General features: G+C 46.4%; 3 protein-coding genes and 1 long non-coding RNA gene across 4 annotated transcripts; all 4 read left to right on the top strand.

Moving 5' to 3' along the window:
• Positions 1-22,676: 22,676 nt before the first annotated feature.
• On the top strand, positions 22,677-28,197 carry LOC135811488 (endonuclease V-like). Its single transcript, XM_065324726.1, has 4 exons — positions 22,677-23,594; positions 25,223-25,682; positions 25,952-26,741; positions 27,437-28,197. The coding sequence occupies exons 1-3, from the start codon at positions 23,542-23,544 to the stop codon at positions 26,729-26,731; spliced, it is 1,293 nt and encodes a 430-aa protein (XP_065180798.1). The 5' UTR covers positions 22,677-23,541; the 3' UTR covers positions 26,732-26,741; positions 27,437-28,197.
• Positions 28,198-34,976: 6,779 nt separating this feature from the next.
• LOC135811486 (endonuclease V-like) lies at positions 34,977-39,296 on the top strand. The gene is made up of 4 exons (XM_065324725.1): positions 34,977-35,313; positions 36,337-36,796; positions 37,066-37,855; positions 38,536-39,296. The coding sequence occupies exons 1-3, from the start codon at positions 35,261-35,263 to the stop codon at positions 37,843-37,845; spliced, it is 1,293 nt and encodes a 430-aa protein (XP_065180797.1). The 5' UTR covers positions 34,977-35,260; the 3' UTR covers positions 37,846-37,855; positions 38,536-39,296.
• A 6,982-nt stretch (positions 39,297-46,278) lies between these two features.
• LOC135811485 (endonuclease V-like) lies at positions 46,279-51,658 on the top strand. The gene is made up of 4 exons (XM_065324724.1): positions 46,279-46,640; positions 48,699-49,158; positions 49,428-50,217; positions 50,898-51,658. Exons 1-3 carry the CDS (start codon positions 46,588-46,590, stop codon positions 50,205-50,207), a joined length of 1,293 nt encoding a protein of 430 aa, XP_065180796.1. The 5' UTR covers positions 46,279-46,587; the 3' UTR covers positions 50,208-50,217; positions 50,898-51,658.
• Positions 51,659-59,131: 7,473 nt separating this feature from the next.
• LOC135812489 (uncharacterized) lies at positions 59,132-59,583 on the top strand. Its single transcript, XR_010552819.1, has 2 exons — positions 59,132-59,323; positions 59,406-59,583. It is a non-coding gene; the product is annotated as an uncharacterized LOC135812489 (long non-coding RNA).
• Positions 59,584-68,227: the final 8,644 nt, after the last annotated feature.

Raw genomic sequence — 68,227 nt, 5'->3', positions numbered from 1 at the left:
ATCCGGCCGTTTGTGGCAGACCCTTACAAGGATGAGCTATGTCCGCCTGTGCCGGAGGAATGACAAACTTGCGTCATGCAACACACGTTTTGAGCCTGATAATTGCTAGAGTCTGGTGCTGTGTCAAAGCTACATGCCTCAGAACATTATATTATTCTTGCTGTTAGATCTAAAATGCGGCATGCCTGCGTGGTACGGAAGGACGTGATGGCCCATCAGACGTCACGCTTGGCACTATAAATTCCATCACAGTGAAACTTATGCCGACTGCCCAGTAGTGTGTGTATACTGTATCCTCCAGCCCTTCTGCTGGTGACTCGAAGGCTTCTGTAAGGCTTCTATGGCCAAATTATTGCAATTTACGCATTTCAAAGATTATTCGTGAATATGTGCGATGTTTTGGTGAAAACAGTGTTGATTTAAACGTCCGTACCTTTGCTATATGTTGATGGATTTTCATTCGTTTTTTACCTGATTCATACGTTCTCTGGCTACAACTTTACAAGAATCCGCTGCTAACTCAAAATGCCCAAAAAAACGGGTAAGGTCCCTTTTCGCTTGTGAGAGGCGATGATAGCGATGCTATAGCAGAGGCCATAGCAACTTCTGCTGGGATTACACACACACACATAATTATACACACACTCGTACGCACACACAAACACACACACACACACACACACCATACAGGCGCGTGCTCGGCGATGGGCACGGGGGGCACGTGCACCCCAAAAAATTTTCAATCTGGGTAATTGCAATTGTAATGTATGCAAATATGCTCTAAAATTCAAGAAAGGTTGCAAATTGCAGAAAATTGCCGGGGGGGCTCCCCTCGGCTCCCGTGCACCCCCCCCCCCCCCTAGTTGGGGGGCCGAGCACGCCCCTGCCATACATGTACATGTATACGCCCGTTGCAAGAGAAGCACGCAAATCTGCATATACCCTGGATATGGATGTGCACTCACAGATTTTCTCTTATTCATGTACTGAAGTAGCAACGATAGCGGACAAGTGTTCTACTGGGGATACTACCATTTCCTGCAATTTCTTAGCAGCCTTTTCTTCTAAAACCGTGTGTCTGAGTGTGGGAACTATAGGTCATCTTTCCATCCGCTCGTGTACATGTAACTTCTAGCACATCGGTGCAGTTTGTTTCTGCGTACATGTATATCACCCGCATACTCACTCTCTTTCTCTCCCTCTCGTTGTTGCCTACAGCAGGCTACTGCAGCTGTGTCCTTTTTCACTTTCTGCTAAACATGACAGTACAATATACATGTGTTATAGCCCGAGAGTGAGGGCTTGTAAATAATTACTGCCGATGGATGTCACTTCTCTGCGTTTGACGTCACAGTATAAGAATGAGCAGAGAAGTAGTGCTCTCTGTCCACCCGGGAACAGGTATGAGGGAGTACGGTGTGGGATAAAAGGATGTGACGAGTGCAGGGTCGGGCCTCTTTTGTCTTTGTGGGGAGAGTTGAGTGAGAGTGTGGAAAGTTGTTTTGGTTAAGAGAAGAATGTCGAGGTCGAGAAGTGTGTCAACGAGTGGTAGTGGTAGTGAGAGTGAAGGGTATGGCGAGGAGAGTAGGAGGATGAGAGAGCTGGTTGTGAGATTGGAGACGTGGGAGAGGAAGTTGGAGAAGACGGAGAGTCGTAAGAGGAAAGAGAGAGAGTAGGAGTAGCAGTGAGAGTGAGAGTGAGTCAGAGAGGAGCAGGAGCAGGAGAAGTGGCAAGAGTAGAAGTAGCAAGAGGAGAAACAGCAAGAAGAGCAAGAGGAGCAAGGAGAGTAAGCAGATGAAGAGTGAGAGACAGGACGAGAGGGTGGCGTCGGCGAAAAAGAGATTTTGGAAGGCCAAGGCCCACGAGGAGCAATTCACGTGCTGAGCAAGGCGTTGGAGCCTCTAGCCAAGGCAAGGCAGAAGGCAGAGCGACAAGGAGAAGGAGATATTGCAAGGGGAATAGAAGAAGCGTCAGCATATGGCTCTGGCTAGACCCACAACCAGCTAAATCGCTTGCAGATGGCCCAAAACCACGCAGCAAGGGTGGAGGCCAAGGAGGGGAAGAGGAGCAACAGTAAGCCCTTTCCAGGAGGCCGCCCGGCCGGGGTCGGGCTCGGAGCGGCTGCTCGCATGCAGACCATGCCGGTTGCGCCGAAACCACCCGGATTCGGTACCATCTTCAACGAGCTGGCCTGTTGGCGGTGAGGAGGGAAGGGGCATGTGCAGAGGGACAGGGGCAGATCAACGTTGAGAGAGAGAGAGAGAGAGATAGAGAGAGAGAGAGAGAGAGAGAGAGAGAGAGAGAGAGAGAGAGAGAGAGAGAGACAGAGACAGAGACAGAGAAAGAGAGAGAGAGAGATAGAGATAGAGAGAGAGAGAGAGAGAGAGAGAGAGAGAGAGAGAGAGAGAGAGAGAGAGAGAGAGAGAGAGAGAGGGAGAGAGAGAAAGAGAGAGAGAGAGAGAGAGAGAGAGAGACAGAGAGAGACAGAGAGAGAGAGAGACAGAGACAGATACAGAGACAGACAGACAGACAGACAGACAGACAGACAGCTACAGACAGACAGAGACAGACAGACAGACAGACAGACAGACAGACAGACAGAGAGAGACAGAGAGAGACAGAGAAAGACAGAGAAAGACAGAGAGACAGAAAGAGACAGAGACAGAAATACAGAGACAGAGTGACAGAGACACAAACAGCTGACTGAAGAGTAACCATGCTAAATCAATGATTAATATACATTCAATAATGTGTTACGAGAACAAAACAAAGTGCTAAAATAGAATGAGGGAAGGTGAGACAATAGAAGTGAAGTGAGAGCTAAGTGCAACAGGGGTGAGGAACTAATTACAACGCTAGAACTGTGTATTGAGACAAACAATCATGCTGTGCACCTACGAAAACAATCTTAACGCAACTACATGTTTCTTCTGCTTACAAAGATCAGGCTTATGCAAACGAATACAAACAGCCTCAAGTACTTTCAACTGACTAGCGTACCGTGCACGACAAAGAACAGAAAAACTAAAATCATCATACACCTGCAGACACTTAGGGTGAGACAACAGATGAAGAAAAACGGCAGACTTCTTACGATCACAATCACCATCCGATTCCTCGTCTCCACCAACCGCAACCTCGTCCTCCGTCTCATCTTCCAACTCGTCCTCAGTGTCGTCCCCCGTGTCATTCTCCTCATCCACACCGATCGGTCCCAGGCTCGCTTCATGTTGCTTAACCTCTGTTCGTTGACTCCTCCTTTGATCTTGATGGTAATTTGTTACCATTGTTGTTGTTGTCATTGTTGTTGTTCCTGTTGTTGTTAAATCTTCTGTTCCCAGTGTCTTCGCCGGTGCTTGACATCCAGTACTGTAATAATTCATTGAATAATTAGCCGTTGAACATCTAGGTCTTTGAATGTTGATCGTGTTGTTTTCTCTGTTGAATTCCGTTCCCTTCAGCTTTCTTTCTCCTTGTTCATGTTCAGTGCTTGCCTCTTCCATATTCACCTGTGCCACCGACCCCACGGACCAAGCCCCAGCACCGCTGATGACAGGTGCAGGTGGCGGTTCCGGGGGAGGCAACGGCAACGACGGCGATGGGGGCATCACCTCATCGCAGCGTCCACTTTGGTCTTGAGCCAGATGTTCTTGTGGCGTACTCTCCTGTGCTGTTGTCGTGCATTGTGTTGTGGTGACGATGTGCACATTATCCATCTCCACGGTTCTCCACGGTTCTCGATACGGGTAACGGAGGCACTATTGCCGACGACGGCAATTGTGCTAACGATGGCTGTGACCGAGGGTTCTTAGGTGGCCGTCGTAATAATGCGAGTTATGTCACCTCTATACAGAGGGGGGGGGGAGAGAGAAGGTGCAACTGTGCACATCTCGCATCATTTTTATTTTTTGGCGCTACACTCTGCGTAACGCCATTCACAGAGCACAATGCGCGCTACCTTCTGTTGCTTCTCCTCCGTGATGTGCTAGTTGCGCCTTTTCTCTCTCTGTCCCCCCAACCCTTCTGCACACTAGGTGACATAATTCGCATCTTTTTTGGCGCTACACTCTGCGTATATACTGCTCTTGTGTGGCTTCCACGGTATTCATTGCTATTACCTGACGATGGCCAAGTGCCGAAACGTTGTAAAAATAACGGAACTGGTTCGGAAGTGATGTGCAGCGCTATGGGAATGGGTGTGTCCACCCGAATTCTTTTCACAGATGAAGCTGCAGGAAGCCTCAGCCCTTCTTCAAACATTATTGAATGTATATTAATCATTGATTCAGCATGGTTACTCTTCAGTCACGGCTTTCCACTGATGATTGTGACAAGAAAATCGATTTTGGTAAACCTTCATGACTTTGTTGTAGTGTGGCGATGACAGCAGAATTTGTTCTCTTTGTAGCTATTATAAAATTAATAATCTTGCTCGCGCGCTCCTCATCGGTCAAAATGATGCTGTAGCTGTGTTCACTGCATGCTGCTGGCACTAGAAGTACTAGAAGTAGAAACACGTCAAGCGCAGGTACTAGGTGACTCGACTTTCGTTTGTCATCACTTGGCACTTGGCGGGCCAAGTAACTACGCATTGTCAAGAAGCTGTGACGTCAAACTTCAAAGGCCTATGGGGAACCCACTTATAGTTATACTTGTTATACAGCACGCGGTTACCACGCGTTGGTACATCTTATACAAAGCACCTTACGTAGAAACAAGAGTAGCTGTGACGTCACTCTCTTTATTCTCGTGAGATATGTACTTGTTTTGCAGTTTGTTTGGTTTATTTGAATTTGCACAGTAACCGTGTACTTCAGCTATTCTCTCCTCCCTCTTCTGAATTTGATTCCCCGCTGGCCTCCTCTCCTCCCATCCCCTTACATTGTATTGGGCCTCCGCAGCTTAACCTCCCCCCCCCCTCGACCACCACCCAACGCACACACTACATTGTTACATAGCACAACTCAACCATTCGCTACCCTGTTATTGAGCACTCCTGCTCGTTTGGTCTCGCGAATCCAAATAAAATCAATCACGTCAAACTTGAACGGCCTGTGGGGAACCCACTTATACTAGCTATAGCTAGCTAGCGCGCATGCATGCGTGTACCGCTAATCCACGGCTGCATAGCCAGCGCTCTGGGACCGCTAGACGTGCGACCATTATGTCCACGACAGTAGTAGTAGGGTATAAAAAGCTAGTCATTTCACTGTCACTGTCATTTTGCAAGACATTCTAGACGAAGACGCTTCGAGTTTTGTGTCTCGTGGCTCTGGTGGCATGTCATTGAGGTTGCCTGACCTGGTTCAATTTTTGTTTGGTCCATCTGAAGCAAACGTTATCAAAATCCTCAGTGGTAGTATTCATCCGTTTTCGGGTTCTGCGGTTCTTCTCTAGAACTGTGAGCGATCTTATTGGTGGGCTCAACTGAACCATGCACAACTCCTCTCTCAGCTGAAGTTTCAAACATGGCGGCAAAGGAGCCTCGTGTTTCTGGCAAACAGATGGAGCAGTGGTCAAGGTACGTTTATGCATAAGTATGATCACTTGTTCTACAGAAAACCAAATCTCTGCTACAGTCATGTAGTTATAGGAGTCAGGCTTTGTATGAAAGGCAGCTTTCAAGGTGAAGTTAGATTGGCAATGATCTTACCTGATTTGAATTTCCTATTTTCTATCCATTTACTATTCATCCGATCTATTTTACAAGTAATTTTACATCCCAAATCAAATAGGCAAGTATGCACATAGCCAGCAATCGCAGGTTATCACCTAGATATAATAATAATCTGCATAACGGTAAAAGTAACTTAGTTTAGAATGGAACTTTTGCTCAGCGTCACCCTTTTAACCAGGCCGTAACGGGGTCGGCCGAAGGAATCCTAGAGAAAGAGAATCCTCCTCTCCACTGCTCAACCAGGATGCCGATATAGGTCTGAAAATAGCCAACTAAAAGGTACGCAAGAAAACTTTACGCCCAAGGCTGCGCAGACTTTGGCCTACTAGTATTTTAACATACAAGTAAATTCAAAATTTACGAGGAGCACACAAAAATTCTCTATTGAAACCTAGGCAACCTGCGCAGTTCCAAACTGGAAAGAAGAAACACTGGTGGTTGGAATTCATATCGGCACAGTAAACCAGTTCCAGTCTTCTATATCGAAGTTTACCGCGCCTAGTGTAATCCAGCGAAAACAACGCAGCGTCAACCGAATGTTGCCTTTGTTTCATGAGCGCCAAAGACAGAAGTAATCTGTGCCAGAAGATTGTGCTCTTATGGAGGTACCTATGTATACATATATACATACATAAATACAAACATACATACAAACATACTTTAGTACATACATACATACTTGCATACATACATGTACATCGTGATCTTGATCCTGCTGCCAAGGTTCGCTACATACACACATACATACAAGAAACAGACCCACATACACCCACTCTAATGTTGTAACCCTTCCACCCAGTGATACATATGCAGTTTTTTCTTCGTTATTTCTTCCATTTGGTTTCTATATGTCTGGTTCACACAGGATTCAGCGGAATATCCGATGTAGTATCATCGAAGAGGATCGATTCGGTTGCCCAGGAGCAACCCTGAGGTCGTCAATTAACATCATTGGTGGACTTGATATTTCGTACAGTAGCAACGACAACCAGACGGCCGTGGCTGCGCTATCGCTATATAACTACGGTACCATGCAACACCTGCATACATTTAAGATTCCCGTCAAAATAACCGTACCATACAAATCCGGCTTCTTGGCGTATCGAGAAGTCGAGCATTATGTCACGTTGCTGGAGACGCTTAAGAAGGAACACCCCGAGTGGATGCCACAGGTGCTTTTGGTGGACGGCAGTGGAATTTTGCACCCCAGAGGCTGTGGCTCAGCCAGCCATCTAGGAGTTGTGGCTGACGTGCCCACCATTGGTGTAGCCAAAACACTTTATATTCCAGCGGTTCAAGCCCGAAGTGAGCGACAATTCCGAGAAGTAAGTGAAGACTTCTCTATGTTCTTGCCCTGGAACATTCGTTAGGAATACTCGCATCTACTTCTTTATCTTTGCCGTGATGATGCCCATTTCGCACAGTATTGGCTGTAATTCATTATTATTCCTGTCGTGCATCTGAGCGAAATTTTCGGAGATGGAGGGGATAGCAAGTGAAAAGTACTTAGCTTAGGATATGGTCTCAGTGATAATCATCTGTCCCTGTTGAAAGTTTAACACTTGCGTCTTTTTGACGCTTTTGGCATCCGCAGGACAATATCAAACACCTTTGCCAAAACAGAGGCACGGCTCCAGTGATTGGAAAGGGCAAGACCGGCATCATTGGAGTAGCCAGCGTCAACAAAGGTGGATCAACACCCGTCGATATTTCAGTTGGCCACAGAGTGTCTCTGAATACTGCAGTTAGAATAGTCCAGCAGTGCTATCGAGGCAATTGTAGAATTCCAGCTCCTATAGACAGTGCTGATCAAGTATCTCGACAACAGATTGGTGCAAGAACAAGAGGCACTCGTCCGCGTGTGAAAGCCAAGCCTAGAGATCCAAACAGTTACCACGGAGCAGTGCAGCAGGTCGACATGGACACGTCTGGCGGCAAGGATTCCACGACTTCCACCACACATGACGTTCAGCAGGAGACTCCGAATACAGCTCTTCAGTCAGTTTTTTGTGTCTCACCAGTGTCCCCACCCTCCGACGTTCCATGTCTGCCCGTCGTCTTCCCTTTCTTTCTTGGCTGTAGATATGTTATGCCAGTTTTATGCTGCCATATTACCACTTGGGGTTAAACACCCGGTTTTTTCCCTCATTCGTGCGTCCGTCAGCGCGAGGGTTTTTTCCCGGCTGGCTCGGTCCAGAGAAATTAATTTGACGGTCCCAAGTGGTGCTTGTCCTGACTTATTTATGTTAGGTGAATGCAATCACTTTTCCTCCTGGGGTCTGTCTCCCTGTTGTTACTCCTAGTTTCTTCTACATTCCGGTTTACATCTGGCTACGGCCTACTACCCTCACTCTGTGTGCTCCTGCCTCTGTGGTCTGGGTCCATGTCCTTATGTCGGTGTATGTGGAGCGAGAACATCGGTTCTGGATTATAATATTCCTGCTACACTACTACTAGGATAAACATACATATCGAACAGGAAACTTACATGCAGTTGCGTGATGTATGCAGCCTTAATTTTATTTACAGATCTAGGTCAAACCGACATGTATGCATAACCGTACCTTGACCAGCGCTTCATCTGTTTGCCACAAATATGACGCTTGTTTTACGCCTTGCTTTAAACTTTGGCTGTTGGAGGAATTTTGCACACCTTGTTGATCTCATCAGTACAGACTGTATATTGTCGAAATCCATAGTTTATTGCCAGTGAAAAGCACTAATTATTCTAGAGAACGATGTCTTAGAACTCAGCCATCTAAATTCTCCACCGAGCAATAAAACGCGTTACATGTATACATTGTTTGTTTGTTTGAAGTTTTATTTTACATCGCAAACCAAACGGGCATTGATGCCCAATATTATGATGGCGATAGAATAAAAAGTGTGGCTCGATTAAGCTGCACTTATGAAAATGAGAAAATAGTCAATAGGAAGTATTTGTACCGGTAATTACAAGTCAAGCTCGAACGAAGTAACAATCAGAGAGAAATAGCAAGATGAGGACCTATGCCAGTGGGAGGTGCTATTTGGCCATATTAACCGTAGACAAACTCTTTCAGCAATCCTTTAAACGAGGTTGGACGACGAGTGGACGTGAGTTCCTGTGGCAGGGTGTTCCAAAGCTTCACGGCAGAAACCAATGGTCGGCTGTCGCCAGATGTTCGCCGAGTTAGCGGAACAACGTATTTGCAATTGGCATTGCCACGGGTGTTACTGGGAGGTTGGAGGGCTACTCTATCTTTCAGAAGAGGGCTGATGCTGCTGGTGTGGACACAGTGCATAAGAAAACGGAGTTTGCATTTGGCACGTTCATTTACAGGGGTCAGTGCAAGGCGAGTGTATATGAGTGGTATGGGACGGGAAGGGCAGATTGGCTACGCAGCGAACACATCGCTTGTCGAGGACAGTGAGCTGGTGCCGCTGCTGAGCCTTTACTGGCTTTAGTGCTGAGAAGAACGCGTTTGATCCATTAGGCATGTCAGGATTTATAAGGGCAGAATAGAAGAGGAGTGCCTGGCGTTCAGATAGCGACGGGCGGATGGTTCTCAGGGTGGTTAGCTTCTGCGAAGTTTTACGTACTATGCTGGAGACCTGCGTTTCCCACCGAAGACAGGAATCGAACTGTAGGCCCATAAAGCGAGCAGTGGTGGTCTGGGTGAGAGGCGTCCCGTTGCAGTTAACGTTGAGTTCCAGGGTACTACGGCGTTAACCCTCCAATGGCTAAGACCTGCGTCTTGTCAGGGTTTAAAACCAGGCCTTTCCCGTGTAGGTAGTCAGCCAAGCTTGACACAGCCACTGATAAGACTTGATTTAGGGTTGCTACGGATCCGTTTGCGGTGTCAAGAAGGATGTCATCCGCAAACAGCTGGGAGTGTGCTGGGCTGGTGACGCTATGGACGTCCATGGTATAAGTGAAAACAGCAAAGGACCCAGTAGTACACTACCCTGAGAGACTCCACACCCGTATGCAGTTAGGCGCGAGCACTGCCCACTCGCCAGAACTACTCTATGTCGATGGTCCGTGAAGTAGCTTGCAAACCAACGCAATACAGTTGATACAGCGGGCAAAAGTGAATGGGTTTGTAAGAAGTCACACAGGCGTTTGTGAACTATCTTCTCCAAGATCTTCGATGCTATTGGCAGCAAAGATATGGGACGGTAATTGCGAGATGCGTTCTTGTCACCGGACTTAAATAGGGGTCGAACATTTGCAATCTTCGGGGAGAAGGGCACAATGCCAGACGAAAGGGATACATTAATTAATATGGATAGCGACGGGGCGAGGGCTGCTGCACAATGCTTCAGGATGAATGCCGGAATACTGTCGCCGCCCTCAGCTTTATGAGCATCGAGTATCATTCAGAAGGTGAATACCTCCTCAACACTAGTGGCCTGGAATTCTCGCAAAGGATCCTCAACAGATCCTGTCAGCTTTTCCATTATTTATTGTATTCCACCTAAAATCAGCACACTTTTCGTAAATGAAAAAAGAGTCAACACAAGCAAATGAATCAAAGGGAACTGGTTAACTCAACTGTCATTGAGTAATATTCCGTAAAAGGAGGTCTCATCAGAGCCGAAGCAAAATACGCCAGGAGACGAAATATCCGAAACAGCACATGCAAGAAGCAGTTCCAAAGAAGTAAGTTCCTCGCGCATGCACATCCGAAAACGGACAGCACTGCAACACAATGACTGTCGTGCACGTGCACAGCACGCGGCTACCACGCGTTGGTAGATCTAATACCGAGCACCTTACCAGGCTTACGTAGAAACAAGAGTAGCTGTGACGTCAAACTTCAACGGCCTATGGGGAACCCACTTATACTACCGTTCTGGCAATATTATGGTCGCAGTGATGCCATGAAGCGTTACATTGGCACTTGTTTACCGCACGCAGGGCATTACATGCAAAGTCGCACAGGAGCCGTAACACAGGTTTCTATATTGCCGCAGTCCTTTTTTTGCTATTGCCGCATCACTTTTTTGCTATTGCCGCATCATTTTTTTTGCTATTGCCGCATCATTTTTTGCAAACTGCAATTAAAAGATCGCCGCAGCGCGCTAGCGCGCATGCATGCGTGTACGGCTTATCCACGGCTGCATGGCCAGCACCTTGGGACCGCTAGACGTGCGACCGTAGCACTAGGCTATAAAAACCTAGTCATTTCACGCTCACTGTCATTTCGCAAGACATTCTAGACGAAGACGCTTCGAGTTTTGTGCCTCGTGGCTCTGGTGGCATGTCATTAAGTTTGCCTGACCTGGTTCAATTTTTGTTTCTGAATCAAACGTTATCAAAATCCTCAGTGGTAGTATTCAGACGTTTTCGGGTTCTGCGGTTCTTCTCTAGAACTGTGAGCGATCTAACTGGTGGGCTCAACTGAACCGTGCACAACTCCTCTCTCAGCTGAAGTTTCAAACATGGCGGCAAAGGAGCCTCGTGTTTCTGGCAAACAGATGGAGCAGTGGTCAAGAGACGTTTATGCATAAGTATGATCACTTGTTCAACAGAGAACTACACCTATGCCACAGTCATGTAGTTATAGGAGTCAGGCTTTGTATGCAAGGTGAAGTTAGATTGGCAATGATCTTACCTGATTTGAATTTCCTATTTTCTATCCATTTACTATTCATCCGATCTATTTTACTTCCTCCGCGTCATCGAAATTGTCGCAGTTTGACTTTTGACATAAAACGGGGTATTTACTCACCAGCACTCGTACCAGAGGCAAGGAATCGGACATAGGCAATAGTCATCAGTATAGGGTGACGGCAAAGTTCTATTTTCTGTTATTGGAATCTGAAATTTTTGAACTAGACGCAATTTCTTCGCTGATGTCGCTGCGATGGTAATTTCAACTCGCTGAGATCAGTCAGGAGTTGCAGCCTGCACATTTCTCGTGCTTATGGCCATTCACTCGAGCCTCATCACTGTTTTATCTTGGCTGGGGTGAGAATGACTTCGTGGAACAAGTAGCAGCGCTCGGAGAAACATCGAGGGGTCAGCAAACTAAAGTAAATGCATGCAACGGCGATAAAATTTGTTGCTCTGGCTGAGACACTCAGTACATGATTTTACCTGCAAGAGCCGTGTACTACGCGTATACGGTGTAGACTCTACACGAAGTGCTAGTGATGCACGCGCAGGTGCCGTACCAGTGACGCTGAAAAAGAGGGCGCGCTGGATGATAGTACACTTACCTGCATGAGCTGTGACCACACAGCTAAAATATATGGGCATGCCACGGCTAAAAAAAGTTCATTTCAAGATCGAGGTGGTTCCGCCGACGGTAATCAACCGACCTCGCAACGATCGTTTATTCTTACTAGGCTTCGTTGGTGGTGAAGTAGAAATTATCCAGAGCTAGCAGACGACAAACATAGCAGCTCTTGTCCTGTGGAGAAAGTCAAAGCGTCTGAGATGAGGCGCGACCAACTTTCAACCTTCCTTGAAATATTTCGGAACGATATTTTTGCGTCCATTGACATCAGCGACGACGAGGACTTCATCTCTGCATGAAAACTCTCAGTCCAACTGTCCTGGAACGGTACTCTAGTCTTCAGACTATCATACTGTGTAATAAGTTTTGAATGGTTTAGCTTATGGAGTTGTCAGTAACAAGTGGCAAGTCACTAGTCAAACTGCGACAATTTCGATGACGCGGAGGAAGTACAAGTAATTTTACATCCCAAATCAAATAGGCAAGTATGCACATAGCCAGCAATCGCAGGTTATCACCTAGATATAATAATAATCTGCATAACGGTCGAAGTAACCTAGTTTAGAATGGAACTTTTGCTCAGCGTCACCCTTTTAACCAGGCCGTAACGAGGTTGGCCGAAGGAATCCTGGAGAAAGAGAATCCTCCTCTCCACTTCTCAACCAGGATGCCGACATAGGTCCGAAAATAGACAACTAAAAGGTACGCAAGAAAAATTTACGGCCAAGGCTGCGCAGACTTTGGCCTACTAGTATTTTAACATACAAGTAAATTCAAAATTTACGAGGAGCACACAAAAAATCTCTATTGAAACCTAGGCAATCTGCGCAGTTCCAAACTGGAAAGAAGAAACACTGGTGGTAGAATTTCACTTCGGCGCAGTGAACCAGTTCAAGTCTTCTATATCGAAGTTTACCGCGCCTAGTGTAATCCAGCGAAAACAACACAGCGTCAACCGAATGTTGCCTTTGTTTCATGAGCGCCAAAGACAGAAGTAATCTGTGCCAGAAGATTGTGCTCTTATGGAGGCACCTATGTATACATACATACATACATAAATACAAACTTATCACCCACACGCACATCAAGCAAGTGGAAGTTGGGGTTGCCGAGCTGCTGCGGCTGGATCATATCAAGTGTTTTGTAACAGAATTTGTAATCAGCGAATTGTTTGCAACAATGCATTTATACCCGGCGGCCCCGCAAAGCGGGATTGTAGAAAATTCTGTAACAATGCTGGTAGATGGCAGGCAGTGCAAGAGATTAAGGCCAATGATCCTAACTAATGCTGCTGTGCCCTTGTGGGGCACGGCTGTGCGCAGGTAGTCAAATGACTGCTGGTCAAATGACTGCTGGGACCGGACGGTCCTGCTGTATGCTGGGGCCAATTGGCCCGGCTGCTGGACACAATGTGTCTATGCTGGGACAATGTGGTCCTAACTAATGCTGCTGTGCCCATGTGGGGCACGGCTGTGTGCAGGTAGTCAAATGACTGCTGGGACCGGACGGTCCTGCTGTATGCTGGGGCCAATTGGCCCGGCTGCTGGACACAATGTGTCTATGCTGGGACCATGTGGTCCTAACTAATGCTGCTGTGCCCATGTGGGGCACGGCTGTGCGCAGGTAGTCAAATGACTGCTGGGATCGGACGGTCCTGCTGTATGCTGGGGCCAATTGGCCCGGCTGCTGGACACAATGTGTCTATGCTGGGACCAGCTGGTCCTGCTGGGACCATGTGGTCCTGCTGCTGGGCAGCGCGTGCCGCCAGTGCTTGAAAGCTCATGCAGAGAATTGTTCCAAAATGAATTCAGCTGAGGGGCTTTGCTCGCTTCCCCAAGAAGAGTCAGTGGTTAGTGGCAACCCCGCTTATACACACTGCTCTTAGCCATATTTTCTTTCTTGCTTTCTTTCCGCGGTTGAGTAAACGCTGTGCTACATGCATGCAGATAGGCTTAGCAGTGACAGTGCGCAACACAATGCGTTAAAGAGTTTGAGTATGTGGTCCAGGCTGGAGCAGAGATCCTTAATCAGGCAAGCTGCTGAGAGGTCATATTCTCACATAAGGGGGTGCAGAGTGCTTAGAGTATTTTGGGCAGGATTGATACAAAAACAGTGCCCAGCAGCACGCGCATGCACACATGGCAGTGTAGCCGGCTCATTGCTGGCCAGTAGGCAGGCCAGCCGGCACACGGAGGTACGTTTTGTACATGTCACTAGCCCAGCGGCCGGCCTTCTGGAGCTGCGAAGCTGAGACGTTCCTTCCGGCCATTGCAGTAGCCCCGCCAATCCTGAGGGAGTGACTGCTAACACCCGGATCTAGGGCTCTCGTCATCCAGTAGTTCACATCTTTGACTGTGAAATATTGCCCACTTCGGAATATGAACAGCGGTGACGTCGTTGGCGTTGCGTGGCGGATAGCGTGGTACTTGTGCATTGCTTGGACAGGGCAGAGCTGGCTGCCGGACCATGGCTGCAAGATGACTTGCCCCCAGTGCCACGTTGGGAGGCTTCGTTATCCCGAGTCGTATGCTGATCTGAGTCCCAGTGAGTGAGACTTGACCCAGGGTCAGAGTGCGGCCATTCGAAGCGGAGCGGGGAGAGGCGGCAGTATCCTCGCTCACTATGAGCAATCCCGCAATGGCTGTCATGAAGGTGGCCCAGAGCATGCACCTGTCCGATTCGCAGTAGTGGGAGCGCTGGATCACGGTCAAGAGCTGCTGCAGGTCTGATTGGGTGATAGCCTGGCGTTGACATTGTGTCGGTGCTGCTTGCTGGCGGTGCTGCCATTGCTGACACTCCGCTCCCTTCAGGGCTGCTGTAACTCTATCGTGCTGAGTTGTGTGTGACGGCCCACCATGGCAGAGGAGGTAATACCTCACGGCGGATACATATACCGATGGTTGCGCTAGATCTGTGACCGGGTACGCAGTGGGTGATGAATGCAAGTAAGTCATTTACCGACGGCCTACTCGGCTGGCATCCCAGTTGTGTACACAGCTTCAGATACGCCCCAGACCCTGGCGGGTATGTGCGGGCAGAACTCGGGGCTACTGAGTCCCCAATTAGGTCGCCGGCCTTTATCAGTAGCGTCTGACGGAGATGATGTGCTCTATTGAAGTAGTCTGTTTGTTGGCGTTGGGCAGCATGATGCGCCCATTGTTCTCCCCATAAAGAGAGCGCAATGGCAATTGGGTAGAGTTCCCGCCAGATAATGCTGCGAAATAGGCCATCCGACTGGTCTGCTGACCATGTGCCATAGAACCGTGCTGTGTTGTAAAGCCCTCCGAAACCGACGCCAGGCGTGTCAGTGAAGAGCTGAAGGCTGGGGGACTTGGACCAACTGATGTCTCTGAATAGGGCAATGCCATTCCATGGGAGCGCCGATTCGAGCAACTAGTATGATAGCTCTGCTCGGGACCGCTAGAGCTGAGCTGGCAAATGACTCCGCATGGAGCAAATGACTCCGCATGGAGCCGGCAAATGACTCCGCATGGAGCCGCCAATGACTCTGAGTAGAGCCACCTAATGCTAAATATAAAGGTATGCATGACAGTTGAGAGCATATATTCTCATGGGTTGTAAGAATACATTCTCGCGCCACATATATACTGGTACACACAGATTATAGACAGCAATAGCGACAACACGCAAATTGAAGGGTAGTTGGCCGCAGCCAGATGTGAACCGAAGCACGAGTGAGGCATGAAAGCAAGCACTGAGAACAGAGTGTGTCTCAAATGGGAAAGATGTGCATGCGGATAACAGAAATAGGCCATGATGCAGAACCACTTGGGACCGTCAGATTAATTTTCCTGGACCGAGCCAGCCGGGAAAAAACCCTCGCGCCGACGGACGCAGTAGTGAGGGAAAAAACCGGGTGTATAACCCCAATGGCGATTTGGCATCATGTAGGCATTGCAAGAACATATTGGCAAGAGATAAAGAACACGCCCGATGCCGTATATGCAACCGAAACATGTTGATCCAGAAATACAACGTCATGTGTGCGCCAGAAACGTGAGTTGAGGTAACGGGTGGGAGGTTGGGAAGGAAAGTGTGTGGGAACAAATGTTCCGCAAGTTGCATGCTCCAGAGTCAGAACAGCAATGACAGTGCAAGAGACACGACTAGCGCATGCGCACGGGTCGGACCAGCTTCCGGGGCTGAAAGATGCATGATCAAGCGATGCCCACCCGATTTATTTGGCATGACACCAAGACATGCCCTCTTGCCCCAGGTGAGCATCCACAACATCAGGGTAGTCAAAAGCTGATCTAAGATTCTTGCTGAGGGTAGAATGCTTAACACCCTTAGGACGTGATGCTGGTCTACCAACAGTTTGTTCAGGTAGTGTGTGCGTTGCATGCCTACAATGATGGACAACACTGCCCACGCTTCGGCCCAGGCCACTGTCTATACTCGACTCTCGCTGTTTCTGCTATGCTGGGGCCAGCACTACTGACCCATCCGAGTCGTTCTCGTGCCTGAAACGTTTGGCTGAGGGTTCAGTGGGCACTGCTGAGGGGCGCAGGAGCCTGAGGAGGAGTGCAAAATCTACGAACTCCCCTCGCAGCACTTTCTCCACCACTCTCGGCCACATGTGCAACACACAGGGGACGGGTGTGGGCACGTGGTGGAGATGCATGTACAGGCACGTCAGAGTCAAGCCTACCTCAGTAGTACCTGCCGAGTTCAGGTCTTGTGCGCAGGCGATATCAGCATCCGGCTCGCCAGAGTCGTCCCCGGGAAATGGCTTCTCGGATGGAGGAGCAGATTAGCTCGCGGATCTCCTGGTGCTGCTGTTTGAAAACGACTCATGATAGGCTAGCTAGAAAATTCGCACAACACTGCTGATATTGCAAGCCAAGGTGCTCAAACAAATTTGTTTGCATAGAAAGGTCTCGCTGCTGTTCTCTGCCAGCAAGGCTGCGAGTCCCACGCTGGCGCATAGGCCATTTTCCCACGCTTGGGGACGATGTACGATGACAGCCGGCGTTGCGGACTGCCTGCGAGGCGCTGGCCGCGAGTGCTTCTGTGGCATGATAACTTTGGTTTGCCCGTTGCAAACCTACATATACGTGTTGTGGTGATGATGTGCACATTATCCATCTCCACGGTTCTCGATACGGGTAACGGAGGCACTATTGCCGACGACGGCAATTGTGCTAACGATGGCTGTGACCGAGGGTTCTTAGGTGGCCGTCGTCGTCGGCAATAGTGCCTCCGTTACCCGTATCGAGAACCGTGGAGATGGATAATGTGCACATCGTCACCACAACACAATGCACGACAACAGCACAGGAGATTACGCCACAAGAACATCTGGCTCAAGACCAAAGTGGACGCTGCGATGAGGTGATGCCCCCATCGCCGTCGTTGCCGTTGCCTCCCCCGGAACCGCCACCTGCACCTGTCATCAGCGGTGCTGGGGCTTGGTCTGTGGGGTCGGTGGCACAGGTGAATATGGAAGAGGCAAGCACTGAACATGAACAAGGAGAAAGAAAGCTGAAGGGAACGGAATTCAACAGAGAAAACAACACGATCAACATTCAAAGACCTAGACGTTCAACGGCTAATTATTCAATGAATTATTACAGTACTGGATGTCAAGCACCGGCGAAGACACTGGGAACAGAAGATTTAACAACAACAGGAACAACAACAATGACAAAAACAACAATAGTAACAAATTACCATCAAGATCAAAGGAGGAGTCAACGAACAGAGGTTAAGCAACATGAAGCGAGCCTGGGACCGATCGGTGTGGATGAGGAGAATGACACGGGGGACGACACTGAGGACGAGTTGGAAGATGAGACGGAGGACGAGGTTGCGGTTGGTGGAGACAAGGAATCGGATGGTGATTGTGATCGTAAGAAGTCTACCGTTTTTCTTCATCTGTTGTCTCACCCTAAGTGTCTGCAGGTGTATGATGATTTTAGTTTTTCTGTTCTTTGTCGTGCACGGTACGCTAGTCAGTTGAAAGTACTTGAGGCTGTTTGTATTCGTTTGCATAAGCCTGATCTTTGTAAGCAGAAGAAACATGTAGTCGCGTTAAGATTGTTTTCGTAGGTGCACAGCATGATTGTTTGTCTCAATACACAGTTCTAGCGTTGTAATTAGTTCCTCACCCCTGTTGCACTTAGCTCTCACTTCACTTCTATTGTCTCACCTTCCCTCATTCTATTTAAGCACTTTGTTTTGTTCTCGTAACACATTATTGAATGTGAAAAGAATTCGGGTGGACACACCCATTCCCATAGCGCTGCACATCACATCCGAACCAGTTCCGTTATTTTTACAACGTTTCGGCACTTGGCCATCGTCAGGTAATAGCAATGAATACCGTGGAAGCCACACAAGAGCAGTATATACGCAGAGTGTAGCGCCAAAAAAGATGCGAATTATGTCACCTAGTGTGAAGAAGGGGGGGGGACAGACAGAGAGAAAAGGCGCAACTAGCACATCACGGAGGAGAAGCAACAGAAGGTAGCGCGCATTGTGCTCTGTGAATGGGGTTACGCAGAGTGTAGCGCCAAAAAATAAAAATGATGCGAGTTATGTCACCTCTATACAGAGGGGGGGGGAGAGAGAGAAGGTGCAACTGTGCACATCTCGCATCAAATGCAAACGCAGTTTGCATTTGGCACGTTCAATTGCAGGGGTCAGTGCAATGCGAGTGTATATGAGTGGTATGGGACGGGAAGGGCAGATTGGCTACGCAGCGAACACATCGCTTGTCGAGGACAGTGAGCTGGTGCCGCTGCTGAGCCTTAAGTGCTGAGAAGAACGCGTTTGATCCATTAAGCATGTCAGGAAGTATAAGGGCAGAATAGAAGAGGAGTGACTGGTGTTCAGATAGCGACGGGCGGATGGTTATCAGGGTGGTTAGCTTCTGCGAAGTTTCACGTACTTTGCTGGAGACCTGCGCGTCCCACCGAAGACAGGAATCGAACTGTACTAGTCTGTAGGCCCATAAAGCGAACAGTGGTGGTCTGGGTGAGAGTCGTCCCGTTGCAGTTAACGTTGACTTTCAGGGTAACACGGCATGAACCCTCCAATGGCTAAGACCTGCGTCTTGTCAGGGTATAAAACCAGGCCTTTCCCGTGTAGGTAGTCAGCAAAGTTTGACACAGCAACTGATTAGACTTGATTTAGGGTTGCTACGGATCCGCTTGCGGTGTCGAGAAGGATGTCATCCGCAAACAGCTGGGAGTGTGCTGGGCTGGTGACGCTATGGACGTCCATGGTATACAGTGAAAACAGCAAAGGCAGTATGTAGCTGGTGGTCTGCTGACGACAGATAGGGGTCCATGGCGAAGGTCAAGGTATCTTCCGTGGAGTGTTGTGGCCGGTACGCAAACTGATTGGCGGGCAAAAGTGAATGGGTTTGTAAGAAGTCACACAGGCGTTTGTGGACTATCTTCTCCAAGATCTTCGATGCTATTGGCAGCAAAGATATGGGACGGTAATTGCGAGATGCGTTCTTGTCACTAGACTTAAATAGGGGTCGAACATTTGCAATCTTCGAGGAGAAGGGCACAATGCCAGACGAAGAGGATGCATTAATTAATATGGATAGCGACGGGGCGAGGGCTGCTGGACAATGCTTCAGGATGAATGCCGGAATACTGTCGCCGCCCTCAGCTTTACGAGCATCGAGTATCACGAGGAAGGTGAATACCTCCTCAACACTAGTGGCCTGGAATTCCCGCAAAGGATCCTCAACTGAGGTAAAGTTCAATTCAAGGTGCCAGATCAAATTGAAACCAAGAAGTTCGGCAATTTCTGTCAATGAAATGCCACCAAAGGCAAGCGGCACAAACGTTGAAGCGTCTTCCTCTAGATTGTTTTGCAAAATGACAGTGACAGTGAAATGACTAGCTTTTTGTATAGCCTACTATACAAGTAGGTATTGAATATAATAACACGTCAGAAGCTGGGTGTTTGTGCCCTAGGCACCGGCGGATAATGTCGGCATAATTATTGGCATAATTTGGTGGTTGAAAATTTGGAGCAAAATTTTGCATCCTTTCGGAGGTAGGAGCATAACTACACGATTTTACCACGGTTCTAGTATGTAGGCTATACAATTGTGTACAATGCGCCTGATCAGTGCTGGTGGTCTGCATGGCAAAGCGTTTTGAGGTCATGCAGATAGTGTTTTGAATGAAAAGCAGGGTAGAAATCATGGCAATACATTATTGTATGCTCGAACTCGTCTTCTTCAAAGTTCTTTCTCACACTGGCACAGTACATGTAGGAGAAGATGCGAGTGAATCAGCCTTCATCAGGTATCGCGGGGCGGAAGGGATAGTGACGGGTAGTCCGCAAAACTACGTGAACATTTACCGGTACTCGTACATTACATTTGTACATTATGCATGTTACGAAGTCATGACCAGTCTGGATTTTAGCAGCCATGATATGACGGCAGGCTACGGATATTGGTCTTTTTTTGGTCATGATGGAATGAGAAGTGGAGCTACGGGCGAGATGAGCTGATTATTCGCAGGGTGAGGCCCAGGGTGACATCGGTTGGACGAGCATGATGATTACGAAGACAGTTGAACATGATAATTTTCAAAGGTAACTCAAACTAATTTGGCAATGAAATAATATTTTTACTGAAGTACAAAAGAAATCAAGTAATGAATAGAGGAAGTATTGTTTTCTCTTTTCCATGTTGACCTCTTAGGCTCTTACATGCATGGATACCTTGGTATGAGGATACTCATGTACATGTTATTTGTTGTACTTATGGCCACTTGCAACTTGCAAGTACGAATAAAGGCACAATTTCCTGAACTTTGAGGCTCCTTAAGTACAACAAAGTGAATGCACATGTATATCCCCGGGTGCTAAAGCATAATATGAGGATTTTACGACCATAATGCGAGAATCTATGAAAGCAAAAATCCTTGATTTCGCGAGAATAATCCGCCGGAGCCTATTGTGCACAGGTGTAGTTCTAGTAGTAGCAGAAGTGGGTTGCCCATATACATAAAAAAACAACGGGGTGTTGACGTCAGATCAAGGGGGCCTAGTAGAACGCATAACATCCTTCTGCGAACCCATCGAAATCCGAGATTGATTTTACGCAATATTTCGCGTTTGGAAACATTTGTCCGCGGGTACCGGGCGCGGGCTGAAAAAAAGTCGTCTTCAAAAGGTTCTTTTGCGAGAATCCGCGATATGCGCATTGGAACAAAATGGCGTCACGATTTATTGAAAGTGGTATAGTTGGTACGAGGGTTCAAAACCATTAATTTCGAACTCCAAAGTGTTCGTCTTCTTTTTGACATGCTCACAACAGCTCGCAACAAACAAAAGCTAAGGACGATTGAAAGAGAGCATGCCAAAAAGATGATGAAGGCTATACATGTAGTTCAAATGGTTTTGACCACCCGTACTGTACAGACAACTATGCCACTTTCAATAAATCGTGACGCCATTGGGTTTTAACACCTATGTGGCAGATTCTCGCAAAATAAACTTTTGAAGGCGTCTTTTTTCTCGCAAAAAAACCTTCTCCAGGTCACGCACGACCGCCCTGCGGCCCGCGCCCGGTACACGCGGGATTAAATGTTTTTCAATCGTGAAATTTTGCCCGAAATACCCAGATTTCGATGAGGGCGTAGAAGTACAATCATGTACTTACATGACTGTAGTCGTTGTTGATTTGACAGCATGCATGAAACAAGTTCTAAGGCGGAGAACACCGTCTTCGGAAACAGTGACCTTACGACAACCATCTAACACCATGACTGTACTTATAGTACTAAGCTCCCTTAATTAATCTGACGTGAATACCCCGTTGTTTATTGATGTGAATTAAGCTGTCGAAGTGCCTACGTCACGCTGCCTGAAAACTCGTAGTTACACGTGGTTACAATAGTATTATTACAAGGCCAAGTGGTGACAAACAAAAGTCGCGTTACCTGCGATTGTGGTGTTTCCCGTGGTAACAGCATCACTTTGACTGGGGCGCTCTGGTGCAAGATCGCGATTTCAAATTTTGTTATACTTCAAGAAGTTTCGACTTCGGTCTAAAGCCATCTTGCAGTGTTTTCTTGCTGAGTGTTTACCAGCACTTGAGAGATACGAGTTTTGATTTTCGCTTGCCGCTGGACAAGGAAACGAGCCCCGAGTTGGTTGGTCTCAGAACTAAAAGAAATCAGCAATCGTTGCGATGGAAATAACGGAGACCGTGACCCATCATTGTTTCTTGGCCGGCTACTACATTTACATGTAAATGTACATTTAAAGCCGAACGACAGTACAGGCACAGCAGTGGCCAAGCAAAAAAATCAGCTACGCTTCTCCTTCTCTATAAAGCGAAAACTACAAGCTCGGCTACAAGTAGCAGTTTAATTTATTGTTTGAAATAAAATTTATAATCTTGCTCGCGCGCTCCTCAGCAGCAGTCAAAATGATGCTGTAGCTGTGTTCACTGCATGCTGCTGGCACTAGAACGTACTAGAAACACGTCAAGCGCAGGTACTAGGTGACTCGACTTTCGTTTGTCATCACTTGGCACTTGGCGGGCCAAGTAACTACGCATTGTCAAGAAGCTGTGACGTCAAACTTCAAAGGCCTATGGGGAACCCACTTATAGTTATACTTGTTATACAGCACGCGGCTACCACGCGTTGGTACATCTAATACCGGTACCGAGCACCTTACGAAAAAACAAGAGTAGCTGTGACGTCACTCTCTTTATTCTCGTGAGATGTGTACTTGTTTTGCAGTTGGTTTGGTTTATTTGAATTCGCACAGTAACCGTGTACTTCAGCTATTCTCTCCTCCCTCTTCTGAATTTGACTCCCCGCTGGCCTCCTCTCCTCCCATCCCCTTACATTGTATTGGGCCTCCGCAGCTTAACCCCCCCCCCCCCACGACCACCACCCCACGCACACACAACATTGTCACATAGCACAACTCAACCATTCGCTACCCTGTTATTGAGCACTCCTGCTCGTTTGGTCTCGCGAATCCAAATAAAATTAATCACGTCAAACTTGAACGGCCTGTGGGGAACCCACTTATACTAGCAGCTATTTAATCCTCGTACTCACTCAAGTACTACTGTAGCGGACATGGAAATCCAGTCGATTGACCGGGCCGGGCCAGCGGCGCGGGCTCAGCGCATAGAGAACACTGCGTGCAGTGAACATAACTCCGATGCTAGTCATGCACGCTGCATGCAGCGCGCTAGCGCGCTTGCATGCGTGTACCGCGTAATCCAGGGCTGCATAGCCAGCGCTCTGGGACCGCTAGACGTGCGACCATATGTCCACGACAGTAGTAGTAGGGTATAAAAAGCTAGTCATTTCACTGTCACTGTCGTTTTGCAAGACATTCTAGACGAAGACGCTTCGAGTTTTGTGTCTCGTGGCTCTGGTGGCATGTCATTGAGGTTGCCTGATCTGGTTCAATTTTTGTTTCGTCCATCTGAAGCAAACGTTATCAAAATCCTCAGTGGTAGTATTCAGACGTTTTCGGGTTCTGCGGTTCTCAGCAGAGTCTCTAGAACTGTGAGAACTCCTGCTCGTCAGTTCTCTAGAACTGTGAGCGATCTTACTGGTGGGCTCAACTGAACCGTGCACAACTCCTCTCTCAGCTGAAGTTTTAAACATGGCGGGAAAGGAGCCTCGTGTTTCTGGCAAACAGATGGAGCAGTGGTCAAGGTACGTTTATGCATAAGTATGATCACTTGTTCTACAGAAAACCAAATCTCTGCTACAGTCATGTAGTTATAGGAGTCAGGCTTTGTATGAAAGGAAGCTTGCAAGGTGAAATTAGATTGGCAATGATCTTACCTGATTTGAATTTCCTAATTTCCTATTTTCTATCCATTTACTATTCATCCAATCTATTTTACAAGTAATTTTACATCCCAAATCAAATAGGCAAGTATGCACATAGCCAGCAATCGCAGGTTATCACCTAGACATAATAATAATCTGCATAACGGTAAATGTAACTTAGTTTAGAATGGAACTTTTGCTCAGCGTCACCCTTTTAACCAGGCCGTAACGGGGTCGGCCAAAGGAATCCTAGAGAAAGAGAATCCTCCTCTCCACTGCTCAACCAGGATGCCGACATAGGTCCGAAAATAGACAACTAAAGGGTACGCAAGAAAACTTTACGGCCAAGGCTGCGCAGACTTCGGCCTACTAGTATAAATTCATTCAAAATTTACGAGGAGCACACAAAAAACCTCCATTGAAACCTAGGCAACCTGCGCAACTGGAAAGAAGAAACACTGGTGGTAGGAATTCACACCGGCGCAGTGAACCAGTTCCAGTCTTCTATATCGAAGTTTACCGCGCCTAGTGTAATCCAGCGAAAACAACACAGCCTCAACCGAATGTTGCCTTTGTTTCATGAGCGCCAAAGACAGAAGTAATCTGTGCCAGAAGATTGTGCTCTTATGGAGGTACCTAAATATACATACATACATACGGGCATGTGCTTCGCCTGGGTAAGGACACGCCAGCACGATTGAGCATGGAGCAATACTTTCAGGCACCCGAGGGGAGGTACCGTGGGAGGCCGAGGGTGACACTACCAATAAAGCTCCACACCGATCTGTCCCAGTCGAACAATGGGCACCTGCGGAGTGTTGAGGACTTGCGCCGTCTGGAGCGGATTGCTGTGGACCGTCCAGCATGGAACGCGCTGGTGAAGAGTGTTTGTGCACACCCTCGTCACAAGTAGAAACAGCCATGGCACCCTTATAAACTCATAACAACCATTCTATAATAATATTACTATTTGAATCTTTTAATAATTATCTGGCAACTCAACCTCATACGTATAATTATCTGGCCACCCATTGACCATGATGCTACATGAGGAGACAATAGTGATGACATTTTTCCAATGAGACCAATTTTATGACGCTCCATGTTACTGAAGGACTAACTTCGATCATTGGTTTTGTAGAGCCCCATTCTCTAGGAGCTGTCTACATCTGCTTTGTTTCAATGTCCAGCATAAGCGAACGTGTGGATCAAGCATAACTGCTTGGTTGACGCTGCCGCGGGAATGCGTATAATAATAATAATAACATACATACATAAATACAAACATACATACAAACATACTTTAGTACATACATACATACTTGCATACATACATGTACATCGTGATCTTGATCCTGCTGCCAAGTCTCGCTACATACACACATACATACAAGAAACAGACCTAGATACACCCACTCTAATGTTGTAACCCATCCACCCAGTGATACATATGCTGTTTTGTCTACGTTATTTCTTCCATTTGGTTTCTATATGTCTGGTTCACACAGGATTCAGCGGAATATCCGATGTAGTATCATCGAAGAGGATCGATTCGGTCGCCCAGGAGCAACCCTGAGGTCGTCAATTAACATCATTGGTGGACTTGATATTTCGTTCAGCAGCAACGACAACCAGACGGCCGTGGCTGCGCTATCGCTATATAACTACGGTACCATGCAACACATGCATACATTTAAGATTCCCGTCAAAATAACCGTACCATACAAATCCGGCTTTTTGGCGTATCGAGAAGTCGAGCATTATGTCACGTTGCTGGAGAGACTTAAGAAGGAACACCCCCAGTGGAAGCCACAGGTGCTTTTGGTGGATGGCAATGGAAGTTTGCACCACAGAGGCTGTGGCTCAGCCAGCCATCTAGGAGTTGTGGCTGACGTGCCCACCATTGGTGTAGCCAAAAAACTTCTTATTCCAGCGGTTCAAGCCCGAAGTGAGCGACAATTCCGAGAAGTAAGTGAAGACTTCTCTATGTTCTTGCCCTGGAACATTCGTTAGGAATACTCGCATCTACTTCTTTATCTTTGCCGTGATGATGCCCATTTCGCACAGTATTGGCTGTAATTCATTAATATTCCTGTCGTGCAACTGAGCGAAATTTTCGTAGATGGAGGGGATAGCAAGTGAAAAGTACTTAGCTTAGGATTTGGTCCCAGTGATAATCATCTGTCCCTGTTGAAAGTTTAACACTTGCGTGTTTTTGACCCTTTTGGCATCCGCAGGACAATATCAAACACCTTTGCCAAAACAGAGGCACGGCTCCAGTGATTGGAAAGGGCAAGACCGGCATCATTGGAGTAGCCAGCGTCAACAAAGGTGGATCAACACCCGTCTATATTTCAGTGGGCCACAGAGTGTCTCTGAATACTGCAGTTAGAATAGTCCAGCAGTGCTATCGAGGCAATTGTAGAATTCCAGCTCCTATAGACAGTGCTGATCAAGAATCCCGGCAACAGATTGGTGCAAGAACGAGAGATACTCGTCCGCGTGTGAATGCCAAGCCTAGAGATCGCAACAGTTACCACGGACCAGTGCAGCAGGACGACATGGACACGTCTGGCGGCAAGGATTCCACGACTTCCACCACACATGACGTTCAGCAGGAGACTCCGAATACAGCTCCACTGAAGTCACAGCCATCAGATAACGCCCAAGGGACTCCTGGTTTCCCTGCTCGTCTACGTGGCAAAGCAGCTCACACCTCCCCAGACGACGAGGGCTTCACCTCGGCTACTGGAAAACATACATTCAAGCCCAAGCCATCAGCTAACGCCCAAGGGACTCCTGGTTTCCCTGCTCGTCTACGTGGCAAAGCAGCTCACACCTCCTCTGACGACGAGGGCTTCACCTCGGCTACTGGAAAACATACATTCAAACCCAAGGCATCCCCGTCAGTGCAACACATCACCCGATCCACAGGTAACATGGGCTACAGAAGCATCAGCCACCAAGAGGGAGAGGCATTTGGAACGCATTGCAGCTACCCGCAGAGGAAGCGCTAGTGCAATCAAGGTAATTAATGGCTTAAGTTGTGTTTGCACTCTCATTACTCACCATTATGTATCATACAAGTTGCCAACTATACCAACAGGACACCCGTGGAAGCCCTAATGAAATCCCATTTCATCCTAGCTCACAGCCCTCTAATTACTCCCTTTTATCGAACATCCACATAAATCCTAGCATCGCATCAGAGTCTGTCACACGATAAACTGCTGGAACTGTAAAGATAGGCTTCATTAGTTCATGCAGCCTTCGACATAAGATACACCACATCACTACCCCTCTCAAGGAACGCACTAGGAAATCCTGCGCGGTTACGTAGATACATTCTACGTAGATCGAAGTCAGAGCACGTCGAGAAACGCATCTTCTAGCTTGTATATACCGATCTTAAGACGAACCTGTGTCATACATGTACTGGCCTCTAGTGCGTCGCCAACGAAAGTAAGAGCCTGAGGGGGCATACTGGTGTTCGAGGATGTATTGCTTTTCGAAGAAACTCAATTTCCATTGAATGTGTGAATTGTGAACTGTAATGTCTGGCCCAATACAACATGTACATCGTTGATGTTGAAATATTTCGCAGCGTGTATAATAATCACCTGTGGTTCACATGGTGTAGCCTCGTGCTCTCGAGTGTCCCTGGGTATCACTGACCATGCTGGTAATGTTTTCCTTTGGTCATTTTCTATTCTCTGCTTCAGCAAAAACTGGATGCTGCCACCCGGGATTCGTCTTCGAACAGCGACCCTGATGAGGTTCCTGTCGCTATGGGCAAGCGGAAGGCTACCCAAGCAACGCCAACCAGGGATAACCTTGATGATTATGTTCTTCTACACTTTGTCATGTGAGATTGTCAACTGGCTTGCTAGCCTTCCTACTTTGTTGTATCCCATTTATTTTAGCATTCCTGATGTGTGTCCATACCCTGCTTGATGATTTAACTCCAGTTACTTTCATTGGCTACCTTTAATTCCGTAAACTCCACTGATGATAGGGACAGAAGATATATTTCTCGCCGGACGAGAGGAGCGAGTGAGGTTAGAAATGATTTCTCGCGCAACAAAATTATTTTTCTTCCGAATATGGAATCTGGTGTTTTCTCTTTTTGTTGCTGTTCTTTTTGCCTGACTTCTTCAGTCAGTTTTTTATGTCTCACCAGTGTCCCCACCCTCCCACGTTTCATGTCTGCCCGTCTTTTTCCCTTTCTTTCTTGGCTGTAGATATGTTGTGCCAGTTTAATGCTGCCATATTACCACTTGGGGTTATACACCCGGTCTTTTCCCTCATTCGTGCGTTCGTCGGCGCGAGGGTTTTTTCCCGGCTGGCTCGGTCCAGAGAAATTAATCTGACGGTCCCAAGTGGTGCAATGCAATCACTTTTCCTCCTAGGGTCTGTCTCCCTGTTGTTGCTCCTAGTTTCGTCTGCATTCCGGTTCACATCTGGCTACGGCCTACTACCCTCACTCTGTGTGCTCCTGCCTCTGTGGTCTGGGTCCATGTCCTTATGTTGGTGTATGTGGAGCGAGAACATCGGTTCTGGATTATAATATTCCTGTTACACTACTACTAGGATAAACATACATGTCGAACAGGAAACTTACCTGTGGTTGCGTGATGTATGCAGCCTTCATTTTATATACAGCTCTTTTAAAGTTATTAACTCCTCGAGGGTTGTTAAAACCGAAAATGAATAGAAAATATGAAGTTCAAATCAGGTTCCAGATCCGTGACTGTCTCAAGTCGCCTTGTATGCTTTCGTACATGTCTAGTCTTACCCTTACAATTGGTAGAGGTTTGGTTTTCTGTAGAACAAGAGGTCAAACCGACATGTATGCATAACCGTACCTTGACCAGCGCTTTATCTGTTTGCCACAAATATGGCGCTTGTTTGACGCCTTGCTTGAAACTTCGGCTGTTGGAGGAATTTTGCACACCTTAGTTGATCTCACCAGTACAGACTGTATATTGCCGAAATCCATAGTCTATTGCCAGTGAAAAGCACTAATAATTCCAGAGAACAATGTCTTAGAACTCAGCCATCTGAATTCTCCACCGAGCAATAAAACGCGTTACATGTATACATTGTTTGTTTGTTTGAAGTTTTATTTTACATCGCAAACCAAACGGGCATTGATGCCCAATATTATGATGGCGATAGAATAAAAAGTGTGGCTCGATAAAGCTGCACTTGAGAAAATGAGAAAATAGTCAATAGGAAGTATTTGTACCGGTAATTACAAGTCAAAATCGAACGAAGTAACAATCAGAGAGAAATAGCAAGATGAGGTCCTATGCCAGAGGGAGGTGCTATTTGGCCATATTAACCGTAGAAAAACACTTTCAGCGATCCTTTTAACGAGGTTGGACGACGAGTGGACGTGAGTTCCTGTGGCAGGGTGTTCCAAAGCTTCACGGCAGAAACCAATGGTCGGCTGTCGCCAGATGTTCGCCGAGTTAGTGGAACAACGTATTTGCAATTGTCATTGCCACGGGTGTTACTGGGAGGTTGGAGGGCTACTCTAACTTTCAGAAGAGGGCTGATGCTGCTGGTGTGGACTAAGTGCATAAGCAAACGCAGTTTGCATTTGGCACGTTCAATTGCAGGGGTCAGTGCAAGGCGAGTGTATATGAGTGGTATGGGACGGGAAGGGCAGATTGGCTACGCAGCGAACACATCGCTTGTCGAGGACAGTGAGCTGGTGCCGCTGCTGAGCCTTAAGTGCTGAGAAGAACGCGTTTGATCCATTATTGGCATTAAGCATGTCAGGAAGTATAAGGGCAGAATAGAAGAGGAGTGACTGGCGTTCAGATAGCGACAGGCGGATGGTTCTCAGGGTGGTTAGCTTGTGCGAAGTTTTACGTACTATGCTGGAGACCTGCGCGTCCCACCGAAGACAGGAATCGAAAGCGAACAGTGGTGGTCTGGGTGAGAGGCGTCCCGTTGCAGTTAAGGGGGCAGCCTACCCATAAATTTCATATGGCATTCAATTGACCGTTACTTTGGTGTTTCTCAATGGATTTGAATTTTGATCACACACTCCTGCCACTATGCTGGCCCTCAGGACATGATTTACAAGTTCTTGCGCCTCACTGACAGGCTTTCCAGGCCGGAAAAACTCAAATTTCCGGCATAGTGCCACGCTGTGCGAGCCACCCAGGAGCCAAACAAATGCATTTTCAAATTTTCGTGCTCATTCTGTTCGTGCGCGGGACTCAAACCTAGTACAAGTCCAGAAGCAGCCATGGGTGATAGGGTAGGGCCCCTCAACCAGGCCCTGGAATCTGTCACATCGGAACGAGTGTGCGTTCTCTCACACACTCCCACAGACCCAAGTCAATTTTTGAATTTTTTTAGGTTAAGGGTGTGCTACGAGGTCGTAAATTTGATACAACCTCCAGTGCTGGGACCTCCACAGCAAGGAATTTCCACAGCGCTGCACACCAAATCCAGGATGCCCTCAGAAACCGGCAAAGACTTCCACTCACGTTTCACGACTGCCTAGTACTGAATCCTACCTGACTTCTTGACACGATTCAAACTTGCCAAAGTCACTAAATCAACGTCAACTACAATAATCAAGCCTCATTTCTGCAACGTCACGAGGGTGCTGGCAAAAGTCCTGCTGCACGGCGGCGGGCTTCGCCCGCCGCCGTGCAGCCCAATTCGTGGCTCAAAAACCTAATTCTGCACACTTTCACGTGTTTCCATGATACGACAAGTTGCGCACGGTCTGCTCACATTCAAATACAGTGGTGCCAACAAATGACAGCGTGCAACAAAAAATATCTTTCCTTCCAAGGGCACATTTTCGGCCATAACTCTTGAACGGCCGGTCAGATTGGGACACAATTTTCAGAGAATTTGCAGCTATTCATGCTCTTTCAGCTGACGTAGCACTCAATATGAATTTACAAATTCGATTTTTCAGCAAATTTTTCGGTAGTCTGCCACCTTAACGTTGACTTCCAGGGTACCACGGCATGAACCCTCCAATGGCTAAGACCTGCGTCTTGTCAGGGTTTAAAATCTTGCCTTTCCCGTGTAGGTAGTCAGCAAAGTTTGACACAGCAACTGATAAGACTTGATTTAGGGTTGCTACGGATCCGCATGCGGTGTCGAGAAGGATGTCATCCGCAAACAGCTGGGAGTGTGCTGGGCTGGTGACGCTATGGACGTCCATGGTATAAAGTGAAAACAGCAAAGGCAGTATGTAGCTGGTGGTCTGCTGACGACAGATAGCGGTCCATGGCCAAGGTCAGGGTATCTTCCGTGGAGTGTTGTGGCCGGTACGCAAACTGATTGGCGGGCAAAAGTGAATGGGTTTGTAAGAAGTCACACTGGCGTTTGTGGACTATCTTCTCCAAGATCTTCGATGCTAATGGCAGCAAAGATATGGGACGGAAATTGCGAGATGCGTTCTTGTCACTAGACTTAAATAGGGGTCGAACATTTGCAATCTTCGGGGAGAAGGGCACAATGCCAGACGAAAGGGATGCATTAATTAATATGGATAGCGACGGGGCGAGGGCTGCTGGACAATGCTTCAGGAAGAATGCCGGAATACTGTCGCCGCCCTCAGCTTTACGAGCATCGAGTATCACGAGGAAGGTGAATATCGCCTCAACACTAGTGGCCTGGAATTCCCCCAAAGAATCCTCAACTGATGTAAAGTTCAATTCAAGGTGACAAAACAAATTGAAACCAAGTAGTTCGGCAATTTCTGTCAATGAAATGCCACCAAAGGCAAGTGGCACAAAAGTTGAAGCATCTTCCTCTAGATTGCTTTGCAAAATGACAGTGACAGTGAAATGACTAGCTTTTTGTATAGCCTACTCTACAAGTAGGTATTGAATCTAATAACACGTCACAAGCTGGGTGTTTGTGCCATAGGCACCGGCGGATAATGTCGGCATCATTATTGGCATAATTTGGTGGTTGAAAATTTGGAGCAAAATTTTGCATCCTCTCGGAGGTAGGAGCATAACTACACGATTTTACCACGGTTCTAGTATGTAGGCTATACAATTGTGTACAATGCGCCTGATCAGTGCTGGCGGTCTGCATGGCAAAGCGTTTGGAGGTCATGCAGATAGTATTTTGAATGAAGAGCAGGGTAGAAATCATGGCAGTACAATATTGCATGCTCGAACTCGTCTTCGGCAAAGTTCTTTCTCACACTGGCACAGTACATGTAGGAGAAGATGCGAGTGAATCAGCCTTCATCAGGTATCCCGGGGCGGAAGGGATAGTGACGGGTAGTCCGCAAAACTACGTGAACATTTACCGGTACTCGTACATAACATTTGTACATTATGCATGTTACGAAGTCATGACCAGTCTGGATTTAAGCAGCCATGATATGACGGCATGCTACGGATATTGCTCTTGTTCGGTCATGATGGAAGGAGAAGTGGAGCTACGGGCGAGATAAGCTGATTATTCGCAGGGTGAGGCCCAGGGTGACATCGGTTGGACGAGTATGATGATTACGAAGACAGTTGAACATGATAATTTTCAAAGGTAACTCAAACTAATTTGGCAATGAAATAATATTTTTACTGAAGTACAAAAGAAATCAAGTAATGAATAGAGGAAGTATTGTTTTCTCTTTTCCTTGTTGACCGCTTAGGCTCTTACATGCATGGATACCTTGGTATGGGGATACTCATGTACATGTTATTTGTTGTACTTATGGCCACTTGCAACTTGCAAGTACGAAAAAAGGCACAATTTCCTGAACTTTGAGGGTCCTTAAGTACAACAAAGTGAATGCACATGTATATCCCCGGGTGCTTAAGCATAATATGAGGATTTTACGACCATAATGCGAGAATCCATGAAAGCAAAATTCCTTGATTTCGCGAGAATAATCCGCCGGAGCCTATTGTGCACAGCTGTAGTTCTAGTAGTAGCAGAAGTGGGTTGCCCATATACATCAATAAACAACGGGGTGTTGACGTCAGATCAATGGGGCCTAGTAGAACGCACAATGTCCTTCTGCGAACCCATCGAAATCCGAGATTGATTTTACGCAATATTTCGCTTTTAGAAACATTTGTCCGCGGGTACCGGGCGCGGGCTGAGAAAAAGTCGTCTTCAAAAGGTTCTTTTGCGAGAATCCGCGATATGCGCATTGAAACTAAATGGCGTCACGATTTATTGAAAGTGGTATAGTTGGTACGAGGGTTCAAAACCATTAATTTTGAACTCCAAAGTGTTCGTCTTCTTTTTGACATGCTCACAACAGCTCGCAACAAACAAAAGCTAAGGACGATGGAAAGAGAGCATGCCAAAAAGAAGATGAAGGCTATACATGTAGTTCAAATGGTTTTGAACACCCGTACTGTACAACCAACTATGCCACTTTCAATAAATCATGACGCCATTGGGTTTTAACACGCATGTGGCAGATTCTCGCAAAATAAACTTTTGAAGACGTCTTTTTTCTCGCAAAAAAACCTTCTCCAGGTCACGCACGACCGCCCCGCGGCCCGCGCCCGGTACACGCGGGATTTAATGTTTTTCAATCGTGAAATTTTGCCCGAAATACCCAGATTTCGATGAGGGCGCGGAAGTACAATCATGTACTTACATGACTGTAGTCGTTGTTGATTTGACAGCATGCATGAAACAAGTTCTAAGGCGGAGAACACCGTCTTCGGAAACAGTGACCTTACAACAACCATCTAACACCATGACTGTACTAATAGTACTAAGCTCCCTTAATTAATCTGACGTGAATACCCCGTTGTTTATTGATTTGAATTAAGCTGTGTAAGTGCCTACGTCACGCTGCCTGAAAACTCGTAGTTACACGTGGTTACAATAGTATTATTACAAGGCCAAGTGGTGACAAACAAAAGTCGCGTTACCTGCGATTGTGGTGTTTCCCGTGGTAACAGCATCACTTTGACTGGGGCGCTCTGGTGCAAGATCGCGATTTCAAATTTTGTTATACTTCAAGTTCAAGAAGTTTCGCCTTCGGTCTAAAGCCATCTTGCAGTGTTTTCTTGCTGAGTGTTTACCAGCACTTGAGAGATACGAGTTTTGATTTTCGCTTGCCGCTGGACAAGGAAACGAGCCCCGAGTTGGTTGGTCTCAGAGCTAAAAGAAATCAGCAATCGTTGCGATGGAAATAACGGAGACCGTGACCCATCATTGTTTCTTGGCCGGCTACTACATGTACATGTACATGTACATGTACATGTAAAGCCGAACGACAGTACAGGCACAGCAGTGGCCAAGCAAAAAAATCAGCTACGCTTCTCCTTCTCTATAAAGCGAAAACTACAAGCTCGGCTACAAGTAGCAGTTTAATTTATTGTTTGAAATAAAAATCTTGCTCGCGCGCTCCTCAGCAGTCAAAATGATGCTGTAGCTGTGTTCACTGCATGCTGCTGGCACTAGAAGTACTAGAAACACGTCAAACGCAGGTACTAGGTGACTCGACTTTCGTTTGTCATCACTTGGCACTTGGCGGGCCAAGTAACTACGCATTGTCAAGAAGCTGTGACGTCAAACTTCAAAGGCCTATGGGGAACCCACTTATAGTTATACTTGTTATACAGCACGCGGCTACCACGCGTTGGTACATCTAATACCGAGCACCTTACGAAAAAACAAGAGTAGCTGTGACGTCACTCTCTTTATTCTCGTGAGATGTGTACTTGTTTTGCAGTTGGTTTGGTTTATTTGAATTCGCACAGTAACCGTGTACTTCAGCTATTCTCTCCTCCCTCTTCTGAATTTGACTCCCCGCTGGCCTCCTCTCCTCCCATCCCCTTACATTGTATTGGGCCTCCGCAGCTTAACCCCCCCCCCCCCCACGACCACCACCCCACGCACACACAACATTGTCACATAGCACAACTCAACCATTCGCTACCCTGTTATTGAGCACTCCTGCTCGTTTGGTCTCGCGAATCCAAATAAAATTAATCACGTCAAACTTGAACGGCCTGTGGGGAACCCACTTATACTAGCAGCTATTTAATCCTCGTACTCACTCAAGTACTACTGTAGCGGACATGGAAATCCAGTCGATTGACCGGGCCGGGCCAGCGGCGCGGGCTCAGCGCATAGAGAACACTGCGTGCAGTGCACAAGTAACTCCGATGCTAGTCATGCACGCTGCATGCAGCGCGCTAGCGCGCTTGCACGCGTGTACCGCTTATCCAGGGCTGCATAGCCAGCGCTCTGGGACCGCTAGACGTGCGACCATATGTCCACGACAGTAGTAGTAGGGTATAAAAAGCTAGTCATTTCACTGTCACTGTCATTTTGCAAGACATTCTAGACGAAGACGCTTCGAGTTTTGTGTCTCGTGGCTCTGGTGGCATGTCATTGAGGTTGCCTGACCTGGTTCAATTTTTGTTTCGTCCATCTGAATCAAACGTTATCAAAATCCTCAGTGGTAGTATTCAGACGTTTTCGGGTTCTGCGATTCTTCTCTAGAACTGTGAGCGATCTTACTGGTGGGCTCAACTGAACCGTGCACAACTCCTCTCTCGGCTGAAGTTTCAAACATGGCGGGAAAGGAGCCTCGTGTTTCTGGCAAACAGATGGAGCAGTGGTCAAGGTACGTTTATGCATAAGTATGATCACTTGTTCTACAGAAAACCAAATCTCTGCTACAGTCATGTAGTTATAGGAGTCAGGCTTTGTATGAAAGGCAGCTTTCAAGGTGAAGTTAGATTGGCAATGATCTTACCTGATTTGAATTTCCTAATTTCCTATTTTCTATCCATTTACTATTCATCCAATCTATTTTACAAGTAATTTTACATCCCAAATCAAATAGGCAAGTATGCACATAGCCAGCAATCGCGGGTTATCACCTAGACATAATAATAATCTGCATAACGGTAAATGTAACTTAGTTTAGAATGGAACTTTTGCTCAGCGTCACCCTTTTAACCAGGCCGTAACGGAGTCGGCCAAAGGAATCCTAGAGAAAGAGACTCCTCCTCTCCACTGCTCAACCAGGATGCCGACATAGGTCCGAAAATAGACAACTAAAGGGTACGCAAGAAAACTTTACGCCAAGGCTGCGCAGACTTTGGCCTACTAGTATAAATTCATTCAAAATTTACGAGGAGCACACAAAAAATCTCCATTGAAACCTAGGCAACCTGCGCAGTTCCAAACTGGAAAGAAGAAACACTGGTGGTAGGAATTCACACCGGCGCAGTGAACCAGTTCCAGTCTTCTATATCGAAGTTTACCGCGCCTAGTGTAATCCAGCGAAAACAACACAGCCTCAACCGAATGTTGCCTTTGTTTCATGAGCGCCAAAGACAGAAGTAATCTGTGCAAAAAGATTGTGCTCTTATGGAGGTACCTAAATATACATACATACATACATACATAAATACAAAACATACATACAAACATACTTTAGTACATACATACATACTTGCATACATACATGTACATCGTGATCTTGATCCTGCTGCCAAGTCTCGCTACATACACACATACATACAAGAAACAGACCTAGATACACCCACTCTTATATTGTAACCCATCCACCCAGTGATACATATGCTGTTTTGTCTTCGTTATTTCTTCCATTTGGTTTCTATATGTCTGGTTCACACAGGATTCAGCGGAATATCCGATGTAGTATCATCGAAGAGGATCGATTCGGTCGCACAGGAGCAACCCTGAGGTCGTCAATTAACATCATTGGTGGACTTGATATTTCGTTCAGCAGCAACGACAACCAGACGGCCGTGGCTGCGCTATCGCTATATAACTACGGTACCATGCAACACATGCATACATTTAAGATTCCCGTCAAAATAACCGTACCATACAAATCCGGCTTTTTGGCGTATCGAGAAGTCGAGCATTATGTCACGTTGCTGGAGACACTTAAGAAGGAACACCCCCAGTGGAAGCCACAGGTGCTTTTGGTGGATGGCAATGGAATTTTGCACCACAGAGGCTGTGGTTCAGCCAGCCATCTAGGAGTTGTGGCTGACGTGCCCACCATTGGTGTAGCCAAAAAACTTCTTATTCCAGCGGTTCAAGCCCGAAGTGAGCGACAATTCCGAGAAGTAAGTGAAGACTTCTCTATGTTCTTGCCCTGGAACATTCGTTAGGAATACTCGCATCTACTTCTTTATCTTTGCCGTGATGATGCCCATTTCGCACAGTATTGGCTGTAATTCATTAATATTCCTGTCGTGCAACTGAGCGAAATTTTCGTAGATGGAGGGGATAGCAAGTGAAAAGTACTTAGCTTAGGATTTGGTCCCAGTGATAATCATCTGTCCCTGTTGAAAGTTTAACACTTGCGTGTTTTTGACCCTTTTGGCATCCGCAGGACAATATCAAACACCTTTGCCAAAACAGAGGCACGGCTCCAGTGATTGGAAAGGGCAAGACCGGCATCATTGGAGTAGCCAGCGTCAACAAAGGTGGATCAACACCCGTCTATATTTCAGTGGGCCACAGAGTGTCTCTGAATACTGCAGTTAGAATAGTCCAGCAGTGCTATCGAGGCAATTGTAGAATTCCAGCTCCTATAGACAGTGCTGATCAAGAATCCCGGCAACAGATTGGTGCAAGAACGAGAGATACTCGCCCGCGTGTGAATGCCAAGCCTAGAGATCGCAACAGTTACCACGGACCAGTGCAGCAGGTCGACATGGACACGTCTGGCGGCAAGGATTCCACGACTTCCACCACACATGACGTTCAGCAGGAGACTCCGAATACAGCTCCACTGAAGGCACAGCCATCAGATAACGCCCAAGGGACTCCTGGTTTCCCTGCTCGTCTACGTGGCAAAGCAGCTCACAACTCCCCAGACGACGAGGGCTTCACCTCGGCTACTGGAAAACATACATTCAAGCCCAAGCCATCAGCTAACGCCCAAGGGACTCCGTGTTTCCCTGCTCGTCTACGTGGCAAAGCAGCTCACACCTCCTCAGACGACAAGGGCTTCACCTCGGCTACTGGAAAACATACATTCAAGCCCAAGGCATCCCCGTCAGTGCAACACATCACCCGATCCACAGGTAACATGGGCTACCGAAGCATCAGCCACCAAGAGGGAGAGGCATTTGGAACGCATTGCAGCTACCCGCAGAGGAAGCGCTAGTGCAATCAAGGTAATTAATGGCTTAAGTTGTGTTTGCACCCTCATTACTCACCATTATGTATCATACAAGTTGCCAACTATACCAACAGGACACCCGTGGAAGCCCTAATGAAATCCCATTTCATCCTAGCTCACAGCCCTCTAATTACTCCCTTTTATCGAACATCCACATAAATCCTAGCATCGCATCAGAGTCTGTCACACGATAAACTGCTGGAACTGTAAAGATAGGCTTCATTAGTTCATTCAGCCTTCGACATAAGATACACCACATCACCACCCCTCTCGAGGAACGCATTGGGAAATCCTGCGCGGTTACGTAGATACATTCTACGTAGATCGAAGTCAGAGCACGTCGAGAAACGCATCTTCTAGCTTGTATATACCGATATTAAGACGAACCTGTGTCATACATGTACTGGCCTCTAGTGCGTCGCCAAAGACAGTAAGAGCCTGAGGAGGCATACTGGTGTTCGAGGATGTATTGCTTTTCGAAGAAACTCAATTTCCATTGAATGTGTGAATTGTGAACTGTAATGTCTGGCCCAATACAACATGTACATCGTTGATGTTGAAATATTTCGCAGCGTGTATAATAATCACCTGTGGTTCACATGGTGTAGCCTCGTGCTCTCGAGTGTCCCTGGGTATCACTGACCATGCTTGGTCATTTTCTATTCTCTGCTTCAGCAAAAACTGGATGCTGCCACCCGGGATTCGTCTTCGAACAGCGACCCTGATGAGGTTCCTGTCGCTATGGGCAAGCGGAAGGCTACCCAAGCAACGCCAACCAGGGATAACCTTGATGATTATGTTCTTCTACACTTTGTCATGTGATAATTGTCAACTCGCTTGCTAGCCTTCCTACTTTGTTGTATCCCATTTATTTTAGTATTCCTGATGTGTGTCCATACCCCTGCTTGATGATTTAACTCCAGTTTCTTTCATTGGCTACCTTTAATTCCGTACTCCACTGATGATAGGGACAGAAGATATATTTCTCGCCGGCCGAGCGGAGCGAGTGAGGTTAGAAATGATTTCTCGCGCAACAAAATTATTTTTCTTCCGAATATGGAATCTGGTGTTTTCTCTTTTTGTTGCTGTTCTTTTTGCCTGACTTCTTCAGTCAGTTTTTTATGTCTCACCAGTGTCCCCACCCTCCCACGTTTCATGTCTGCCCGTCTTTTTCCCTTTCTTTCTTGGCTGTAGATATGTTGTGCCAGTTTAATGCTGCCATATTACCACTTGGGGTTATACACCCGGTCTTTTCCCTCATTCGTGCGTTCGTCGGCGCGAGGGTTTTTTCCCGGCTGGCTCGGTCCAGAGAAATTAATCTGACGGTCCCAAGTGGTGCAATGCAATCACTTTTCCTCCTAGGGTCTGTCTCCCTGTTGTTGCTCCTAGTTTCGTCTGCATTCCGGTTCACATCTGGCTACGGCCTACTACCCTCACTCTGTGTGCTTCTGCCTCTGTGGTCTGGGTCCATGTCCTTATGTCTGTGTATGTGGAGCGAGAACATCGGTTCTGGATTATAATATTCCTGTTACACTACTACTAGGATAAACATACATATCGAACAGGAAACTTACCTGTGGTTGCGTGATGTATGCAGCCTTCATTTTATTTACAGCTCTATTAAAGTTATTAACTCCTCGAGGGTTGTTAAAACCGAAAATGAATAGAAAATATGAAGTTCAAATCAAGTTCCAGATCCGTGACTGTCTCAAGTCGCCTTGTATGCTTTCGTACATGTCTAGTCTTACCCTTACAATTGGTAGAGGTTTGGTTTTCTGTAGAACAAGAGGTCAAACCGACATGTATGCATAACCGTACCTTGACCAGCGCTTTATCTGTTTGCCACAAATATGGCGCTTGTTTGACGCCTTGCTTGAAACTTCGGCTGTTGGAGGAATTTTGCACACCTTAGTTGATCTCACATGGATGCAGCTAATGGGATTTCGGTCTTTGACCACTTGGTGGTGGGTCTGATCTACTCACCTCCCACCGTTTAGGCGCTGCATCTGCGCCTTTGATCCTAGAGGGTGGTGGCGTTCCCACGGCGGATGCGGAAAACTCGGCTTCCAGCCGAGTCTCACGCGAACCGTGAAATTTATTTTTAGTTGATCTCACCAGTACAGACTGTATATTGCCGAAATCCATAGTCTATTGCCAGTGAAAAGCACTAATTATTCCAGAGAACAATGTCTTAGAACTCAGCCATCTGAATTCTCCACCTAGCAAAAAAACGCGTTACATGTATACATTGTTTGTTTGTTTGAAGTTTTATTTTACATCGCAAACCAAACGGGCATTGATGCCCAATATTATGATGGCGATAGAATAAAAAGTGTGGCTCGATAAAGCTGCACTTGAGAAAATGAGAAAATAGTCAATAGGAAGTATTTGTACCGGTAATTACAAGTCAAAATCGAACGAAGTAACAATCAGAGAGAAATAGCAAGATGAGGTCCTATGCCAGAGGGAGGTGCTATTTGGCCATATTAACCGTAGAAAAACACTTTCAGCATTCCTTTAAACGAGGTTGGACGACGAGTGGACGTGAGTTCCTGTGGCAGGGTGTTCCAAAGCTTCACGGCAGAAACCAATGGTCGGCTGTCGCCAGATGTTCGCCGAGTTAGTGGAACAACGTATTTGCAATTGTCATTGCCACGGGTGTTACTGGGAGGTTGGAGGGCTACTCTATCTTTCAGAAGAGGGCTGATGCTGCTGGTGTGGACTAAGTGCATAAGCAAACGCAGTTTGCATTTGGCACGTTCAATTGCAGGGGTCAGTGCAAGGCGAGTGTATATGAGTGGTATGGGACGGGAAGGGCAGATTGGCTACGCAGCGAACACATCGCTTGTCGAGGACAGTGAGCTGGTGCCGCTGCTGAGCCTTAAGTGCTGAGAAGAACGCGTTTGATCCATTAAGCATGTCAGGAAGTATAAGGGCAGAATAGAAGAGGAGTGACTGGCGTGCAGATAGCGACGGGCGGATGGTTCTCAGGGTGGTTAGCTTGTGCGAAGTTTTACGTACTATGCTGGAGACCTGCGCGTCCCACCGAAGACAGGAATCGAAAGCGAACAGTGGTGGTCTGGGTGAGAGGCGTCCCGTTGCAGTTAAGGGGGCAGCCTACCCATAAATTTCATATGGCATTCAATTGACCGTAACTTTGGTGTTTCTCAATGGATTTGAGTGAAATTTTGATCACACACTCCTGCCACTATGCTGGCCCTCAGGACATGATTTACAAGTTCTTGCGCCTCACTGACAGGCTTTCCAGGCCGGAAAACTCAAATTTCCGGCATAGTGCCACGCTGTGCGAGCCACCCACGAGCCAAACAAATGCATTTTCAATTTTTTCACATTTTCGTGCTCATTCTGTTCGTGCGCGGGACTCAAACCTAGTACAAGTCCAGAAGCAGCCATGGGTGATAGGATAGGGCCCCTCAACGAGGCCCTGGAATCTGTCACAACGGAACGAGTGGGCGTTCTCTCACACACTCCCACAGACCCAAGTCAATTTTTGAATTTTTTTAGGTTTAGGGTGTGCTTGCTACGAGGTCGTAAATTTGATACAACATCCAGTGCTGGGACCTCCACAGCAAGGAATTTCCACAGCGCTGCACACCAAATCCAGGATACCCTCAGAAACCGGCAAAGACTTCCACTCACGTTTCACGACTGCCTAGTACTGAATCCTACCTGACTTCTTGACACGACTCAAACTTGCCAAAGTCACTAAATCAACGTCAACGACAATAATCAAGCCACATATCTGCAACGTCACGAGGGTGCTGGCAAAAGTCCTGCTGCACGGCGGCGGGCTTCGCCCGCCGCCGTGCAGCCCAATTCGTGGCTCAAAAACCTTATTTTTTGGACTTGGAGCAAAATTCTGCACACTTTCACGTGTTTCCATGATACGACAAGTTGCGCACGGTCTGCTCACATTCAAATACAGTGCTGCTAACAAATGACAGCGTGCAACAAAAATATCTTTCCTTGCAAGGGCACATTTTCGGCCATAACTCTTGAACGGCCGGTCAGATTGGGACACAATTTTCAGAGAATTTGCAGCTATTCATGCTCTTTCAATTGACGTAGCAATCAATATGAATTTACAAATTCGATTTTTCAGCAAATTTTTGGGTAGTCTGCCACCTTAACGTTGACTTCCAGGGTACCACGGCATGAACCCTCCAATGGCTAAGACCTGCGTCTTGTCAGGGTTTAAAACCAGGCCTTTCCCGTGTAGGTAGTCAGCCAAGTTTGACACAGCAACTGATAACACTTGATTTAGGGTTGCTACAGATCCGCATGCGGTGTCGAGAAGGATGTCATCCGCAAACAGCTGGGAGTGTGCTGGGCTGGTGACGCTATGGACGTCCATGGTATATAGTGAAAACAGCAAAGGCAGTATGTAGCTGGTGGTCTGCTGACGACAGATAGCGGTCCATGGCCAAGGTCAGGGTATCTTCCGTGGAGTGTTGTGGCCGGTACGCAAACTGATTGGCAGGCAAAAGTGAATAGGTTTGTAAGAAGTCACACAGGCGTTTGTGGACTATCTTCTCCAAGATCTTCGATGCTATTGGCAGCAAAGATATGGGACGGTAATTGCGAGATGCGTTCTTGTCACTAGACTTAAATAGGGGTCGAACATTTGCAATCTTCGGGGAGAAGGGCACCATTCCAGACGAAAGGGATGCATTAATTAATATGGATAGCGACGGGGCGAGGGCTGCTGGACAATGCTTCAGGATGAATGCCGGAATACTGTCGCCGCCCTCAGCTTTACGAGCATCGAGTTTCACGAGGATGGCGAATATCGCCTCAACACTAGTGGCCTGGAATTCCCGCAAAGGATCCTCAACTGATGTAAAGTTCAATTCAAGGTGACAAAACAAATTGAAACCAAGTAGTTCGGCAATTTCTGTCAATGAAATGCCACCAAAGGCAAGTGGCACAAAAGTTGAAGCATCTTCCTCTAGATTGCTTTGCAAAATGACAGTGACAGTGAAATGACTAGCTTTTTGTATAGCCTACTCTACAAGTAGGTATTGAATCTAATAACACGTCAGAGGCTGGGTGTTTGTGCCATAGGCACCGGCGGATAATGTCGGCATGATTCTTGGCATAATTTGGTGGTTGAAAATTTGGAGCAAAATATAGCATCCTCTCGGAGGTAGGAGCATAACTACACGATTTTACCACGGTTCTAGTATGTAGGCTATACAATTGTGTACAATGCGCCTGATCAGAGCTGGTGGTCTGCATGGCAAAGCGTTTGGAGGTCATGCAGATAGTGTTTTGAATGAAAAGCAGGGTAGAAATCATGGCAATACAATATTGTATGCTCGAACTCCTCTTCTGCAAAGTTCTTTCTCACACTGGCACAGTACATGTAGGAGAAGATGCCAGTGAATCAGCCTTCATCAGGTATCCCGGGGCGGAAGGGATAGTGACGGGTAGTCCGCAAAACTACGTGAACATTTACCGGTACTCGTACATTACATTTGTACATTATGCATGTTACGAAGTCATGACCAGTCTGGATTTTAGCAGCCATGATATGACGGCAGGCTACGGATATTGCTCTTGTTCGGTCATGATGGAAGGAGAAGTGGAGCTACGGGCGAGATAAGCTGATTATTCGCAGGGTGAGGCCCAGGGTGACATCGGTTGGACGAGTATGATGATTACGAAGACAGTTGAACATGATAATTTTCCAAGGTAACTCAAACTAATTTGGCAATGAAATAATATTTTTACTGAAGCACAAAAGAAATCAAGTAATGAATAGAGGAAGTATTGTTTTCTCTTTTCCTTGTTGACCGCTTAGGCTCTTACATGCATGGATACCTTGGTATGGGGATACTCATGTACATGTTATTTGTCGTACTTATGGCCACTTGCAACTTGCAAGTACGAAAAAGGCACAATTTCCTGAACTTTGAGGCTCCTTAAGTACAACAAAGTGAATGCACATGTATATCCCGGGTGCTGAAGCAAAATATGAGGATTTTACGACCATAATGCAAGAATCCATGAAAGCAAAATTCCTTGATTTCGCGAGAATAATCCGCCGGAGCCTATTGTGCACAGCTGTAGTTCTAGTAGTAGCAGAAGTGGGTTGCGCATATACATCAATAAACAAAGGGGTGTTGACGTCAGATCAAGGGGGCCTAGTAGAACGCACAATGTCCTTCTGCGAATCCATCGAAATCCGAGATTGATTTCACGCAATATTTCGCGTTTGGAAACATTTGTCCGCGGGTACCGGGCGCGGGCTGAGAAAAAGTCGTCTTCAAAAGGTTCTTTTGCGAGAATCCGCGATATGCGCATTGAAACAAAATGGCGTCACGATTTATTGAAAGTGGTATACATGTAGTTGGTACGAGGGTTCAAAACCATTAATTTTGAACTCCAAAGTGTTCGTCTTCTTTTTGACATGCTCACAACAGCTCGCAACAAAGAAAAGCTAAGGACTATGGAAAGAGAGCATGCCAAAGAAGATGAAGGCTATACATGTACTTGTAGTTCAAATGGTTTTGAACACCTGTACTGTACAACCAACTATGCCACTTTCAATAAATCGTGACGCCATTGGGTTTTAACACGCATGTGGCAGATTCTCGCAAAATAAACTTTTGAAGACGTCTTTTTTCTCGCAAAAAAACCTTCTCCAGGTCACGCACGACCGGCCCGCGGCCCGCGCCCGGTACACGCGGGATTTAATGTTTTTCAATCGTGAAATTTTGCCCGAAATACCCAGATTTCGATGAGGGCGTAGAAGTACAATCATGTACTTATATGACTGTAGTCGTTGTTGATTTGACAGCATGCATGAAACAAGTTCTAAGGCGGAGAACACCGTCTTCGGAAACAGTGACCTTACAACAACCATCTAACACCATGACTGTACTAATAGTACTAAGCTCCCTTAATTAATCTGACGTGAACACCCCGTTGTTTATTGATGTGAATTAAGCTGTCGAAGTGCCTACGTCACGCTGCCTGAAAACTCGTAGTTACACGTGGTTACAATAGTATTATTACAAGGCCAAGTGGTGACAAACAAAAGTCGCGTTACCTGCGATTGTGGTGTTTCCCGTGGTAACAGCATCACTTTGACTGGGGCGCTCTGGTGCAAGATCGCGATTTCAAATTTTGTTATACTTCAAGAAGTTTCGCCTTCGGTCTAAAGCCATCTTGCAGTGTTTTCTTGCTGAGTGTTTACCAGCACTTGAGAGATACGAGTTTTGATTTTCGCTTGCCGCTGGACAAGGAAACGAGCCCCGAGTTGGTTGGTCTCAGAACTAAAAGAAATCAGCAATCGTTGCGATGGAAATAACGGAGACCGTGACCCATCATTGTTTCTTGGCCGGCTACTACATGTACATGTAAATGTACATGTAAAGCCGAGCGACAGTACAGGCACAGCAGTGGCCAAGCAAAAAAATCAGCTACGCTTCTCCTTCTCTATAAAGCGAAAACTACAAGCTCGGCTACAAGTAGCAGTTTAATTTATTGTTTGAAATAAAATTAATAATCTTGCTCGCGCGCTCCTCAGCGGTCAAAATGATGCTGTAGCTGTGTTCACTGCATGCTGCTGGCACTAGAAGTACACTAGAAACACGTCAAGCGCAGGTACTTGGTGACTCGACTTTCGTTTGTCATCACTTGGCACTTGGCGGGCCAAGTAACTACGCATTGTCAAGAAGCTGTGACGTCAAACTTCAAAGGCCTATGGGGAACCCACTTATAGTTATACTTGTTATACAGCACGCGGCTACCACGCGTTGGTACATCTTATACAAAGCACCTTACGTAGAAACGAGAGTAGCTGTAACGTCACTGTCTTTATTCTCGTGAGATATGTACTTGTTTTGCAGTTTGTTTGGTTTATTTGAATTCGCACAGTAACCGTGTACTTCAGCTATTCTCTCCTCCCTCTTCTGAATTTGACTCCCCGCTGGCCTCCTCTCCTCCCCTCCCCTTACATTGTATTGGGCCTCCGCAGCTTAACCCCCCCCCCCCCCCCCCCCACGACCACCACCCCACGCACACACAACATTGTCACATAGCACAACTCAACCATTCGCTACCCTGTTATTGAGCACTCCTGCTCGTTTGGTCTCGCGAATCCAAATAAAATCAATCACGTCAAACATGAACGGCCTGTGGGGAACCCACTTATACTAGCAGCTATAGTTAATCCTCGTACTCACTCAAGTACTACTGTAGCGGACATGGAAATCCAGTCGATTGACCGGGGCCAGCGGCGCGGGCTCAGCGCATAGAGAACACTGCGTGCAGTGCACAAGTAACTCCGATGCTAGTCATGCACGCTGCATGCAGCGCGCTAGCGCGCTTGCATGCGTGTACCGCTTATCCAGGGCTGCATAGCCAGCGCTCTGGGACCGCTAGACGTGCGACCATATGTCCACGACAGTAGTAGTAGGGTATAAAAAGCTAGTCATTTCACTGTCACTGTCATTTTGCAAGACATTCTAGACGAAGACGCTTCGAGTTTTGTGTCTCGTGGCTCTGGTGGCATGTCATTGAGGTTGCCTGACCTGGTTCAATTTTTGTTTCGTCCATCTGAATCAAACGTTATCAAAATCCTCAGTGGTAGTATTCAGACGTTTTCGGGTTCTGCGGTTCTTCTCTAGAACTGTGAGCGATCTTACTGGTGGGCTCAACTGAACGTGCACAACTCCTCTCCCAGCTGAAGTTTCAAACATGGCGGGAAAGGAGCCTCGTGTTTCTGGCAAACAGATGGAGCAGTGGTCAAGGTACGTTTATGCATAAGTATGATCACTTGTTCTACAGAAAACCAAATCTCTGCTACAGTCATGTAGTTATAGGAGTCAGGCTTTGTATGAAAGACAGCTTTCAAGGTGAAGTTAGATTGGCAATGATCTTACCTGATTTGAATTGCCTAATTTCCTATTTTCTATCCATTTACTATTCATCCAATCTATTTTACAAGTAATTTTACATCCCAAATCAAATAGGCAAGTATGCACATAGCCAGCAATCGCGGGTTATCACCTAGACATAATAATAATCTGCATAACGGTAAATGTAACTTAGTTTAGAATGGAACTTTTGCTCAGCGTCACCCTTTTAACCAGGCCGTAACGGGGTCGGCCAAAGGAATCCTAGAGAAAGAGACTCCTCCTCTCCACTGCTCAACCAGGATGCCGACATAGGTCCGAAAATAGACAACTAAAGGGTACGCAAGAAAACTTTACGGCCAAGGCTGCGCAGACTTTGGCCTACTAGTATAAGTACATTCAAAATTTACGAGGAGCACACAAAAAATCTCCATTGAAACCTAGGCAACCTGCGCAGTTCCAAACTGGAAAGAAGAAACACTGGTGGTAGGAATTCACACCGGCGCAGTGAACCAGTTCCAGTCTTCTATATCGAAGTTTACCGCGCCTAGTGTAATCCAGCGAAAACAACACAGCCTCAACCGAATGTTGCCTTTGTGTCATGAGCGCCAAAGACAGAAGTAATCTGTGCAAAAAGATTGTGCTCTTATGGAGGTACCTAAGTATACATACATACTTCCTCCGTGAACAAAAACTTCGTGATGGAATTCTGAGGGGCTGATTTGGGCACAAACTGCCGTGAAATGAGTCGCAATCACTTTCTTGGCCTTCCCTGGCATGCCATGACAGAGGTACGATGGAAGGAAAGCGACCTTTCACAACAAGCCGAGCGGAATCGATGGTTGCGCTGTGGAAACATAGGTGATGACAGTCATGGCGAGCGAAACTGAAATACCACTTCTCCGAGGGGATATTGCGCTGCTTGGCCTCTCTACCACTTTAGCGCTGAGTAAGTTGGAGAGTGATAGACTAGAGAGCGATAAAACGGAGCAGCGAGCCCACACAATGAGCGAGTGAACAAGGAGCTTCTCCGATCGCACGGCTCAATGAAAATAATTCTGAACTCAAGTTCTTGTTCAACCTGCGCAAAGCCCAGATTCGAATGCTGATGACCATGTATTCTTTCAGAAGTCTGCAGTCTGATGCAAGTCTCGTGGCTAAAGAAAGTCGACTGGACTTGCTAGCCGCTGCCGTTCAGTGCTGGTATCCATTAGAGAAAGTGGAATCAGTTTGGCTGTGCCTTTACTCCTCGTTTCGCGGAGTTCTGGAGAGCGAAGATGAAACCAGGGGGTCGTAAAATATTTTCACGACTCCCGGATGGAAACGAGTAATCGCCATCGCGGCGGATCACGCAGCTTGAAAGCCAACTTACCTGAACGATGGCGACATCAAAGTCAGCGGAGTGTGATCAAAGAAGCCGAGGCAAGGCTGAAACGAGCTGAACAACGACTCGAGAGAGATGACGACTCGCGTACAGCAGATGACGACTCGCGTGCAGCAGATGACGACAGCGACGCAGGTCAAAAATGAATCGAGCGAAAGCGACGCAAACTGAACTCTCTGCTCATTCCGCCAACAGTTTCTCTTGTAAAGACGCTGTACATAGGCCGAATCACCTTCGTCCAGTGATTTGCAGTCGATACAAACTGTTCTTGACCTGTTCTAAGCGTTTTCATATCCATCAAAATCCATCACGACGTTTTTGTTAACGGAGGAAGTACATACATAAATACAAACATACATACAAACATACTTTAGTACATACATACATACTTGCATACATACATCGTGATCTTGATCCTGCTGCCAAGTCTCGCTACATACACACATACATACAAGAAACAGACCTAGATACACCCACTCTTATGTTGTAACCCATCCACCCAGTGATACATATGCTGTTTTGTCTTCGTTATTTCTTCCATTTGGTTTCTATATGTCTGGTTCACACAGGATTCAGCGGAATATCCGATGTAGTATCATCGAAGAGGATCGATTCGGTCGCCCAGGAGCAACCCTGAGGTCGTCAATTAACATCATTGGTGGACTTGATATTTCGTTCAGCAGCAACGACAACCAGACGGCCGTGGCTGCGCTATCGCTATATAACTACGGTACCATGCAACACATGCATACATTTAAGATTCCCGTCAAAATAACCGTACCATACAAATCCGGCTTTTTGGCGTATCGAGAAGTCGAGCATTATGTCACGTTGCTGGAGACACTTAAGAAGGAACACCCCCAGTGGAAGCCACAGGTGCTTTTGGTGGATGGCAATGGAATTTTGCACCACAGAGGCTGTGGCTCAGCCAGCCATCTAGGAGTTGTGGCTGACGTGCCCACCATTGGTGTAGCCAAAAAACTTCTTATTCCAGCGGTTCAAGCCCGAAGTGAGCGACAATTCCGAGAAGTAAGTGAAGACTTCTCTATGTTCTTGCCCTGGAACATTCGTTAGGAATACTCGCATCTACTTCTTTATCTTTGCCGTGATGATGCCCAATTCGCACAGTATTGGCTGTAATTCATTATTATTCCTGTCGTGCAACTGAGCGAAATTTTCGTAGATGGAGGGGATAGCAAGTGAAAAGTACTTAGCTTAGGATTTGGTCCCAGTGATAATCATCTGTCCCTGTTGAAAGTTTAACACTTGCGTCTTTTTGACCCTTTTGGCATCCGCAGGACAATATCAAACACCTTTGCCAAAACAGAGGCACGGCTCCAGTGATTGGAAAGGGCAAGACCGGCATCATTGGAGTAGCCAGCGTCAACAAAGGTGGATCAACACCCGTCTATATTTCAGTGGGCCACAGAGTGTCTCTGAATACTGCAGTTAGAATAGTCCAGCAGTGCTATCGAGGCAATTGTAGAATTCCAGCTCCTATAGACAGTGCTGATCAAGAATCCCGGCAACAGATTGGTGCAAGAACGAGAGATACTCGCCCGCGTGTGAATGCCAAGCCTAGAGATCGCAACAGTTACCACGGACCAGTGCAGCAGGTCGACATGGACACGTCTGGCGGCAAGGATTCCACGACTTCCACCACACATGACGTTCAGCAGGAGACTCCGAATACAGCTCCACTGAAGGCACAGCCATCAGATAACGCCCAAGGGACTCCTGGTTTCCCTGCTCGTCTACGTGGCAAAGCAGCTCACACCTCCCCAGACGACGAGGGCTTCACCTCGGCTACTGGAAAACATACATTCAAGCCCAAGCCATCAGCTAACGCCCAAGGGACTCCGTGTTTCCCTGCTCGTCTACGTGGCAAAGCAGCTCACACCTCCTCAGACGACGAGGGCTTCACCTCGGCTACTGGAAAACATACATTCAAGCCCAAGGCATCCCCGTCAGTGCAACACATCACCCGATCCACAGGTAACATGGGCTACCGAAGCATCAGCCACCAAGAGGGAGAGGCATTTGGAACGCATTGCAGCTACCCGCAGAGGAAGCGCTAGTGCAATCAAGGTAATTAATGGCTTAAGTTGTGTTTGCACTCTCATTACTCACCATTATGTATCATACAAGTTGCCAACTATACCAACAGGACACCCGTGGAAACCCTAATGAAATCCCATTTCATCCTAGCTCACAGCCCTCTAATTACTCCCTTTTATCGAACATCCACATAAATCCTAGCATCGCATCAGAGTCTGTCACACGATAAACTGCTGGAACTGTAAAGATAGGCTTCATTAGTTCATGCAGCCTTCGACATAAGATACACCACATCACTACCCCTCTCGAGGAACGCATTGGGAAATCCTGCGCGGTTACGTAGATACATTCTACGTAGATCGAAGTCAGAGCACGTCGAGAAACGCATCTTCTAGCTTGTATATACCGATATTAAGACGAACCTGTGTCATACATGTACTGGCCTCTAGTGCGTCGCCAAAGACAGTAAGAGCCTGAGGAGGCATACTGGTGTTCGAGGATGTATTGCTTTTCGAAGAAACTCAATTTCCATTGAATGTGTGAATTGTGAACTGTAATGTCTGGCCCAATACAACATGTACATCGTTGATGTTGAAATATTTCGCAGCGTGTATAATAATCACCTGTGGTTCACATGGTGTAGCCTCGTGCTCTCGAGTGTCCCTGGGTATCACTGACCATGCTTGGTCATTTTCTATTCTCTGCTTCAGCAAAAACTGGATGCTGCCACCCGGGATTCGTCTTCGAACAGCGACCCTGATGAGGTTCCTGTCGCTATGGGCAAGCGGAAGGCTACCCAAGCAACGCCAACCAGGGATAACCTTGATGATTATGTTCTTCTACACTTTGTCATGTGATAATTGTCAACTCGCTTGCTAGCCTTCCTACTTTGTTGTATCCCATTTATTTTAGTATCCCTGATGTGTGTCCATACCCCTGCTTGATGATTTAACTCCAGTTACTTTCATTGGCTACCTTTAATTCCGTACTCCACTGATGATAGGGACAGAAGATATATTTCTCGCCGGCCGAGCGGAGCGAGTGAGGTTAGAAATGATTTCTCGCGCAACAAAATTTTGTTTCTTGCGAATATGGAATCTGGTGTTTTCTCTTTTTGTTGCTGTTCTTTTTGCCTGACTTCTTCAGTCAGTTTTTTATGTCTCACCAGTGTCCCCACCCTCCCACGTTTCATGTCTGCCCGTCTTTTTCCCTTTCTTTCTTGGCTGTAGATATGTTGTGCCAGTTTAATGCTGCCATATTACCACTTGGGGTTATACACCCGGTCTTTTCCCTCATTCGTGCGTTCGTCGGCGCGAGGGTTTTTTCCCGGCTGGCTCGGTCCAGAGAAATTAATCTGACGGTCCCAAGTGGTGCAATGCAATCACTTTTCCTCCTGGGGTCTGTCTCCCTGTTGTTGCTCCTAGTTTCGTCTGCATTCCGGTTCACATCTGGCTACGGCCTACTACCCTAACTCTGTGTGCTCCTGCCTCTGTGGTCTGGGTCCATGTCCTTATGTCGGTGTATGTGGAGCGAGAACATCGGTTCTGGATTATAATATTCCTGTTACACTACTACTAGGATAAACATACATATCGAACAGGAAACTTACCTGTGGTTGCGTGATGTATGCAGCCTTCATTTTATTTACAGCTCTATTAAAGTTATTAACTCCTCGAGGGTTGTTAAAACCGAAAATGAATAGAAAATATGAAGTTCAAATCAGGTTCCAGATCCGTGACTGTCTCAAGTCGCCTTGTATGCTTTCGTACATGTCTAGTCTTACCCTTACAATTGGTAGAGGTTTGGTTTTCTGTAGAACAAGAGGTCAAACCGACATGTATGCATAACCGTACCTTGACCAGCGCTTTATCTGTTTGCCACAAATATGGCGCTTGTTTGACGCCTTGCTTGAAACTTCGGCTGTTGGAGGAATTTTGCACACCTTAGTTGATCTCACATGGATGCAGCTAATGGGATTTCGGTCTTTGACCACTTGGTGGTGGGTCTGATCTACTCACCTCCCACCGTTTAGGCGCTGCATCTGCGCCTTTGATCCTAGAGGGTGGTGGCGTTCCCACGGCGGATGCGGAAAACTCGGCTTCCAGCCGAGTCTCACGCGAACCGTGAAATTTTTTTTTTAGTTAATCTCACCAGTACAGACTGTATATTGCCGAAATCCATAGTCTATTGCCAGTGAAAAGCACTAATTATTCCAGAGAACAATGTCTTAGAACTCAGCCATCTGAATTCTCCACCGGGCATTAAAACGCGTTACATGTATACATTGTTTGTTTGTTTGAAGTTTTATTTTACATCGCAAACCAAACGGGCATTGATGCCCAATATTATGATAGCGATAGAATAAAAAGTGTGGCTCGATAAAGCTGCACTTGAGAAAATGAGAAAATAGTCAACAGGAAGTATTTGTACCGGTAATTACAAGTTAAAATCGAACGAAGTAACAATCAGAGAGAAATAGCAAGATGAGGTCCTATGCCAGAGGGAGGTGCTATTTGGCCATATTAACCGTAGAAAAACACTTTCAGCAATCCTTTAAACGAGGTTGGACGACGAGTGGACGTGAGTTCCTGTGGCAGGGTGTTCCAAAGCTTCACGGCAGAAACCAATGGTCGGCTGTCGCCAGATGTTCGCCGAGTTAGTGGAACAACGTATTTGCAATTGTCATTGCCACGGGTGTTACTGGGAGGTTGGAGGGCTACTCTATCTTTCAGAAGAGGGCTGATGCTGCTGGTGTGGACTAAGTGCATAAGCAAACGCAGTTTGCATTTGGCACGTTCAATTGCAGGGGTCAGTGCAAGGCGAGTGTATATGAGTGGTATGGGACGGGAAGGGCAGATTGGCTACGCAGCGAACACATCGCTTGTCGAGGACAGTGAGCTGGTGCCGCTTCTGAGCCTTAAGTGCTGAGAAGAACGCGTTTGATCCATTAAGCATGTCAGGAAGTATAAGGGCAGAATAGAAGAGGAGTGACTGGCGTTCAGATAGCGACGTGCGGATGGTTCTCAGGGTGGTTAGCTTGTGCGAAGTTTTACGTACTATGCTGGAGACCTGCGCGTCCCACCGAAGACAGGAATCGAAAGCGAACAGTGGTGGTCTGGGTGAGAGGCGTCCCGTTGCAGTTAAGGGGGCAGCCTACCCATAAATTTCATATGGCATTCAATTGACCGTTACTTTGGTGTTTCTCAATGGATTTGAATTTTGATCACACACTCCTGCCACTATGCTGGCCCTCAGGACATGATTTACAAGTTCTTGCGCCTCACTGACAGGCTTTCCAGGCCGGAAAAACTCAAATTTCCGGCATAGTGCCACGCTGTGCGAGCCACCCAGGAGCCAAACAAAATTTAATGCATTTTCAATTTTTTCACATTTTCGTGCTCATTCTGTTCGTGCGCGGGACTCATACCTAGTACAAGTCCAGAAGCAGCCATGGGTGATGGGGTAGGGCCCCTCAACGAGGCCCTGGAATCTGTCACAACGGAACGAGTGGGCGTTCTCTCCCACACTCCCACAGACCCAAGTCAATTTTTGAATTTTTTTAGGTTTAGGGTGTGCTAGGGTTAGGAGCTGCATCTGCGCCTTGATCCAAGAGGGTGGTGGCGTTCCTGCGGATGCGGAAAACTGGGCCTTTGGCCGAGTCTCACGCGAACCGTGAAATTTTTTTTTTTTTTTTAGGGTGTGCTACGAGGTCGTAAATTTGATACAACATCCAGTGCTGGGACCTCCACAGCAAGGAATTTCCACAGCGCTGCACACCAAATCCAGGATACCCTCAGAAACCGGCAAAGACTTCCACTCACGTTTCACGACTGCCTAGTACTGAATCCTACCTGACTTCTTGACACGACTCAAACTTGCCAAAGTCACTAAATCAACGTCAACTACAATAATCAAGCCACATATCTGCAACGTCACGAGGGTGCTGGCAAAAGTCCTGCTGCACGGCGGCGGGCTTCGCCCGCCGCCGTGCAGCCCAATTTCGTGGCTCAAAAACCTAATTTTTTGGACTTGGAGCAAAATTCTGCACACTTTCACGTGTTTCCATGATACGACAAGTTGCGCACGGTCTGCTCACATTCAAATACAGTGCTGCTAACAAATGACAGCGTGCAACAAAAATATCTTTCCTTGCAAGGGCACATTTTCGGCCATAACTCTTGAACGGCCGGTCAGATTGGGACACAATTTTCAGAGAATTTGCAGCTATTCATGCTCTTTCAACTGACGTAGCACTCAATATGAATTTACAAATTCGATTTTTCAGCAAATTTTTGGGTAGTCTGCCACCTTAACGTTGACTTCCAGGGTACCACGGCATGAACCCTCCAATGGCTAAGACCTGCGTCTTGTCAGGGTTTAAAACCAGGCCTTTCCCGTGTAGGTAGTCAGCCAAGTTTGACACAGCAACTGATAACACTTGATTTAGGGTTGCTACAGATCCGCATGCGGTGTCGAGAAGGATGTCATCCGCAAACAGCTGGGAGTGTGCTGGGCTGGTGACGCTATGGACGTCCATGGTATATAGTGAAAACAGCAAAGGCAGTATGTAGCTGGTGGTCTGCTGACGACAGATAGCGGTCCATGGCCAAGGTCAGGGTATCTTCCGTGGAGTGTTGTGGCCGGTACGCAAACTGATTGGCAGGCAAAAGTGAATAGGTTTGTAAGAAGTCACACAGGCGTTTGTGGACTATCTTCTCCAAGATCTTCGATGCTATTGGCAGCAAAGATATGGGACGGTAATTGCGAGATGCGTTCTTGTCACTAGACTTAAATAGGGGTCGAACATTTGCAATCTTCGGGGAGAAGGGCACCATTCCAGACGAAAGGGATGCATTAATTAATATGGATAGCGACGGGGCGAGGGCTGCTGGACAATGCTTCAGGATGAATGCCGGAATACTGTCGCCGCCCTCAGCTTTACGAGCATCGAGTTTCACGAGGATGGCGAATATCGCCTCAACACTAGTGGCCTGGAATTCCCGCAAAGGATCCTCAACTGATGTAAAGTTCAATTCAAGGTGACAAAACAAATTGAAACCAAGTAGTTCGGCAATTTCTGTCAATGAAATGCCACCAAAGGCAAGTGGCACAAAAGTTGAAGCATCTTCCTCTAGATTGCTTTGCAAAATGACAGTGACAGTGAAATGACTAGCTTTTTGTATAGCCTACTCTACAAGTAGGTATTGAATCTAATAACACGTCAGAGGCTGGGTGTTTGTGCCATAGGCACCGGCGGATAATGTCGGCATGATTCTTGGCATAATTTGGTGGTTGAAAATTTGGAGCAAAATATAGCATCCTCTCGGAGGTAGGAGCATAACTACACGATTTTACCACGGTTCTAGTATGTAGGCTATACAATTGTGTACAATGCGCCTGATCAGAGCTGGTGGTCTGCATGGCAAAGCGTTTGGAGGTCATGCAGATAGTGTTTTGAATGAAAAGCAGGGTAGAAATCATGGCAATACAATATTGTATGCTCGAACTCCTCTTCTGCAAAGTTCTTTCTCACACTGGCACAGTACATGTAGGAGAAGATGCCAGTGAATCAGCCTTCATCAGGTATCCCGGGGCGGAAGGGATAGTGACGGGTAGTCCGCAAAACTACGTGAACATTTACCGGTACTCGTACATTACATTTGTACATTATGCATGTTACGAAGTCATGACCAGTCTGGATTTTAGCAGCCATGATATGACGGCAGGCTACGGATATTGCTCTTGTTCGGTCATGATGGAAGGAGAAGTGGAGCTACGGGCGAGATAAGCTGATTATTCGCAGGGTGAGGCCCAGGGTGACATCGGTTGGACGAGTATGATGATTACGAAGACAGTTGAACATGATAATTTTCAGTAGTAGGGACCGAGCCGGACCTGGCGAAGAGTTGAACCCACTTGACCTTATGAATGGGTACTTGAACTTTGCGGTTGTTAATTAAGTGGCCACTTGACCTTTTAATTGGATAAGTGATAATGAAGTGGCCACTTGAGATCTGAAGTGGGCCAGGTGTCATATTTAATTGGATTAATGACTAAGTGGTGTTTGAAGTGCCTCTCGGCGTCATAATTGCTTTTAAAGTGGTGGGTGTGGTTGTTGACAAGAGTCACTGTCTGGGAATGTGTTCTGGAAACTTCTAGGTATTCCCAGGCTTATTAGAACTAGCTCTACGGTATGATGTCATAGGGGGGTATTTTAGGAGGTGTGACTCATTTATAAATTGATATATGATGCAGCGTTTACTGGAAAATGTGATCAGTTAGCATAATGGATATTGAAGAGCAATTTGAAATACTGCGTGCGTACAAGGAGCGTCAACGCGCCGTCGTTGAGCATGACGATGACCCTTGTCCTGATGCCCCTCCTCCTAGTCCAAACATTGACAAATGTTTTCATAATCATCAAGTTGTGAACGAGGGGCACTTTGTGTGTACTATATGCGGACTTGTTCTTGATAGCGTGCTGTTGCCGGAGGTGAATTTTACAGAGAGATGCATTCTCCCACGGCTATATGCGGCTCGGGAGCGATTGACTGCCGTCGACAGACATCTGGTACGCTTCATGCAGAAGACCGGTGTCCTGCTGAACCTTCACGGTGTGCTGGAACCGTTGCAGTACATGAAGAAGGAGAGTGGCTACAAGAGCCTGAACTATGCCATAGCTCTGACATGCATCTGTGCTGAGCACGACGAGATTTGCCAGAAGCTTCAGCCATATCTTCCAAAGAGCCATGTGGCGTGGGCACGATCCAGCAAGCTAATGAGTTGCAAACCGCAGCAATTTTCGAAAGCCTGGTTCCGCCAACTTCTAATCCGTACAAAACCTCTTACCCCTTTTCAGCTGAAGAAGTTTAAGCAGAATATCCGAGAGTTTAATTCTGAGGAGAAGGAACTGATGCAAAGACTAATCCAATCTTACGGGTGCTGTGAACCTCGTGTGGAATTAATTCCTGCGGAGATGAAATGTGCGCTGTACCGTTTCTCAAGTGCCATGTGTAGGGCGAGGAAGATGATGATGAAGGGTACCGTTGCCGCTGTATAAAACCCCTGACATCTTAATTTTCCATCATTTCGCAAAGCATCCTTGCCAAGTCACAAGTAATTGTTGTTGTTGTCTTCATCCTTGCTATTACTTTGGTGAAGAAGAAGAAGAAGAAGAAGAAGAAGAAGAAGAAGAAGAAGAACAACAACAACAACAACAACAACAACAACAACAACAACAACAACAACAACAACAACAACAACAACAACAACAACAACAACAACAACAACAACAACAACAACAACAAGAAGATCATGAACATGTGGTCTATTTTGAAAGATCATGGTGAGGACGGCCATTGTACAATGGGTGCGCTGATGCGTTGTGCTGCGCGGTTAGGAATCGCAACCTCGCTGACAAACCTGGTGGAACCTTTCAATGGAGACCATGGATATGATCAAGCAGTTGTTGAAAGTCACCCCATAACCAACTTGATCTGGATTGCTGCCAAGGACATGGCTTGCTGCGGGCGGAAAGAACTACTTGATGTAGTGAAGCTGCTGTTTCCAGTTGATCCAACCCCTGATGGAAGTACGCCTAGTACTGCTACTGGCAAGTCGGACATTGCTCAACGCCACCTCATGAAGAACCTATCCTGCGTGTTCAAGAAGGTGAAGAGCACCCCTTCCAGTAACAACATTAGTATGATCATCGTGTTGGTTGCAATGCTCATTCTCTTGTGTGAAGAAGTGTCGCTGAGAGGATACGATCATGAGCTGCACTGCACTCTAGTTGAGTTCTTCGATCAAGAACTGCATGCTATTGACGTGGTGCACTACAAGCGTTGTCAGCAAACTCAGTCAACATTCACGAATTGTGGAATTCCACAAATGCTCACATTGATTACTATTATGTCTATCCTTGCCTCCCTCACTTTGAGCTATATTATTTGACATGTAGACACACACACACACACACACACACACACACACACACACACACACACACACACACACACACTCAAATCATCATCATCATAATACATGACGTTATTCATTAAAAATGTTTTATTATAATTTATCAATACACTTGGTAAAGAAAACGGAATGAATCATAAATGTTGTAGTTTCTGTACACGCCTGTGATGGTATCGTCCATTCTCAGTACGGCTTGATTGGCATGGAGTGGGTTGGAAGTGAATGACAGCGTGCACTTGTTCTTCCTGGGTGTTTGACAGTGTGACATCCAGTAGCGTATCTCCTTTGTCCCGCGCTCTGCAGCATCTGCAGGGTATCCAACTAGAATGTATAACCCAAGTGGCACATGGTACCGGCATCCACATTTTTCCAAATGGGAATTCAGTGAGCACCAGTTCTGTGTTTGCTTGAGTCTCCGGGAGTGTTCCGCTAACAGTGTGTTCTTCTAAAGCGAAAGTTTGTCGTATCAGTGTTCTTCTTAACGAGGTTTCACTGTACATAGATGCAAAAAGACACACATAGGTGGTCTTTATATTACATTGTCTATTCCTTGATACATTGACACGTCTGTGTATTGCTCCCCGTTCTGATAGGTGTATGTTTTTGTTGTAATCGCCGTCACGTGAACGGTGTTGTCAGCCCTCACCTCTCTTCTTTTTACCATACATTCCTTGTAGACTTGTAGGGTTTCATTCTGTTGATGTTGTTGTTGTCCGTCTTGTTGTCGTGGAGGTGGTGGAGGTGGGCTAATTAAGTGGCCACTTGAAATGTGAAGTGGTGTTTGAAGTGCCTATCGGCGACATAAGTATTTCTTTTCAAGTGGTGGGTGTGGTGTTAGTAAGATTGACTGTCTGGGATGTTTTTTTGAAATTGAATTATGATATTCTGGAATATTCTAGGTATTGCCAGACTACCCTTCAACCAACGAGCACCAAACAACTGGATGGGGATAAAAGTGATTGGAGCCGCCTTGATGAGTCCCATTCAACTCCAGCCTGAAGATCGTCTTCTTCTTCTTCTTCAAAACAAAGATGCAATTCAGCTGTGACTTATGTCTTAAGACTACGACCGGCCTCCAGCCGTTCGTTGACCACGCCAAATCAAAAGGACATCGGAAGAACCTGGAGGCTGGTCGTCAGCCGGTTTATAAATGTAGCTGGTAAGTGATCTGTTATACAATTATCTTTATTTGAAATACAGGAGATCTTATACATCTTGTTTTATCTTTTTCCCCCATGCAGCGATGACGAGTGGATTGATCTTGGGGCAATGAAGGATCACGTTACAACGTCCCGACACATCAACAACTACCTTCAGAGGCTTATCAACTTCTACGGGGTGTTGCCCATTAACAGCGTGACGAAGATGGCGCAAGCCCAGGCGGAGCTCCTGTGTTTATAATAAAAAGTTTAAAACCAACATATCTGTGTTAAATGTTTGTGTGAAAGGGGTCGAGTTCTCATTCAATTGCATGTTCCGAGTTGATGGGTTTGGAACGTTGAAGTTCGATGTGATCGACGTATTGGGTAGCTGCAAGTTCGTTGAACAGAGCGGTGGCAAAACATGTGACAGTTGTTTTTTGGCACGTTGTAAAAGCCCTTGACGAGATTCGAGTCGTAGAGGAAATCTACCATATTCTGCAGATTTAGATTCGATTGGTCAGTAATAATCTCCTCTATTGCCGTATTGGAGTTTTTCGATAGGCACTCGTCAGCTCCGCATTATAGTCTATAGACGGATGTAGACGACGCACAGACGCCATTTCCTGAACAGCATGGACCTGTGTGATCAATTCGACGCGCTCATCAATTACGTTCGACAGCCAAAGGGCTCTCCTGCAGGTGATGATTGTTGCAATCACGTGACCGAGGCCGTGATAAATGGACGCACCGGAGCATGATTTTCAAAACAAAGCGATGCATGTCAGAAAAAAGATGCTATCAATCTCGACAGCGTCTCCTAGGCGTCGACAGACATCTAATTAGTTTTTCTGAAGAAAACAAACATTGGTGACTTCCTCTCAGCTCACTTCAACCTTCACCCCCCTGCAAGAAACGCTACATTCTCTGAAGAAATCCTGTTTTGTACAAAAGCCTCAACTATGCTATTGCACTATCGTGCCTCCTATTCGATAGTAGCCTGTCGTCACATCGATATCAATGATGTCAGTGACGCCTCAAAAAAGCCATTTTGAAACCCTGGCCAAAGCGAAGTGGATGTAACAACGTCTGCTTCACCATCTCAAGTGGAAGAGGGGAGATCACGTTTTCCCACGTTCAGCGCGTACGAGCAACGTGCATCTCCTGTGAAACCATCTCTTCAACTGGAAATGGACGTCTTAATTCCAAACACAGTGGAGTTTCTGCTGGAAGTACACATGAAACATGGGAGCAACCTGATGCGTTAGACATGTCGGTTAAACTCAGGGGTGACTACCATGATCTCTACCTAAAGACCGATGTGCACCTTCTTGCAGATGTTTTTGAGAAATTCAGATGCACTGCAATGCTCACGTACGATTTAGATCCGACACACTACTACACACTGCCTGGATTCGCGTGGGCTCTTCTAAAGCATACAGAGATTTCACTCGCTCTGCTCACTGAGCTTCGGAAGAAGGCCGTCAACGAGTTTGACAAGGACTTCTTCAAACTTATGAACAATATGAACAATGTGTCTGGGAAGACAATGGAGAATAAAAGAAGAAGGATCTCCGTTAAACTACTCCGTGCAGAGGAAGAGGAAGATGTCATCAGAGCTGTGCACCATTCCACAGTAAGCGGTACATCTTAGCCGACGGTGTCAGCACACTTGCGCATGGACACCACCGCATCACACTGCCGGATGACTGAACAGTGATGTGATGTAATGGTGGTGGTGGTGGTTGACAATCACAATTATTCACACCCTGCACCATGTCAATTTATTTCTAATGAGTTATTGATGTTGATGTTATTGTTTTCTACATACCACAGAATAATCTTCTTCTTTTTTTTGTCTAGTTTCCCATAACTAGACTTTTATTTCTAATATACCTAAATATAATTGCTTGAAATACAATCACAGTTGATGATGATGATGATGATGATGATGATGATGATGGTGTGATAATGCATTTTTATATTTCGTGTTTTAACATTATTTTCAGAAAATTGCTCTTACAATACCTTGCGTTTCATATTCATAATATTGTTGCCCGTAAAAGCGGCTTGGTCACATGATGATGATGCTGCTTGCTGCGATGGGCAGTCACCTGCTTCCGCGGTTGCCGCGGTTCGTACGGCAAGAGGCGACAGCCGAACTCATTTCTGGCCCAGTGCCGCCAGGCGGAGTAGGGTGCTGCCTTTGGCCTCAACTTAATATAATGCTATTTTGGTTTTTTCCCCTTTTATTACTCTGTGTTCATCGCTTGTTTTTGTATTGATTTACTTCCTTGACTGCTTTTGTGTTTCATCATTTTCCGGTTGGTTTTGTGTTGATTTCCCCTGTTCACTTTACATATTGTAATGATATACATTTGCTTTGCCCGTAAAAGAGGCTTTTCTCATGATGATGATGATGATGATGATGATGATGATGATGATGATGTTCTCGACGTACGGCTTTAGTGGCCCAGAAACTACTCAATTCCTGAAATCATTGGCCTCCCTGTTTGTTGAGCGCCATACTGAACTGAAGTACCCACTAGTAATGGGCATACTACGCACCCGTTTGTCTTTCTGCTTGCTGCGATGGGCAGTCACCTGCTTCCGCGGTTGCCGCGGTTCGTACGGCAAGAGGCGACAGCCGAACTCATTTCTGGCCCAGTGCCGCCAGGCGGAGTAGGGTGCTGCCTTTGGCCTCAACTTAATATAATGCTATTTTGGTTTTTTCCCCTTTTATTACTCTGTGTTCATTGCTTGTTTTTGTATTGATTTACTTCCTTGACTGCTTTTGTGTTTCATCATTTTCCGGTTGGTTTTGTGTTGATTTCCCCTGTTCACTTTACATATTGTAATGATATACATTTGCTTTGCCCGTAAAAGAGGCTTTTCTCATGATGATGATGATGATGATGATGATACAACCCAGGAGGTTGCCGACCGAGTGAGGCTCTCCAATCATGATCCCGTCCGCGATGCTGTTGGGGACACCCGCCAGCTGGCACGCTCGACTCGGACAAGCAAAATGCGGAGCCTATGCAGCCGGCAACAAGACATTAAGGCGGACTTGAGCTCGGAGCAACAATTTCTTGTTGAAATCGCGTCCGAAAAGGGAGTATCGTCATGGTTGACTGTTGCCCCGCGGTGGCAAGATGGAACCATCCTGAAGAAATCCGACTTCCGTGATGCCCTGTGCATCCGCTATGGGCGGAGGTTGAGTGGGCTACCCGATTCATGTGTTTGTGGTGTGCCTCTCAGCCCCGCTCATGCACTTACCTGTGCCACTGGCGGCTATACCATTGCCCGTCACAATGAGGTGCGGGACTTGGTTGCTGGACTACTGAGGGAGGCTGGAGTGGTGGACGTAGAGACGGAGCCCCGGCTATTGCCCTGCAGCAGTGAGCATTTGCCTGGTGGTCGTTCCCTCAACCGATGCGCAGAAGCTCGTCTGGATGTGCGGGCTCGCGGCGTTTGGTCGTGGCAACAGGACGCTTACTTTGATGTGCGGATCACTCATCCCGCAGCGTCTGTGTTGTCTCGATCACAAGCCCTGAGTCAGCTGAAGTCTCACGAGCGAAACAAGAAAAATCAATACGCCAGCCGTGTGGTTAACGTGGAGCGCGGCTCCTTCACGCCACTTGTGTTCTCGACGTACGGCTTTAGTGGCCCAGAAACTACTCAATTCCTGAAATCATTGGCCTCCCTGTTTGTTGAGCGCCATACTGAACTGAAGTACCCACTAGTAATGGGCATACTACGCACCCGTTTGTCTTTCTGCTTGCTGCGATGGGCAGTCACCTGCTTCCGCGGTTGCCGCGGTTCGTACGGCAAGAGGCGACAGCCGAACTCATTTCTGGCCCAGTGCCGCCAGGCGGAGTAGGGTGCTGCCTTTGGCCTCAACTTAATATAATGCTATTTGGTTTTTCCCCTTTTATTACTCTGTGTTCATTGCTTGTTTTTGTATTGATTTACTTCCTTGACTGCTTTTGTGTTTCATCATTTTCCGGTTGGTTTTGTGTTGATTTCCCCTGTTCACTTTACATATTGTAATGATATACATTTGCTTTGCCCGTAAAAGAGGCTTTTCTCATGATGATGATGATGATGATGATGATGATGATTTTTTTTTTTTTTTTTTTTTTTTTTATGAAGCCACTTCTTTGTGCAAACAAAACACAATTTCCCAAGATGAAGGAGTGGAACCCTACACAAATAATAGTTTAAATGAATCCAACGCAAAGATCGTTTTCCATGAAATACAACAATTGAACACAATTACATGCTTAAAGGCATGAAAGCAACAAAACAGCAACAAAAGGGTAAGCGCCATACCAATCCCGCATGCACAGTCAGGACACAGCACGATACTTAACAAACTAGACCTGACTCGGCCACGGCAATCGAGACATCATGAAAACATCTCGCCGGATGGTGGTACCGTGACCGAGCCCCACGTATGCACAACACCGCAGCACGCAGCAAAGCAAAAGACAGCCGACAGCGGAGTAAACCAATGACCTGGGAATAGTGAGATCCCGATGACTCGGCCTGCATCTGGCACAGTCTCTTGAGGAACACATTGCACAGCCTCCCACAACCACCATGCACAGAGATGATGATGATGATGATGATGATGATGATGATGATGATGTCATTTGGTTGATGTTTTGAAGTAGTTTTTATGACCTGATGTTTGTTTTTTATATTTGTAGTTCTATTGTTGACATCTTTTGTCTTTTCTTTGGGTTAAAAGGTTAACTTCATCCTCGTTTTCCTATTGCCTTGTATTGGAATTTGCCCATAAAAGTGGCTACGGTGTGATAATGCATTTCTATAAATTATTTCGTGTTTTAACATTATTTTCAGAAAATTGCTCTTACAATACCTTGCGTTTTATATTCATAATATTGTTGCCCGTAAAAGCGGCTTGGTCACATGATGATGATGATGATGATGATGATGATGATGATCTCGTTCACTTTACTCCGTTGGGCAGTGACCTGTTTTCGCGGCTGCCGTAGCTCCTACCAGAAAAAGTCAGTCAAGAATTTCAGGAGCTATTGTTTGATGGGTCGTTAGATAGAGGCCGGTGTTTGTGAGACTGCAATCATTTAATGTTTCTTCCTTAGTGGTGTAGGTAGATTCTGTTTTGTAAGCATAGTAGGACTACTTTTGTTTTGTAAGTCAATCTCATTCTCCACGCTTTGCTGTCTTTTGGTTATGTTTTAAAGTAGTTTTTATGACCTGATGTTTGTTTTTTATATTTGTAGTTCTATTGTTGACATCTTTTGTCTTTTCTTTGGGTTTTAAAAGGTTAACTTCATCCTCGTGTTCCTATTGCCTTGTATTGGAATTTGCCCATAAAAGTGGCTACGGTGTGATAATGCATTTCTATAAATTATTTCGTGTTTTAACATTATTTTCAGAAAATTGCTCTTACAATACCTTGCGTTTCATATTCATAATATTGTTGCCCGTAAAAGCGGCTTGGCCACATGATGATGATGATGATGACCCCCTCTTGTTCAGCTACTGTTGACTGGCACATATGCGAACCCTCCAAGCGTGCCTGGTGATATGGCAAGGAGCGATTTGTCGGATACTGCCCAGTCAGAGGGCTCCGGTGATACAACCCAGGAGGTTGCCGACCGAGTGAGGCTCTCCAATCACGATCCCGTCCGCGATGCTGTTGGGGACACCCGCCAGCTGGCACGCTCGACTCGGACAAGCAAAATGCGGAGCCTATGCAGCCGGCAACAAGACATTAAGGCGGACTTGAGCTCGGAGCAACAATTTCTTGTTGAAATCGCGTCCGAAAAGGGAGTATCGTCATGGTTGACTGTTGCCCCGCGGTGGCAAGATGGAACCATCCTGAAGAAATCCGACTTCCGTGATGCCCTGTGCATCCGCTATGGGCGGAGGTTGAGTGGGCTACCCGATTCATGTGTTTGTGGTGTGCCTCTCAGCCCCGCTCATGCACTTACCTGTGCCACTGGCGGCTATACCATTGCCCGTCACAATGAGGTGCGGGACTTGGTTGCTGGACTACTGAGGGAGGCTGGAGTGGTGGACGTAGAGACGGAGCCCCGGCTATTGCCCTGCAGCAGTGAGCATTTGCCTGGTGGTCGTTCCCTCAACCGATGCGCAGAAGCTCGTCTGGATGTGCGGGCTCGCGGCTTTTGGTCGTGGCAACAGGACGCTTACTTTGATGTGCGGATCACTCATCCCGCAGCGTCTGTGTTGTCTCGATCACAAGCCCTGAGTCAGCTGAAGTCTCACGAGCGAAACAAGAAAAATCAATACGCCAGCCGTGTGGTTAACGTGGAGCGCGGCTCCTTCACGCCACTTGTGTTCTCGACGTACGGCTTTAGTGGCCCAGAAACTACTCAATTCCTGAAATCATTGGCCTCCCTGTTTGTTGAGCGCCATACTGAACTGAAGTACCCACTAGTAATGGGCATACTACGCACCCGTTTGTCTTTCTGCTTGCTGCGATGGGCAGTCACCTGCTTCCGCGGTTGCCGCGGTTCGTGCGGCAAGAGGCGACAGCCGAACTCATTTCTGGCCCAGTGCCGCCAGGCGGAGTAGGGTGCTGCCTTTGGCCTCAACTTAATATAATGCTATTTGGTTTTTCCCCTTTTATTACTCTGTGTTCATTGCTTGTTTTTGTATTGATTTACTTCCTTGACTGCTTTTGTGTTTCATCATTTTCCGGTTGGTTTTGTGTTGATTTCCCCTGTTCACTTTACATATTGTAATGATATACATTTGCTTTGCCCGTAAAAGAGGCTTTTCTCATGATGATGATGATGATTATGATGATGATGATGATGATGATTATTATTTTTTTTTTTTTTTTTTTTTTTTTTTTTACAGCCACTTCTTTGGGCAAACAAAACACAATTTCCCAAGATGAAGGAGTGGAACCCTACACAAATAATAGTTTAAATGAATCCAATGCAAAGATCGTGATGATGATGATGATGATGATGATGATGATGATGATGATGATGATACTGATGTTTGTTTTTTATATTTGTAGTTCTATTGTTGACATCTTTTGTCTTTTCTTTGGGTTAAAAGGTTAACTTCATCCTCGTTTTCTTATTGCCTTGTATTGGAATTTGCCCATAAAAGTGGCTACGGTGTGATAATGCATTTTTATATTTCGTGTTTTAACATTATTTTCAGAAAATTGCTCTTACAATACCTTGCGTTTTATATTCATAATATTGTTGCCCGTAAAAGCGGCTTGGTCACATGATGATGATGATGATGATGATGATGATGATGATTGGCCCATATGATGATGATGATGATGATGATGATGATGATGATGATGATGATGATGATGACGAAGCCACTTCTTTGGGCAAACAAAACACAATTTCCCAAGATGAAGGAGTGGAACCCTACACAAATAATAGTTTAAATGAATCCAACGCAAAGATCGTTTTTCCATGAAATACAACAATTGAACACAATTGCATGCTTAAAGGCATGAAAGCAACAAAACAGCAACAAAAGGGTAAGCGCCATACCAATCCCGCATGCACAGTCAGGACACAGCACGATACTTACTTAACAAACTAGACCTGACTCGGCCACGGCAATCGAGACATCATGAAAACATCTCGCCGGATGGTGGTACCGTGACCGAGCCCCACGTATGCACAACACAGCAGCACGCAGCAAAGCAAAAGACAGCCGACAGCGGAGTAAACCAATGACCTGGGAATAGTGAGATCCCGATGACTCGGCCTGCATCTGGCACAGTCTCTTGAGGAACACATTGCACAGCCTCCCACAACCACCATGCACAGAGAACACGAGAGGTGTGAAAGCGGCTCTTTCTACATTTGTGACTCTTGGCCCATATTCGTTCCACTTACGCCGCTCGTGCTGCTGATACAATGCAGGGATGATGATGATCCTACCAGAAAAAGTCAGTCAAGAATTTCAGGAGTTATTGTTTGATGGGTCGTTAGATAGAGGCCGGTGTTTGTGAGACTGCAATCATTTAATGTTTCTTCCTTAGTGGTGTAGGTAAATTCTGTTTTGTAAGCATAGTAGGACTACTTTTGTTTTGTAAGTCAATCTCATTCTCCACGCTTTGCTGTCATTTGGTTATGTTTTAAAGTAGTTTTTATGACCTGATGTTTGTTTTTTATATTTGTAGTTCTATTGTTGACATCTTTTGTCTTTTCTTTGGGTTAAAAGGTTAACTTCATCCTCGTTTTCCTATTGCCTTGTATTGGAATTTGCCCATAAAAGTGGCTACGGTGTAATAATGCATTTCTATAAATTATTTCGTGTTTTAACATTATTTTCAGAAAATTGCTCTTACAATACCTTGCGTTTTATATTCATAATATTGTTGCCCGTAAAAGCGGCTTGGTCACATGATGATGATGATGATGATGATGATGATGATGATGATGATGATACTACGCACCCGTTTGTCTTTCTGCTTGCTGCGATGGGCAGTCACCTGCTTCCGCGGTTGCCGCGGTTCGTACGGCAAGAGGCGACAGCCGAACTCATTTCTGGCCCAGTGCCGCCAGGCGGAGTAGGGTGCTGCCTTTGGCCTCAACTTAATATAATGCTATTTTGGTTTTTTCCCCTTTTATTACTCTGTGTTCATTGCTTGTTTTTGTATTGATTTACTTCCTTGACTGCTTTTGTGTTTCATCATTTTCCGGTTGGTTTTGTGTTGATTTCCCCTGTTCACTTTACATATTGTAATGATATACATTTGCTTTGCCCGTAAAAGAGGCTTTTCTCATGATGATGATGATGATGATGATGATGATTTTTTTTTTTTTTGATTTTTAAGCCACTTCTTTGGGCAAACAAAACACAATTTCCCAAGATGAAGGAGTGGAACCCTAACCAAATAATAGTTTAAATGAATCCAACGC

Source organism: Sycon ciliatum, chromosome 3, assembly GCF_964019385.1.
Source record: "Sycon ciliatum chromosome 3, ocSycCili1.1, whole genome shotgun sequence".
Taxonomy (NCBI): domain Eukaryota; kingdom Metazoa; phylum Porifera; class Calcarea; order Leucosolenida; family Sycettidae; genus Sycon; species Sycon ciliatum.
Note: the sequence above shows the minus strand (reverse complement) of the source record. Positions and strands in the feature narration are given on the sequence as shown.

Coding starts and splice junctions, on each gene's coding strand:
- LOC135811485 (XM_065324724.1), top strand. CDS start 46,588: ATGGCGGGAAAGGAGCCTCGTGTTTCTGGCAAACAGATGGAGCAGTGG. Junction 46,641..48,698: donor CAGATGGAGCAGTGGTCAAG/GTACGTTTATGC, acceptor TGGTTCACACAG/GATTCAGCGGAATATCCGAT. Junction 49,159..49,427: donor GTGAGCGACAATTCCGAGAA/GTAAGTGAAGAC, acceptor TGGCATCCGCAG/GACAATATCAAACACCTTTG.
- LOC135811488 (XM_065324726.1), top strand. CDS start 23,542: ATGGCGGGAAAGGAGCCTCGTGTTTCTGGCAAACAGATGGAGCAGTGG. Junction 23,595..25,222: donor CAGATGGAGCAGTGGTCAAG/GTACGTTTATGC, acceptor TGGTTCACACAG/GATTCAGCGGAATATCCGAT. Junction 25,683..25,951: donor GTGAGCGACAATTCCGAGAA/GTAAGTGAAGAC, acceptor TGGCATCCGCAG/GACAATATCAAACACCTTTG.
- LOC135811486 (XM_065324725.1), top strand. CDS start 35,261: ATGGCGGGAAAGGAGCCTCGTGTTTCTGGCAAACAGATGGAGCAGTGG. Junction 35,314..36,336: donor CAGATGGAGCAGTGGTCAAG/GTACGTTTATGC, acceptor TGGTTCACACAG/GATTCAGCGGAATATCCGAT. Junction 36,797..37,065: donor GTGAGCGACAATTCCGAGAA/GTAAGTGAAGAC, acceptor TGGCATCCGCAG/GACAATATCAAACACCTTTG.